The sequence below is a fragment of the Miscanthus floridulus genome, chromosome 19, assembly GCF_019320115.1.
Source record: "Miscanthus floridulus cultivar M001 chromosome 19, ASM1932011v1, whole genome shotgun sequence".
Classification (NCBI taxonomy): domain Eukaryota; kingdom Viridiplantae; phylum Streptophyta; class Magnoliopsida; order Poales; family Poaceae; genus Miscanthus; species Miscanthus floridulus.
The window spans coordinates 94,269,930-94,340,089 of NC_089598.1; the positions used below are offsets into that span (position 1 = coordinate 94,269,930).

Genomic DNA, 70,160 nt, shown 5'->3' on the forward strand with positions numbered 1-70,160 from the left:
ATGGCGGTCCTCAAGTTAAGATGGGTCACTAGAGGTGGACCATGTGGTCTGGGCGGTGGACGAGAACCCCTCCGCTGTGTGTCAGCCCTCGGCATGACTAGGGCATGAGTATGACCAGAGCGGTGAAGCTGTGGCTGAGGTGCTTGCTCTGTCTCCTCTGCCTGCTCTCCCTCCTGAGCCTGCTCTATCGGCTCTGCTGGCAGGGGCTGCTGCTGTGTCTCCCCCTGAGGCTATGGCTCCTTAATAGCAAGACGTCGTCCTACCATCATGACAGTCCTAGATGGACCACCATGAAGACGCTCAATATGCTCAAGTCGACCCTACGCCTCTAGAGACAGATGATCTACAATAACAACTCCATTACGAGTACCTCCTCTCTCGGCACGCTCTACGGCCTCAGCAACTATAGCTGCTCTGGCTATCTCTACATCAGGGTACTTGCGCTTCTTTGATGCAACCTTCTTCATTGCCTTGCCTTTAGGATCTACAGGCAAGCGAGGTGGACGCCTTGGATCCTCATCTCTTGGACCACCACCGACATTCTTTGTGCGAGCCATCTGATGAATCTGAAGAGAATAAACTACCGCTGACAGGAAACAACTGCCTCTGACACTTTTGAGGTTTGACCTCGTTCTGTACTCGTGAGCTTGGCTCCGAGTTAACTGACAACTACCACTGACACCTCAACGGCACCGACTCGCTGCACGATGGAATAGATAGGGTATACAAATAAATACAATATACCTAATAGATGCGAAACCCTATGAAGCAAGCAATTTAGGTACGAAATTGAAACACAGGCATGCTACCTGATGAACCGGTGATCCGAAAAGAAGAGAAGCAATCCGTGGGAAACCACCGACTCAGCTAGGGTTAGGGTTCCGACTCGACAAAGAACGGCGACGCAAAGTGATGAGTCGGCGGCAAGGATTTTCAGTGGAGGAACTGGTGAGGATGCAAGGCACTACAGAGGCTTGCTCAGCGGTGGAACTAGGGCACAGTGGTGCTGGGCATGGTGGTGCGGCTGGAGCAAGGCAAGCACGGTGAGGGCGGCGCTGAAGCACGGTGAGGGCACGGGCTGAGCTTGCGCGGGATGTGGCGGCTAGGGCACGGCGCGGCTCAAGGAGGCGCTGGCTGCGTGGGAGCATGCTGGCTCGGCGTGAGCACGGTGGTGAAGTTCGAGGGCGCGTGGGCGGAACTACGGCGGCGGAGATGAGCTCGGCGGCTAGGAAGAGGCGAGCGTGGGTCTACGGCGGTAGAGGCAAAATCGGCAATGTCGGTGCGGAGTAGATGCGGGTTAGGGCAAACGCGCGATGCAGCGGTGGATTATAAGGTGGCCCCCACAGATCAGAAAAGGAAACGGAGAAAAGAGATCTGATGCCGCACGATTTCTACTGACCGGACGCTCCGATGGTAGCGACCGGACGCTACCACCCAACGTCCAGTCGATTCCAGAGAGGTCTAAATCCTCTGGAATCACGACCGAACGCGTCCGGTGGACACCGACCGTACGTAGCCAGAGTTTGGTCACCTAGCCTTGATGTCTTCATGATCGACCAGACGCTGAAGCTCCTCCTAACCGGACGCTGGGAAAACATTGTTTGAGCGTCCGGTCACTCCTTCGACAGTAGGTTCACCTCCTGTGAACTGACCGGATGCTGGACATCAGAGTCCAGTGCAGCATCCAGTCACTCCTTATTTATCGAATCTTCAAATTCCTTCGCGCTGCCTGTTCCCAATCAAGTCCCAACTCCAATAAGATCCAAATAAACACCAATTGGGACTGATGTGAGTGACCTTTCTCAAACCCTCAAGTTTTTCAAAATATTTTGCCTTAGGCTATAATTCTTTTTAAGAAAATAGGTGAAAAGAGGGTGATTTGAAGACAAACGACAAAACAACATTCATGCATATGCAATACTTGAATGTAAATCTAGTTGCTTGTCAAGTTTGATCCAAGGTTAAGCTTCTTCACACGCTTTTTGGTGGTTTATCTTAACCATGTTAGACCAGCCCTATATGCATTATAAAGCATTAAACATGTTGTATATTACAATGCAATGCAAGGGACAACACAAGCTCAATTTTTAGTAAAGTTACTAAAATCAAGCACATTTAGTTCATTCTGCAATCTACAAAATGTTGCCTCATCTAGCGGTTTAGTGAAGATATCCGCCAATTGATCCTCGGTCCTTACACCTTCTAGTGATATATCATTTTTAGCAACATGATCTCTAAGAAAGTGATGGCGGATATCTATGTGCTTGGTGCGAGAGTATCGAACCGGATTATTTGCAAGTTTTACCGCACTTTCATTGTCGCACAAAAGAGGTACTTTCTCTAGAACTACACCATAGTCTAGCAAAGTTTGTTTCATGTAAAGTATTTGTGCACAACAAGCACCCACGGCAATGTATTCTGCTCCGACGGTGGATAAAGCCACACTATTTTGTTTCTTGGAGGACCAAGACACAAGTGATCTACCAAGCAAATGGCACCCTCCGGATGTGCTTTTTCTATCAACTTTGTATCCGGCATAATCCAAATTGGAATAGCCAATTAATTCAAATCTAGCTCCTTTTGAATACCAAAGGCCAATGCTTGGTGTGTGCTTAAGATACCTAAGGATTCTTTTTACGGCAATTAAATGTGATTCCTTAGGTTTAGCTTGAAATCTAGCACACATACACACACTAAACATGATGTCAGGCCTAGATGCGGTTAAATATAACAAGCTACCAAATATAGAACGGTAGAGAGTTTGATCAACCTTGTTACCTCCTTTATCTAGGTCGAGATGTCCATTGGTTGGCATTGGTGTCTTGACTGGCTTACATTCATCCATCTTGAATCTCTTGAGAAGATCTTTTGTATATTTCTCTTGAGAGATGAAGATCCCTTCTCTCATTTGCTTGACTTGAAAACCAAGAAAGAATGTAAGCTCACCAATCATGGACATCTCGAACTCCTTCGACATCAATTCACCAAATTCTTTGCAAGAATCTTCATTTGATGATCCAAAGATGATATCATCAACATATACTTGACAAATGAAGATATGCCCATCAAGCTTCTTGGTGAATAGTGTGGTATCGACCTTCCCAATGGTGAAGCCCTTCTTAATGAGGAAGTCCCGAAGGCGCTCATACCAAGCTCTTGGGACTTGCTTAAGCCCATATAACGCCTTGGACAACCTATAAACATGATTAGGATATCTAGGGTCTTCAAACCCGAGAGGTTGATCAACATAGACTAATTCATTAATAAAGCCATTTAAAAATGCACTTTTCACATCCATTTGATATAATTTCATCTCATGATGTGATGCATATGCAAGGAGCATACGAATGGCTTCTAATCTTGCAACTGGTGCAAAGGTCTCTTCAAAATCCAAACCTTCAACTTGAGAGAACCCCTTTGCAACTAGTCTTGCCTTGTTCCTCACAACAACACCTTGATCATCTTGCTTATTTCAGAATACCCACTTTGTTCCAATGACTCTTGCACCTTTTGGCCGCTCTTCAAGAGTCCACACTTCATTGCGAGTGAAGTTGTTCAACTCTTCATGCATGGCATTTATCCAATCTGGATCTTGAAGAGCTTCTTCAACCTTAGTAGGCTCAAAACAAGAGACAAAAGAGTGATGAGTAATAAATGAAGCAAGTTTTTGTGAACAAGTCATTACACCCTTTGATGGACTCCCTATGATGAGATCTTGTGGATGATCTTGTAGTAGAGGTGTATTTCTTCTATTGACCACTTGAGGAGAAGGTTGTGGAGCATCAACATCTTGTGCTTGTACCACCATTTGCTCATGGGAGACATGAGTGTCTTCATTTTCTACTCTTCCATCTTTTTCACCATCTTGTGGTACACTTGATGAAGAGGGTGAATCAATCACTTATACATCATCTTCATCATCTTTAGGCTTGATGTCTCCAACCAGAATGTTCTTCATAGCCTCCCTCAATGGTTCATCACCTACATCATTAAGATTCTCATGTGCTCCTTAGGAGTCATTAGATTTATCAAATTCCACATCATATATTTCTTTAACCAAGCCGGTGGCATGATTAAATACTCTATATGCTTTGAACTTCGATGAGTAACCAACAAGAAAACTAATATCATAATGTCTTTGGAACTTCCCTAGGTGTTGCCGCTTCTTGTAGATGTAGCATTTGCAACCAAACACCCTAAAGAAGGAGACGTCTGATTTCTTCCCATTTAGCAACTCATAAGGTGTCTTGCCAAGGAACTTTTGAAGGAATAGGCGGTTGGATGCATAGCATACGGTGTTGATTGCTTCTACCCATAGAGCTTCGGGGGTGTTGTACTCATCAAGCATTGTTCTTGCAAGAGTGATCAATGTCCGGTTCTTTCTCTCAACTACACCATTTTGTTGAGGAGTATATCTTAGCAAACTTCTTGAAGCAAGATGCAACTTCGGATTTGTCATGAAGGAAGAATACCCATGTATACCTTGAATAATCATCAACAATCACAAGACAATAAAGATTTTCTCCCAAACTCTTGTATGTTGTTGGTCCAAATAAATCCATGTGAAGGAGTTCTAGCACTCTTATGGTTGACATGAAAGCTTTGGTTGGATGAGTATTTGCAACTTGCTTGCCGGCTTGACATGCACTACAAAGCTTGTCCTTCTCAAACTTCACATCCTTCAACCCTCTCACCAAATCATTCTTCATTAGCTTCTTGAGTGAGCTCATCCCAACATGAGCAAGTCTTCTATGCTATAGCTACCCAAGTGTTGTTTTGGTGAATAGGCATGTCTTCAAGTTTGTATCTTCGGAGGTGAAGTCCACTAGATATAGGTTGTTGTATCTAAATCCTTTGAATATCATTTGTTCATCATCCTTCTTAGATACAACAACTTCCTTCTCGGTAAACAAGCATTGGAAGCCAAGATCACACAATTGCCCAATGGATAGCAAGTTGAAGCTCAATGAAGCAACATATAGCACATTAGAGATTGAATGGTCATTTGATATTGCTACTTTGCCCAATCCTTTAACCTTGCCCTTTGAATTATCCCCAAATGTGATTCTTTCTTGTCCATCTACTTCTTCATCTAGTGAGGTGAACATACGAGGATCACCGGTCATATGTTGTGTGCAACCACTATCAATAACCCAATGACTTCCATTGGTCTTGTAGTTCACCTACACACAAGAGATCAAGCTTTAGGAACCCAAACTTGTTGAGGGCCCTTCACCTTCTCAACAAGTGACTTTGCAACCCAAATTTTCTTCGGCCTATTCTTATTGGGAGGTCCTAAAACATCACTTTCATCTTTCCACTAGAATCTTTTCTAAGCATGTAGTGAGCATTGAAGGCAAAGGGTCTAGCATGCTTGGGAAAGGGTTGTGGTGGTGAAGTTTGGCACTCATGAGCAAAGTGGCCTTCTTGTCCACACTCAAAGCATCTCTTTGGCTTTGGTTTTGGCTTTGATTGTTGTTGTTGAGCTTGAGCCTTCTTCTTCTCTTGATTTGCCATGTACCCAATGCCACTTCTATCCATCTTTATGATGGTGTTCATTAGGAGCCCACTTTGAAGATACTTACCTCTAGTGAACTTGCTCAATCCAATCTTGAGATGCTCTTTTTCCAACTTGAGCTTCTTGTTCTCTACCTTGAGTGCATCACTACTTTTATCTTCCTTGAGTGCAACATTGTTTCTCTCTTCCTTGAGTTTCTTGTTTTCTTCTTTTAGCTTCTCATTCTCAAGAATCAAGTCACCATCATGATCAAGAGTTTCTAGCACAATGGTGTTGTGGATTTTGAACTCTTCAAACTCTTTCTTGAGCTTTTTATTATCATACTTGAGCTTGACATACTCATCATAGTCATTGCACTCAACCACTTGCTTGCCTTTATCACTAGATCCTTGCTCAATGCTCTCATCAATTAAATCATCACATGATGTAGCTATATCAATCTTAACAACATCGTTAGTAGCATCATGTGGCTCATTAGGTAAAAATTCTTGAGCAATAACAAGATTGTCATGATTAATCTTGAGAGTAGTATATTCATCTTTTAGCTTGTTATGGCTAGTGATGAGCTCTTTATGCACCCACTCAAGTTTATCATGTTTATCTTTAAGCTCTTTCTTAGAAGATTTGAACTCCTTGAGTTTGGATGACATAGCATCATTTGCTTCTCTAAGCTCAACACTAGCCTTTCCGGCTATGTCACATTTAGCTAAAAGAGAATCATTTTTAATCTCAAGCTTTTCATTTTTAGCTCTAGTCTTTATAATGATCTTAGTATATTTCTTTAGCAATTTAGCAAGATCATCATAAGTAGGTGACTCATTCATCATCATCGCTATCACTATCACTATCATCATTATGAGCATGATCATCACCACTACTATCATTATGTGATACCTTTCATTCACCTTTGGCCATAAGGCATAGGTGTGTAGAGGATGATGGCGGTGGTGGCGGTGAAGATGATGAAGAATTAATAGCAATAGCAGCCACCTTCTTGTCGTTACTATCATCATCGGATGATCCACTAGATGAATCAATGTCCGTGAGCCAATCACCAATAATGTAAGCCTTTCCACTCTTCTTCTTGTGGAAGTCCTTCTTCTTGCCATCTCTCTTCTTGTATGGCTTGTTCTTTTTCTTCTCATCTTCATCTTCATTGCTTGAGTCATCCTTCTTGCCCTTGTTCTTGTTCTTGAACTTGTCTTTCTTGGGCTTTGTGCATTAGTGAGCTAGATGACCAAGTTCGCCACAATTGTAGCAATCCATCTCAGAGATTGGCTTTCTTCTTGAGCTTATGAAGAACTTCTTCTTCTTGCCATCAAACTTGATGCCACTCTTGTTGAGCTTCTTTAGCATCTTGGTGATTTTCTTCACCATGAGAGCAAGGCTTTCATCATCAACTTCATCATCACTTGAGCTCTCATACTTAAGCCTTGCTTTGCCCTTCTCTTGGCTAGCTTTGAATGCTAAGTCTTTTTCTTTCTTCTTTGTAGAGGATGAGCCATCTTGAGGTGTGATGTGCATATACATCTCATGAGCATTCATCTTTCCTAAGATTTGTGTCGGTGTAGCGGTGGAAAGATCACCTTGATGTAGCACGGTCACAATATGCCCATATTTGTTAATGGGGAGGACACTCAAGATCTTTCTTACAACATCGGATGGTTGCATTTGAGTGAGTCCAAGCCCATTAACTTCCTCTACAAGAACATTCAAACATGAATACATCTCATTAGCACATTCTTTAGGAAGCATTTCTAAAGAGTTGAGCTTCTTCATGACAAGATGATAGTGTTCCTCACGCTCACTCTTTGTTCCCTCATGGAGCGCACAAACGTCCGACCATAGTGCATGGGCGTCTTTGTGGTTCCGCACCCGATTGAACACATCTTTGCAAAGGCCTCTAAAGATGGTGTTTCGAGCCTTTGCATTTCACTTCTCGTAATTCACCTCATCACCTTGTAGGTGAGTAGCATCCCAAGGTTTTGGGAAGCCTTGTGAGGCGGCTCTAAGAATACATACATCTAGAGCTTCCAAATACACCTCCATGCGAATTTTCCAATAAGGAAAATCATCTCCCTCAAAGATAGGAGGAGGTCCATCCCCGTGAGACATCTTGCTCGAGGCGGTTAAGCCTAAAAATATGAGCACGAGGCTCTGATACCAATTGAAATGATCAAGATGCCCAAGAGGGGGGTGAATTGGGCTAATTCTAAATTTCTTTGCAACAATTAAATCCTACGGTTAGCCCAATTAACCCCTTGTGCCTAAAAAGTGTTTCTAAGTGTTCTACCACACAAAAGACTTGCAACCTAACTTCCAATCCTACTCTAGCATGACAATTCTATGAATGTAAAGACAAGTATTGAATTGCTCAAAGTAGATGCTCAAAGTAAATGCACAAAGTAAAGAGAGAAGAGGAGACACGGTGATGTTTTGCCGAGGTATCAGAGAGTCACCACTCCCCACTAGTCCTCGTTGGAGCACCCGCGCAAGGGTGTAGCTCCTCCTTGATCTGTGCAATAATCAAGTGCTCTCTATGGGTTGATTCTTTGACACTCCATCACGGTGAATCACCCACAACCGCTCACAACGTGAGTTGGGTCATCCACAAGCTCTCCGGATGATCACCAAGCTCCCAATCAGCACCAAGCCGTCTAGGTGATGGCGATCACCAAGAGTAACAAGCATGAACTCTTACTTGACCACGACAAGCCTAATGAGAAGGTGGATGCACACTTTGCTACTCTTGATCTTTACTAATGAGGGCTCTCTTTGGGATTCTCAAATCTCAATCACCTCACTAGGACCTTACTCTTCTTGGCACTCTCTAAGGTGTTTCTCAGCTGATGGAATGAGCAAAAGTACCCCCACACATGAGTGGAGGCTCTATTTATAACATGGGCTGAAAAACGAACCGTTATGTGCCTCTACGGGGTGACCGGACGCTCCGGTCATGTTGACCGTACGCTCTAGTCAGTACACCCCGAACTCTAGAATGTCAGCATCCGGTCAGCACTGATTGGACATGTCCGGTCATGATTTTCTCTCTCTGGAACCTTACTGGAAACGACCGGACACTGGCTCTTAGCGTCTGATCACTTGACCTCTCAGCGTCCGGTCAAACCAGATGCAATCACCTTGGTCAAATGAACTGACCGGACCCTGAGCCAGCGTCCGGTCAAACCAGAGTCAGCGTCCGATCAGTATTTGACCCTCCATTCACTTCCAACTCTCGATCATATGTGAATGAAGTTTGCTCCATTGGATCTAAGGGCTATCTTGGAGCTACCTAGTGCTAGTTTTAATAAGTGTGCACCACACCTAACTCACTAGACTCACCTAGGTCAAGCTACCCATCCATACCCCCCTTAATAGTACGGCCAAAGGAAAAATAAAGTCCTAAACTACTCTAAGTGTCTCTCCAACTCCAATCGACACTTAGAACTAGTCCATCCTTAACCTTGTCGTCCATCCTTTGAAAACTAAAATAATTTCCATCGTAGGGGCATGACCACCTCGATTGCCCAATCGATCTCCATTACCATGACCTAACTTAATTGCCTCTACAAAACACATGTTAGTCATAGTAATCTTGTATTGTCATTAATCATCGAAACCCAACTAGGGGCCTAGATGCTTTCACAGGGCTGACAATCACAGGAATAGGAAGACTATCAAGAAGAAGACAATGGAAGTTGGAGTAAAAAGCATTCATAGAGTTCATCTTACTCACCACCATTGCGTCGGATTCAGCCAGCCATGCCCGAACGGCATTGGCCTCCTCTTCGGTGGCATGAAGGGCCGTTTGAGAGACCCCGAGATGGATCTCAAGCTAGCCATTTTCTCAAGTCGCTTCGGAATAGTGGTTCTGGGCTGCCCTCCACTCTCGAAGAAAGCACCGAGCGTCGTCGCCGTTGTACGAGTCGGAGGAGTCCGACGACGAGGCTGGCGCAGAGATACAGCGTCAATGGGCCCGCTGGCCCTGGGAAGAGGATGAAGACTATCATTCACAATGAACCTATAGGCGAGTCAGAACAGTTCATCATCATAAACAGGAAATGTCAATCTCACCCCATGCGTCGGAGACGCTGGTTCATCGGTATATTCCCCTCTGAGATCTCCTCCGCCGCTCGCTTGCCGCGGTTATCCTCGTTGGCCATGGATTTGGTTGGATCTACAAGAAGGGAAGGGAACCGCTACAGGGTTATGGAAGGTGGAGAAGTGCAAAGGAACAGTTGTGAGTGGAGATGTATTCGAGGCCAAAACCATCGGCTGGTATTTGAAGCCACAAAGCGAAGAGGTGAATGCCTCAAGAAGTGCGGTAGGCAACCGCAATTAATAGAAGGTGAATCGTCACCTCACTAATGCCAAAAAGAATACGGCGTTGGGCGACTGAAGGTAGAAAGTTAAAGGGTTCTCTTAATGAAAGCCATGTTTTCAGACTCAATTGGATTGAGATCAGAAGTCAGGGATCAGTTGTTTTTAATTGACTCTTTAGCCAAAACAAGAGATGCAATGGGACAGTAGGAAAGTATGGTTATCGTCAGTTTTACACAAGATACATGTGTTAACCTACAGATTACAAGTTTAAAACATCCTGGATAACTTTCAATATTTCTAGCCGGACAACATCAGCTTCTGTAATCTTTTGCTCGTATTTTTTGGCTGTTCCAAGAGTGTTCTCAAGACTACTACAGATGGCTCTGCTTCCTTTTACTTTAGCCAACAGTTCCTATTTCTTCTGTTTGACGGCATTAGGTATTTGGGCCAGAGTAGACTTGCGACGATCAATGGCAGCCTTCACATTTTCCAGTTCCTTCTCAAGTTCAGCACGTCTGATTTCCAGTTGGGAAAGCTCTGGATCAGTCCTGAGGGAAGAATTTTTCAAATCATTAATCAGACGCATCAACTCTTTAGCCTCTTGCCTGTTAGAGTTATCCTTGGCTAGCAAAGCTTCATGATTGGACAGGTTCCACTGGGTCTTTTTCACCTTCAGGGCTTGATCTTCAAAAGCAGACAAATATGACAAGACTCTGGAGAAGGCTGGAGATGGATCATCCTTTATAGCCAAGAAGACTCTCTGCATTGAATCAGTATCTTGGACCAAATCGGCTACGTTCTTCTCAAGCATTGGCAATATGTGTCTTAGCTGATTTCTGGTCTCCTCCGACACAGCTTCGCTAGAGGAAGTGGCTGACGATTTGATCTCATCTTCATCAAAATATTCCTCAAGATTGAGAGAGTAGCTCCGGGCTGGAGGATTGAGTACCTATGTATAAGGGAAATCTTGATTACAAGGATCGGATCAGCTTATAATAGAATGAACAAATAAGATGAGATACAATACCTTTTCTATGGTAACTTCTATCTGAAGGGAAGGAACAACTAATGATACACCAGTAATATCTGGCTGAATCAGCTCAGAAGTCTCAACATCGACATCTGCAAACATCGGAAGGTTTTTAGTTCATGCCTGCTGTAGAGAGACAAATTGAGCAAATGAATCCCTCACCATCAGTTGTTTGCCAGACTGGAGAATCAACAGTCTGAGTGTTGATGGTAACGAGACCACCTTCAACACCGATAGGATCGTTGAGCGGACTGTCAGGCTCCCGATCTTGCACAGGTGTTTCGTCAGGAAGTATCTGGCATAGTAAAAGGTCAGGTGAAGGGTAAAAGACTAAGAAGTTAAAGGAAATACTTCGACAGGCATCAAAAGAAAAAAATCACATTTTCTACTGTTATGGAAGCATCGGTTACTTCCACCGAAATTGGCTCCTTTTGAGGATCAGCCGAAGGAGGTTCGATTGGTGCTAAGTCAAATGCCTGAGACAACAATTCCGCACCCAGGGCAAGTTGAGACGCGATGCCCGATAACTGTGAAAGAATGGGGTCAGGAAGTTGAACATCAATTCGAGGAAAATATGGATCGTTCACCTGAGCAGCTGATGGTCTCGCCCTGTGGAGTCTTTTTCCAGTAGTGGCCTTCTGAGTTGCCCCTTGGACCGCCTTGCGCTTTAGAGATGGACATGTCATAATCGTGGGAGCAGCATGAGTCCTCATCAACTTCTTCAATGAGGGTGCGGTTGATCCCATCCTTGAAACTAGGCATGGCAGCTGGTAATCTATAGGATGCCCTCTCCTATCCAGACTTGGAGGATCGAGTTCAATGTCCTGAAAGGGTCGATTAGAACAGTTGGTAAGAGAAGTCACCAAGTAATCTCTTTGAAAAGGGAATGAAAGATTACCCCACTATCAGAAGCAAATTCCCCGTCTAGAGCTATGCGTAGAGGGTGGACCAACCCACAGAAGAGATAGGAGCGCCATTCTTGCCACCAGGAGTCAAAGAGATCGGAAGAAAAGCTAGCCCTGACCTAGTCATGCAAGTAAAGGGAAGGAAGGTCTGATCCCAATTGAAAGACTCTAGAAGCTTCAAACACCTCACTGATATCTTCTCTCGGCTTCAGTATGTTCTTGAAAAACAGGCGAGGGGGGAGTTGACCGAGACCAAACTGACAGGCCACAAACAAAGGGTTATAAAACTCATAGGTTGGAGGGTTGCCTAGGATGGAGGAGCCTTTAACCATTTTGCCACGACTGTGACGAAATTCGGCTGGAAGAACACAGGGCTTGATAAAGGAATTGAAGATCGCAGTCGCTGTCTTGTCCGAACAGCCGGATTCAAATCAGAATTTGAATAGGAAAGTCAGTTCATCATCCTCATTATAAGATAGCCAAGTCAGGACAACCGCATCAAACCCCCTGTAAAACTTTTTGAAGAGATGGCTAACATCGAAGTCAATTATTATGGCCGATACAGCCTCACCATAGCTCGTACACTGACGAGTTCTTCCTTCTTCGCCTCTATATTCCTCATCAAAGTTAGAGGAAGGAAAGCTCAAGTCTCTGAGATCAGGCCTTACAATCTTGTGCATATACAAATTAAGCTACAATTGTATCAGCCACCAAGGACCGCTGATAGTCTAAATTGGTTCATTCTTTAGTAATTGGACAGCCACCTGGTACATCAGATGATAAGCAGCTCCTAGCAGATATTTTCCAAGAGGACTATCCTTGCCTAATGCTAGGTGCTCCGCCATAAGTTTATGATTGTAGGTTAGACCACAAGATGACCCATAGAAAACAAATCTTTCCAGCCACATATTTAGGAAAGCCACGTATTCTCTTTCGTTGACAACTGATCCATCTCCAACGTGGTTCAAAATATAACTGGCCCATCCTGTATAGTCTGCTATTTTGGCTAATCTCTTAGAGACAGCACTCAAGTACTCGTAAGGCTGCACTGATCCGGTGACTCTAAGGCCGGTCAACATGTAAACATCGGCCAGGGTAATGGTCATTGGACCATGACCAAAAATAAAAGCATTCAGAGCGTTGGACCAGAAATAAGAAGCAGAGATCAAGAGTGAATCATTCCTCTCCATTTCAGACAATGAGAGTGTCAAGCATTGATTCAGATCATAAAGCTCCTAGTCTCCACCCCCTTTCTCGGATATCCTATGAAACCAATTTCTTCATCCCTTAGGTGCTTTAGGTCAGTTTCTGAAGGAAGTTTTATTCTAAGAAGATGAAGCCACTACAGACTGTTTAAAGGGGATCTGGTTGGTTTCTTAACGAATAAAGTCGGATGGATCAGGATCACCCATAGGACCGAGAAAATAGACATTAGGGACGACAGCTGATGGAATCAAGATTTCGTTCCTCATTTCCTAGCAATCGGATGAAATAAGTTCAGAAAAGGAAGAAATACGGGGTAGCAGTCGGTACTTGGAGAACGGAAATTAAGAAGCATACCTCAGGAACGTGGTCGTTGGTTGCCATCGTAGCTGGAATAGGTTCGGATCTGACGAAGATAGCTTGAATGACGGCTTGATGAAACAGCGGATTGGCTAGGGTTTGAGGCCTTAGCGATGACGGCGTCGGCTATTAAGGTTGGCTTGAGAAGGAAGGAGAGAGCAAACAGGCCAAGTGAGTCAGAAAAGATACTATTGGGACATTATGTAAGATTCGGCCTGGGAAGTCAGGACTCGCGTATATCTCGGAGCAAATCGGTTGCGGCATGGTAAATGGATAAATAGAAATTTTGGAATAAAATCACTTTTATCCTAAAATTAGAGGGCATGTGTTTACACCAAAATTTGGGAGAAGAACGCGGGAACTCGCTGACTTCCAAAATTGTGCCAATCAAGGAATCGATTGCATTAGGATCGTATCAGCCGATTCAGATACGACTCTAGAATCAGATCTCTTGGGATGACGTTAGCAGATAGCGATGATGAGCTACAGTTGGCGACAGAAAACTACATATCGGACTCTACAAAAAGAGAAGGATTAGGGTCCAAATATCTTAAATTAGGAATGTTTTTTTATGTTGAAAATTATAACGAATCGTGCTCGAGTAGGATTCATGTTTAGACTCCGGGTATAAATACCAAACCCCGGCTATTGTAAGAGGACACACAATCAATCCAATATACAAGTCATTTACTTTTTTCGGCTCCGGCCACCCCTTAGGAGTAGGAGTAGAGTAGATCTCGGCGAGTTCTTCAGCAAGTACGGCTGCATCGATCCGGTCGACCTCCATTGCTTGTTGTAAGTACCGTCGTGGCTTATACCTCTGTTCGTACAGTTGCATCGATCCAGTCGACCCCCACTGCATGAACTAGATCAAGGTCAAGTTATCGGCTCTACTTTAGAATGACAGTCTTTGATAGATTCATTAAGTTACCGATATTGCTTATTGTTTTTATTATTTATTTAATTACAACAATATCACTCTGCCCGATTGGGATTGATCTAGATCAACCTTATATCTTGTTTAGCCCATCGTTTGTTAATTGATCTAATCTGCACTTTAATTGATGAGTTACGTTTTATCGACTGTTTTATATTAATCTTGATCGTGCATAGCGTGCAGATCTACAGCTCCATCGAACAGACCCTTCTAGCTTGCTACGTGGGTTCTCGGCACGGAACGAAAATTCTGTATGGACAGGTATAAAGAGGCTGCAAGACCTTATCTCACGTCAAGCCAAATAATAATAGCAAAGTTGTGAACAGTTCTTCAGAAAGCAAAAGAAGCATGTGTCTGTCTGTCAGTCAGAGAGCAAGAGAAGGACAGGTTCATTCATTCATATTTGAACAGCAGTAATCAAACATCCTCGTTTGTTTCTTTTATAATCCGTTTTTTTTTTTGGCTAAAACAGTATTTTTCTCATACAATAAATTAGTCGGAACAATATTTCAACTTATTTTTTCAGCGAAGTGAACGGGCCCTACATATCAACAACATAAAACTACTAACTTGCTCTGAACCCTGACAGATTTAGTTTTGTAAGCACCATTTATTCAGTATCGATCATGCTGCTTGCTCAAAACTTGCCCCACCCTTTACGATTAAAAATAAGATACACTAAGGAGCAACTCGATCATGTCAACAACATGGCCTTGTTCGGCTGACCTTCATCCTGGCTTATCCGTTTCTTTTTTCATTTGGAACAGTCCTTTCACAAAAATTTAGCATGCACAGTACTTTCAGCCGTGAACAGTGTTTTTATTCAGTGTCGTTCATGCTGCTTGCTCAAAACTTGCCCCGCCCTTTCTGAATTCTGATCTGATCAAAAAAAGATACACTACAGGAGCAAGTCGATCATATCAACAGCATAAAAATACTAACTTGCCCTGAACCCTGACAGATTTAGTTTTGCAAAAACCATTTATTCAGTATTGATCTTGCTGCTTGCTCAATACTTGCCCTGCCCTTTCTGATTAAAAAAAAAGTTTGCTTTCCCCTGACCTAACATATAGTTTCACAGGAAGTTATAAAAACATATTTAGGTGACACAGTGAGAAATTCCCAATGTTTCCATTTCCTTCTGTGTTTTGCTACATGCAAAGTGATCTCTGGCAATTGTGGAAGTAACACACCTCATCAGAATGCTAACTAGTAACACAATTGTGGATGTAGATGTCAGCGCACAGCTAACCTTGTTGGTGCACTGTTGGTGTTCGCCAACGGCGCGCGGCCTTGGCACGAGTGACGAGCTCCATTGCGTCCGGGGACAGCGTCGTGTCGGCGCCCACGCTGTGCTCGTCGTCGGGGACGGCACAGGAGAACCGGGGAGCCCTGGGAATCAATGAATCGCAATCAATCAAATGAGGCAGCAGAACCGACATGAGCATGGCTGGCAGGGCAGGACTGTAGGAGCTCGACCTTGGGCCGGCCGGCCGAGGGATAGGTGGACGGACAGATCAAGTGCGGTGCGCATACGTGCCCCTTCCGACGAAGTCGTCGTGGGATAGTCGGATAGATGAGGCGGAGCATGCCTGATGCGAGGTTGCACCGCAGACCAGGCGGAGATCTCGGCACACCAAGCAGTGGCGGCGACGGCGGCGTAAACCTGATGGACGATAAACAGGGAAGGAAATTCGGGAGCGCGGCCCGCAGAGATAGAGATTAATTTGGCTCGTGGTTGCCATGTACGAGTATATCCATGGTTGAGATCTTGCTCCAAGATATTAGGAGATGATTGAGATTTATAGCAATTCTGTTGAGATGCTATATAAACGGCTCCTGCCTGTCCACCGTGAACGCAGGAACGGCGTCGTCGCCTTTCTCTCACGCGAGATCCACCGCGCGCGTGCTCCTCTTCCACCCGGACCCGCTCCTCGATCCGCCATGGCTCACACCTCCGTGAACCTCACGGAGGCTGCGCGCTCCAAGCATCTGTTCAAGATCAACGGCTTCACGGCGACGAAGCACAAGCCAAGGTCCTTCTCCGCGCCGAGGAAATGCGCCGTCGGCGGCCACGACTGGCAGATCCAGTTCTGCGCCAACAGGTCGGTGGGGCCGCCGAACCACCCTTCCGACGGCGCTAGCTGGGTCATGTTCCGCCTCAGGTTAATGAGCAAAGCAGCCGGCGGCGGGGTGGCAGCGTCGTTCGCCTGCCGCCTGGTGGATCCGAACCAATCGGGACTGGGCGACTCCTCCACCAGTAGAGAAACTACTTTTACTCCTGGTTCCCAACCCCTTTAGTCCCGGTTTTAGAACCGGGAGCACGAATTCAGAACTAAAATGCCCCTCCTTTAGTCCCGGTTTTGCGCCCGGGATTAAAGGTGGACCTTTAGTCCCGGTTGGTAATACCAACCGGGGGGCTAAACCCTTTAGTCCCGGTTGGTAGGTTTTTTTTTTCTTTTTTTTTTTGTTTCTATTTCTATTTTCACGCTGCTACCAGGTTTTTTTGTTTCTATTTCTATTTTCTTTTTTTTTTCTTTTTTCACGCTGCTACCGAACTAAAGGTTTTCTTTTTTTTTGTTTCTATTTCTTTTTTCTTTTTTTTTCTTTTTTTAATTGATGATTCGTTTTGGTTTTTGAATACGCATTCTACGCTGCTAGAATATACGTATGTTTATAATGTTCAACATTTTGTATAAACTATAGTACGAAGGACCTTTAGTCAAGGATCAGCGGTACAATCCCATAGAGCAGATCCTGTTCAAGTTCGTGCTGCATGGTTCGAGAGCTGAGCTTTTAAGTTAGCTTTCACTTTTCTGAACAAGCGAGGTCGTGCTAATAGGTGGAACTGGCCAGCAATTCCAGTATATTGCGTACTGGGCCGGCCCATCGAAGCTCCTATAAACACCCGGGACTAAAAGACCTTTAGTCCCGGCTGGTAATACCAGCTGGGACTAAAAGTATATCTTTAGTCCCGGCTCGTAATACTAGCCGGGACTAATTGATTTCCTACGTACTAGTGTAGCAGCTAGCTAGCAGTCCTCGATGGTCAGCCGGGATCAGCCGGGACTAATTGATTTCCTACGTACGTAGCAGCTAGCTAGCAGAGAGACACGTACTGACATGTCCTGACGGTGAACAGCTAGCTAATGTACTAGCTAGCTAATGTAGCAGCTACGCTACGTACTAGTCCCGGTTGAACAAAATGTCGCTCCCGTATTCGGTTGGAGACCTTTAGTCCCGGTTGGAGACAGCAACCGGGACTAAAGGTTCATTTCTAATCTTGGACGGAGCCTAACCGGGAGTAGACTTTTACTCCCGGTTGGAGGGACCAGCCGGGAGTAAAAGTTAACATTTAGTCCTGGTTGGTAGCTCCAACCGGGACTAAAGGTCCCCTGCAACAAAAGGCTGCCACAGTAGCCGTTGGGCAGGACCTTTAGTCCCGGTTAGAGCTACCAACCGGTACTAAAGGTTTCTCTAGTCCCGGGCACGAAAAATATCGGAACTAAAGCCAAATTTCGAAGTGGATCAAAAATCGTTTCTCTACTGGTGCTCGGACCAAATCTCCTCCGCCTCGTTCCGCAGATACGATTTCCACGACGTCTACCTCGTCAGGCGGAGCGAGCTGGAAGGTTGGCAGCGTCGGTACCTGAAAGACGACTCCATCCTCGTGCAGTTCGCGATCACCGTCCTGCTCGGGGAACCGAAGAATGCGGTGGCGTCGGACGCCGGCCCGCCCCCGAGCGTTCTGTCCTCCGACCTGCACAGGTAGTTCGGCGAGCTGCTGCGAAGCCAGAAGGGCGCGGACGTGACGTTCCACGTCTCCGATGAGTCCGTCCCCGCGCACCGGTCCGTGCTCGCGACGAGGTAGCCCGTGTTCATGGCCCAGCTGTACGGGCACACGAAGGAGGCGTCCACGTCCGCGCCGTGCGTGGAGGTCAAGGACATGGAGGCGGAGGTGTTCAGGGCCATGCTCCGCTTCATCTACACCGACACGGCGCCGGAGCTGGAGCGGAGCGGGTGGCAGGCGACGGCGATGGCGCAGCATCTCCTGGAAGCCGCGGACCGGTACGGGCTAGAGCGGCTCAAGAGGATGTGCGAGGAGAAGGTGTCCACGGACATCAGCGTGGGCAACGTCACCACCACGCTGGCACTGGCCGAGCAGCACGGGTGCGCCAAGCTCAAGGCCAGCTGCATCGAGTTCATCTTGGCTGCCCCCGAGAATCTCTTTGCGCTCGCTGCGACGGAAGGGTACAAGCATCTTGAGGCGAGCTGCCCCTCGGTTTTGACTGAACTTCTGCTGCACTTGGTTAGGGTCACTAAAGAATAAGGTCCCGTTTGGCAGGGCTTCTCCATCGATTTCAGAAACTGTTTGGAGCCGTTTTCTATCAAACGGGGTAAAGTAAAATAGCTTTACTTGTGAAGCCCCTAAAAACATGCTCTCACAGTGATTTGGGGTGAGATGGAGCAAAAAAAAAAGTTGCTTCTCCCGGCTCCTCCTCCAGGCCCCTAAAAACATGCTCTCACAAGAAAGTCATTTTGCCAAACGGTTTACCAAAACCGCTTCAGCTCCACCGGTGGAACTGTTTGTGGAGCTAAAGCCAAAAAAAATGACTTCACTAGTGAAGTGAAGCCCTGTCAAACGGGACCTAAGTAGTAGTTGGGCATTATATTCTACTCTAGGAGACAGAAAGCAGTCCTATGTGGTTTCTAGTGTTTATTTTTTTCTTTCTTTATTTGTTTATGATTATGCTTGAAGCTTAATTATTCAGAAAAATTCAGATACAGTATTATTAGTGAATTAATCTATTTCAAAATCTATAGAACTGAGATATCAGACGGCAAATGGGAGTGAGAGGTCCTTCAGATTACCATCCTTACTTTTGTGCGTCTCCTAGATTTCGAGACTATTTCTAGAGGGATGTTAGCATTGCCCGGTGTCGTTCCTTGAATTTATAGAGATGATGATGAGCCCTTGGAGGCAGGTGGCGAGACAAGATGCTGCCGCTGCTGAAGGATGGCCTTCGCCCTTCGGCAGAGATGTGGATGGAGCCATGGAGAAGGCGAATTTGAAGCGTTCCTGCCACTGATGACGGAGGAAGGCAAGGCAAGTAGCTACAGAGCGAGAACGGCGAGAAAGAGAGAATACAGGAAGGCACTGACATTCAGCAATTGCCTCCGTATCAAGTCTTTTAGCATTTCATCAACTCTGATTATTCATCTATGAAGAAAAGAAAGAATAAACTTTGACTTTTTAAGCATTCTGGAAACAGTTGCCACTGGAGCAAAAGGTGCAGAGAATGGAGCAAAGGGTGCGAAACAAACGACAGGTATGTCAAAGCCTATTTCCACGCATCTCCCAATAAATTTATTTATAAAAATATATGTTTGATAATGATACACATCATAAATATTAATACTTTTTGTTATATATTTAGTTCAAGAAGGATGCCACTTGCCCATTTTGATGACAAGGGTTTTCCACAATGTTATAACAGTTATCAAGACTAAAAATTAGCTTTGGATTTTGAGCGTGAAATAGGAGAGCTAGGCCCTGTTCGTTTCCGCTTATAAGCGGCTTATCGGTGGAAATAAGCGAGAATCCCGCCAAACGTTTTGCTTATTTCCACCGATTCTCGCTTATGTGGTAAGCCGCTTCAGAGATTTGAACTACGAGAAGCGAAAAGCGAGAAGCGAGAAAATCTTCGCTTAGATTATAATCCAAGCGTGTCTGGGAGAAGCGGAAACAAACAGGGCCTAATTACTAGATGCGGACGCTGCGGGAAATCAGGAAAGAAAAAATAAGAGCGGAGTATTATTTTTTAGCAACGATGAGTCGTAGTCGTTGGGCCGCTCGACCGGTGTCGTGGCCCAACAACGACGGCGTGCCACGGAATCCTATTGGATCGGATGCCCTGACATAGGCCCCGTTCGCATGCTCTAAACCCGACTTGATTCGCTTCTTTTTTTCATTCAGAATAGTGTTTTCCTCTCACAGATTCCTCCAGTATTCCTCCAAATCATCTAAATTCCTCCAGAATTCCTTCCAGCGAACAGGCCCATAGCGTTTTCGGTAAATTTTAGAAGTGCACTGATTGCAGAGCAAAATCATGCAACTGCAGATAACGACAGCCACATGTCCACAGCCACGTCGAAGCCCATTTCCACGCGTCACATTACAGAAGCTTCTTCTCTCATCTCATCATCAAAAAATTAAAAAACAGAGAAAAAGAGCAATATCCTTTGATGCAATTCAATCTGGGCCGTCCATACGCTTCCAGGCCCAACGGCACCGGCCACCGCACTGACTAATCCGCGTGTACAAACCCACGGCGCCGCACGCATAAAACCCTCGAGCGCTGCCCACCCAAACGGTTACGGCCCACTGACCACTGGAACCCACGTGTCAACAACGACGACACTTGGGCCCATTTCGGCGACGACGAGCCTCTCCTCAACGGCCAACGCTACAAAGAAAGGGTTATTTTGATCCAGGCCATTACAATTCTTCGAGTTTTGAGAAACGCCATTATAATTCACCTATTCGAAGATTTACCATTACAATTTCATCTCTCCCGCATCCGTACCATTTTCTATGGCTGCCGCGTATAAGGCCCACTATCAGGCACGTATGCCTACGGAAGGCATACTGTCTCCTCCGACCGAGCCCGCTGTCGCTCGCACGCAGGCCGTCGTGGATGAGCGATTGAGCGGCGTCGCTCCGCCTTCGGCCCCCACGGGCAGCGGCGCGGCTCGCGGACTTCTTCGACGCGGCGGCAAGGTTGGGCCGAAAACGGTACGGATATTTTCCAACCGTATTCGAGACCGAATCCGTTTAAAGGGGTTCAGATCTGTTCGTATCCGAGTCCGGATATTCAACATACGATACTATATCCATATCCGAATACTCAAATCGCATATTTATGATGTCGATATCCAATCGTATCCTATCCGATATGGTTGACACTACCCGTATTCGAATCCGAATCCGGACAGAAATATGAAAACAAATGTAATATTAGTGATATCCGTTCGTATTCGATCCGTTTTCATCCCTAACTGGCAAGCGTCCTGGCAGCCTTTGTTCGCATGCGCCGTTCTTCTCTCGACCGTCGACGCCGCGGAGTGCGCCACGCACGACTTCCGGGCAATGGATCGGAATCGGAACCATGCCGTTGTCGTCGGTGTTAGCTCTTCCAGGCGTAGATCAGCAGCGAGAAGCCGTTGCCGCGCTGCATCTCGGCCTCCTCGGGGCTGGCCTAGTCCATCACCGTGGAGCCACTGGCCCACGACGCCGTCGAGGATGCCACGGACACCGCCGCCGACGAGCTCTCCTTGGCCAGCCTCCGCACCCTGCCCCTCCTCCTCTCGCCATTGCTGCCCGTCTCGCTCCAGTCCCGTTGCCCCCACCGCACGAGGTAGCCTCATCCCCAGATGCCCTTGTTCCTCCTCACGGCCTTGTCGGGGGAGGAGGGATCCTTCCCCAAATCCGCCTGTCGCTCCTCGCCGCCGCCGCTGGCGAGATCGAATCGGAAGACGAGCACCGCGTGGGCGTGGGCGTGTGTGGAGGCGTCCGCGGGGGGCGGCTCACGCGGGGGAAGAGCCAGTTGTGGAGGTCCCAGGAGACCTGGACGCCGTGGCCGCCCCCGAGGTCGACCCGCTCGCTGCCTCGGAACTTCCAGCGCAGGCGCCGGATGTGGAGCACTCGCTCGCCGTCGACGCAGACCGACATGTCGATGTCAGCACGGTCCTTCTTCTCCCTGCCGGCGGCCCTGCCCCTGCCACGGCCGCGGGCCATGAGATCCACGAAGATCTCCCACTCGCCGCTACCGCGGCCATCCGTTGCGGGCGAGCGTGAGCCAGGGGCTTCGCTGCCCCAGCTACAACCACCGCGACCGTCAGCTCCTAGACGCGCGCACAGTCGTGGGCGAGCGACCCGCCGCCGCCGCAAGGCGCGGGCACGGATTCTCGGTCGCTGCTGCCGTGGGAAGCCGACAGCGCACCGCCGTGTCAGCGTTATGCCTGTCGATCTCCTCCTCGGAGGGGCGCACCTCGTCCACGAACTCACGTGGCTGCCAGCGCCGAGGTGAGCCATAGCAGCGAGGAGAAGTTCGTCACGGGGGAGGTGGTGATGGTGCTGTGGACGGTGGAGCGGGAGATGGAGGTCGCCGGCGAGGGTGGTTGCCGCATCGGCGTGCTAGGACTGCAGGTGCTCGCGCGCGCCCGCGGTGGTGGTGGCGTTGGCTGCTCGCACACGCGCCCCGTCTGACGGATGTGACGCGGACTTGACGTCCGTACGTCTTTCCGGTAGGCATACGTGCCTGACAGTGGGCCTTGTACGCGGCAGCCGTAGAAAATGGTATGGATGCGGGAGAGATGAAATTGTAATGGCAGATCTCCAAATAGGTGAATTATAATGGCGTTTCTTAAAACTCGAAGAATTGTAATGGCCTAGATCAAAATAACCCTTAAAGAAATTTTAGCACCTTCCCGTGGCTTCCTCGTAACCAGAAATTTTACATATTTACCATTATTAAGATCGCCACTCATCCGTTTCTCATCCTTACGATGGCTCTTACAGATTTAGCATCTTTAAAAATCGTGCGTCTTCGTTTTGCCATATTTGCTCGTCTGGCACGCCACGGCGACATGACACAGTCAATAGTGCCCTGCAAAAAGACTTGGCTGCCCCTGCCCATTTGCTCGCCCGCTCAAAGACAGGAAAACTGGCCGGCCCAGGCGCTCGCTTGTCCATTCTATTTCCCCAGGCCTGGAACTGTCATGTTGTCTGTGTTTGAATGAATCATATGGCAATAAAAAAATAAGAACATTCTAGCCATGCTAATTAAGAGAGGCAAATTGTGGCCATCTAAAATAAGAGAGGCACATTGTGTCCATGCAAAGTAATAGAGGCACATTACATAGTATCACATATGACAACCAAATAAGATAGGCACATCAGCTATGGAAAAATTAAGATCACTACATAAAGTACTTGTTTCTGACAACCAAATAGGGGCACATTGTGGCCATACATATAGAGTTTTTGGCCTTTGCCCATTACACACGACAGCATGCTGATAGTTATGCCCATTTGATTACAATAGAAGGCCATGCAAAATAAAAGTTCTGGCCAATTACACATATTATCAAGAGTTCAAGCTCTTAGCAAAATAAAAGCAATGTTCTGGTTCATCTTAAGTTCCCAGTTCATCCTTAGTTCTTCCTCACTTTCTTTGCCAACTTCTTCTTCCTAGGTGTCATTTTCTTGACAGGCTCAATTTGCAGTTCATCTTCTGAGAATAGGTTCCTGTTCAAAACAATAAAAGTCATGGTACAGCAAGGGACATGAACTCCTAGCTGTAGACTCAATAGCATACCTCCTAGCTTTTGTAGTTTCTAGGGACATCAACTTCTAAAGCCAAGGCTTCTAGGACATCTTCCTATGCATGAGTTGCAGATAACTCATTTCTTGTAGCCTCAATTTCTTCCCTAGCTGCTGCTTCTGCTGCTTGTCTTGCTGCCGTAGCCTTGAGTTCAGCTTCTTCAACATCCCTCCTTGCTTTTGCTATAGCTTCCCTTGCTAGTGCTCTTCTAGGTTCTTGGAGTGACTGCTTCATCACCAACAGCACCTTTGTTTGCTTTCTTCCTCCCAACCTGAACATTACTCTTCTTGGTTCTTTTCCTGCAACAATAACAAAATAAGTTAGTAATTACAACAACTAGTAAACAAATTAAATACATGAGTTAAGAAATCACCTTTTCTTGGTTCTAGTGATGGAACATTTCCAGCTACCACCCCTATGACCATACTCATTGTAGTTAGGGCACTTGACTTGTCCTAGTAGCTTTTCCACCTGCCTCCCTTGCTGATTTAATCCTATTCTTCCTCAGCCTACCTACTTCTCTCTTTTTCTGTGCTGGAGGTTACAGCTTGAAGCCCTTGTCCACCTCAGGCCACTGATTCCTATCAGTTATGTTAGGAACTATGCCTGCATATGCTGCCTGAAACTTTTGCACTGAGTAGTAGTGGTGTACAAATGCTCCCATGTCAGGTTGCCTCATGCTGGTAATCACAAGCCAAGGCATGTGGACATGGTTTACCAGTTATCTGCCACTGTCTACATGTGCATATTTTCTGAGATAAATACACAACATGTCTTCGAACTTCTTCATCCTTGTAGACCTCTGTAACCTCAGCTTGATTAGGGTGGCCACTGGAAATGTTCAAGTGTCCTAGACCTCTTGATGCTGCATTAAGTTGATGGATGACAGCCTGCAATATACCAGGAGACAGGGCTGTAGAAATCTTTCTCCTTTTGGCAAACAAAACCATGATCTTCTCTCTAATAGCATCAGCCATCATATGCACAGGCAGGTCCTTGTGTTCTTTGATCCAAGCATTCCAAGATTCTGCTAAATTGTTGTTGATGTAGTCACATTTGATGTCATCACAGAATTTACTTCTTGCCCACAGAAAGGGATGGTGCTCTGTCAGCCATTTCTGCACATCTGGACTGGCTGCCAAGACCTTGTCAAAAAAGAACTTGAACTTGTGTGCTGAATAAGCTCTTGCTGCAGGCCACATATTCTTCCCATACACATCACCACTGTAGTACTTCTTCATGTTTTCCATTAGGTGCCTAAAACATTCTCTCATCTCAGCCTGTGGAAACACTATTTTAACTGCTGACTCTAACCCCTTGCATGCATCAGTGCAGATAGCAAGCTTTTCCATAGGGTCCTATGGATTTTCTAAGTTGTTCCATAAACCAGACCCAGTTATCCTTTGTCTCAGAGTCAAAAAAACCAAAGGCCACAGGAAACATCCAGTTGTGGCCATCTAATGCTAATGCTGCAGGCATGTGGCCATTCCACATGCCATTCAGAGCTGTGGAGTCTACACTGATATAAGGCCTACAGCCATTCACAAATCCATCTATACTAGCTTTGAATGCATAGAAAAATCTGCTAAACCTAACTTTACCATCCTCATCAGTGATAGTGTCTATCTCCACCACAGTACCAGGTGATCTCAATTCTATCTCTGCCTTGAATCTATACAACCAATCGAAAGAATCACTCCACTTACCAAATAGCTTGTCTGATGCTCTCTTTGTCCCATTGTACACTGTCTGGTAGGGGATTTCAATGCCATATTTGTACTTCAACTCCTTTTTTACTTCTGTAGCCCCCATTGATGGCTTCTTCTTTAGCAATGGAATTGCTCTCTCTGCCACCTAGCTTATAGATGCCATCTTGTTCACAACCCTTTTTGTAGATGGACATTTATGGACCCCCTTATTGATTTGTATCTGCATTTTGCAAACAGAACAAAACATCAGAACAAACAAGGCAGTAAACACAAAAAAGGAGTAAAATGCAGAAAGTACAGTTATAAAACAAAAAAACAACAGGTTCATAAACAATTCAGAATTTATACCCTGACACTGTCATCGTGCTGGGTTCTAGCTCTAATAAACCATGGACAGCCTAGAGCAGCACATTTACCCCTGAACCTTTCTTTGTCTGAATGCTCAGTATCAAGCTCAAACTCCTTCCTTATAGCATGCTGCCTGATAGCTAGCCTAAACTCATCCATGCTGGGATAGCATGTGCCAACACTCATATCTGGATTGTCCCTATCCCATTCATACATTGGCTCTGCATCAATTGTGTCATCAACATTGACAGCTGCTTCATTCATATCTGCTTGCATCTCTGCTGTGATAACTGGAATGGGAACCTCTTTTCTGCGGCTTCTTGTGCCTCTACTTCCTTGAATCCCATTGCCTCATATACCTGTTCCTCATCAACAAGCTGTGTAGCTAAGCCATCATCATCAGGATTCTCTTGTATGGTTAGTGTATTCCAATCAACTGCTATAGGCTGTTCAGTAGGGAGTGGGGGTGCTGGTGGGGATCTGCAAGTATCACCACACCCCTCAGCATCATCAGGCACATGACTTGGTCCAACATGAGACCCATTGGTGACACCAGAGACACATCTTGCTGTAGAACTGCCTTTGTCTGTACACCACCTTTGCTCACAACATCTACTGCAATGAAAGCCATCCTCTCATCCCATCTGTCCTTAACCATCTGCTGCAAATGCTCATCCCTCCTAATCTTCCACTCAGACCCAGTATCTTGGTCAAGAACCCACACTGAAAGTGTTTGAGATGCCCCCCATATAATCCTAGTGGCTAAATCCTCATGAAACAAAGCCAGGGTATACTCACTGTTCCTGTCAAATCATAAGTCGTGTTGCTGCTCTGCCATCTTGACTAGGCCATACTCACCATTAGCAACATATTTAACAACTTTAACAACTAGTCTAAATGCAGAGCCAGGATCGATCCTGGCATAATCAACCACAATGAACGAAATACAGAGTCAAAGATTATCCAACCCACTGCACAGCTTAAGTTGGTAACACTTACCAAGGCGGGCAGTCACTGCTTGCCATTGTGACCTCGATTGATTGACGCCACCTACTACATCAGAATCCTACGAAGCAAAAACGGATGGAGATAAAGTGAGCAACCATTAGTGGCAGAGCCAGAACCAAAATATGGGGGGATGAAAAGCAGCAGCCAGCTCAGACTTGTTCAGAGCTTATGGCGAGGCAGTGATAGCAGCCATCAGCATATGATTTTTATCTGTATGTATGTTGATAGATGCTAACTTGCATTTTTTCTGATAGCTCATGAATGGGGGGAAAATGTAAAAAAAATCAGACACATATTCCTAATGATACATAGTATTTTCTGTAATTTATGCATATTTTTTAGCTAACGTACGGATCACTAGAAAAATTGTGAAGTAAATTAAAAATGAACACGGACGTACACAACCAATCACTAGCTTCTTGTTTCTGTGCGGGCAACGGCCACAAACAGGATTGCGGGCTTGCGGCCGCCGCACCAAAGGACGCACTCACGTACGTGGCTAAATACGGCCGCCCCAGAAGCCCACGAACGAGGACGCAACGCTTGCGGACGCAGGACGGGCTGCCCGCCATGCGTACACCCATGAACCCTAACCCTAAATGCCATGGAATGTGGGTGCAAAGGGGGCAGCAGGGGCCATGTACCTTCATCCGTCGCGAGCAGCAGCTGGCGCCGTGGCTCAAGGGACAGCCGGAGGGAGAGTAGGCGTGGCGACGGCGGGCGAGCTATAGAAGAAGGGGACCAAGAAGAAGCAGGCGGCGACGATGTTCACGGGGAAGAAGAGAACGCGTTGGGCGTCGGCGTTGCCTGCACGAGAAAATGGGCGAGCGAGCGACTGGCCCGGCCCGTTTTCCCTTCTTCCAAATAGCCAGGGGCAGACAGGTCATTTTGCTGCGCCCTGCTGACTATGCGCCACTGTGTCGCCGTGGCGTGCGTAAATGTGGTAAAACGAAGACGCACGGTTTTTTAAATATGTTAAATCCGTAAGAGCCATGGTAAGGATGAGAAAAACAGATGAGTGGCGATCTTGTAAATATGTAAAATTCCCCTCGTAAACAAAGCTGCTCCTGTTCTTCCCACCGCACCTCGGACCCAAATCAATCAGCCCCCAAGAATCCGACCAGCTTTTTCCCTGGTAGGCTTCCATCTCCGCCTCTCGATCAGTACACGATTCAGTTGACGCCTGGTGTCGGGCGAAAATCGTTGCCGTGACTTGTGGGATCGGATTTGGCGCAGGGTTTAGGGGAGGAATGGCGACCAAGCGGAGCGTGGGCACCCTGACGGAGGCGGATCTGAAGGGGAAGAAGGTGTTCCTCCGCGCCGACCTCAACGTGCCGCTGGACGACAGCCAGAAGATCACCGACGACACCCGCATCCGCGCGTCCGTCCCCACCATCAAGTTCTTGATGGACAAGGGCGCCAAGGTCATCCTGGCCAGCCATCTGGTGAGCAGCGGTTTCTTGCTCTGTGTCAGCTGTCTGTCAACTAGGTTAATTTTCTACGATTTGTGCTCGAGTGTATGAGATATGATGCTGATTTGGGCGACTGGTAACATCGGGTACAGTCCTGTGTAAGATTCTATTCAGTATTCAGGTGTGATTTGTAGCATGGGAGTACATTTGTACTAGTATCGATACCTGTTATTCAGTATTTAGGAAAGATAAGCGCGGCCTGAATTCTATTTATGTGCCAAATCTACCATCACTGTCAGTCAAAAGGTGATTACTAGAAATTTTCTTAGTTTGGTTGCAGTAATAGTTAGGTTGATGGTTACACTTAAAGAAAAGGGTGATATTAGGTTCAGAGTGGTACAAGACTGCATCTTTTAACTTAGAGACATGCCCATTTGATTAATCATGTAATTTCTGTAATCAATTGTTCAGTAATTGTCTTTAGTCATCAAAATTTGAAGCGATGTTTCTAACATGCTGGTTTCAGTCTTTAGTTTGAGACTTTCTTCTTCAAATGATGTGGTTTGTTACCTACATTACAGCCAATGCCTGGTAACCAATATATTACATGTTCGAGTCCCATAAGGTAACAATGAACCTACATTAATTACATCTTGTGGCACTTGAATTGTGGATGTCAGTCAAGACATGGATACACTAATGGAGCAGCCACTGGTTAGTAACATGATGTGATTTTCAACTTTTATTAGGTCAACCCAAACTCGAGATTTCCCTTAATAAGTAGCAGACCAAATATTCTATGCTTTGGAGAAAAATTTGTTCCTCCCTAATCATATTTAAGCTTATAACTACTTTAATCGTTTCACTTGATCACGTCATTCTAATACAGTTACTGTTGTCTCTTCAGGGACGTCCAAAAGGTGTCACTCCCAAGTACAGCTTGAAGCCTCTTGTCCCGCGCTTGTCTGAGCTCCTTGGAGTTAATGTATGCATTATGAAAATATAGCTCATGTTCGTTCTTGTACATAGTATGAAAGACTCGAACAATAACTCATCTTATCTGCCCTTTATTTGCTTATATACATTGTTAAAAGGTTGTTATGGCCAATGACTGCATTGGTGAGGAAGTTCAGGAGTTGGCTGCTTCTTTACCAGACGGAGGTGTTCTGCTTTTAGAAAATGTTAGGTTCTACAAGGAGGAAGAGAAGAATGACCCTGAATTTGCCAAGAAGCTGGCATCCGTTGCTGATCTCTATGTAAATGATGCCTTTGGTACGGCACACAGAGCCCATGCTTCAACAGAGGGAGTTACCAAGTATTTGAAACCTGCTGTGGCTGGCTTCCTTATGCAGAAGGTATTTTCTGAAGTTCAGTTAGTCTGTTATGTACTTCATTGTGAAGAATCAATACTCTTTTTCCTTTTCAAGTTGCAAAGCCCTGATGTCTTTTCATTGGCTGAGGGTCAGCTTCCAATTACCTGCAACTTGACAGCATTGAAAGGTTCTGCAATATTGTTTTCATCTTTCAACTAAGAGCTCTCACATTTCAGGAACTTGACTATCTTGTTGGTGCTGTTGCCAACCCAAAGAAGCCATTCGCTGCAATTGTTGGTGGATCAAAGGTGTCAACGAAGATAGGGGTGATTGAGTCTCTATTGGCTAAGGTTGACATCCTCATCCTTGGTGGTGGTATGATATTCACATTTTACAAGGCCCAGGGATATGCTATAGGCAAATCTCTTGTTGAGGAAGACAAGCTTGAACTGGCAACTTCACTTATTGAGAAAGCCAAGTCAAAGGGGGTTTCACTCTTGCTTCCCACTGATGTTGTAGTGGCTGACAAATTTGCTGCAGATGCTGACAGCAAGGTAAGCTCCTACAAAAGATGTAGATTTTTTTATTGCAATTATTCATGTTAGCGAAGGGTGGGCCTGGTGCAAGCGGTAGAGTCTTACCGCCTGTGACCGGAAGGTCCCGGGTTCGAGTCGCGGTCTCCTCGCATTGCACAGGCGAGGGTAAGGCTTGCCACTAACACCCTTCCCCAGACCCCACACAGAGCGGGAGCTCTCTGCACTGGGTACGCCCTTTTTTAATTATTCATGTTAGCCTACGTGAAGTGTCTTCTCGAATTATCTTGGGTAGCAACTGAACAATGTAATGTAGAACCTGCACCAACAAAACTCTGTTGAGTAAGTCAAGCTATTTGCACCTTGGCAATGGTAAAAAGTGGAAGTGTTATACCAAGTTTCCTCGTATCTTTGAAAATATAGCTGTTCTCTCACTCTGCTCATGCTGACACCTGCCGTCATTTGCAGACTGTGCCTGCATCATCTATCCCTGATGGTTGGATGGGCCTGGATATTGGCCCTGACTCCATCAAGACTTTCAGTGAGACTTTGGAGACCACCAAGACTGTCATCTGGAATGGGCCTATGGGAGTTTTCGAGTTTGAGAAGTTTGCAGCTGGCACTGATGTGAGTGATACCTTGCATACGAGTTATTTGCATCTCTGTGTTCTCTAAGCTAAATTCATCGCCTATTTGTTCAGGCGATTGCCAAGAAGTTAGCTGAAATCACTGCTAAAGGCGTGACAACCATCATTGGAGGAGGAGACTCTGTCGCTGCGGTCGAGAAGGCTGGGCTGGCGGACAAGATGAGCCACATTTCGACTGGCGGTGGCGCGAGCCTGGAGCTGTTGGAAGGCAAGACCCTCCCAGGTGTCCTTGCTCTTGACGACGCGTAGGCCGGTACTGCAGTATATTTAGTGCAAAAATGCAAGTCCTCTTCTCCTGTCCAGGAAACTAGGCGCGTCTTTTCTAGTTTTGCCAGATGAGCAGTGAATAAAATGGAGGTGTGCCCGGAACAAACTGATATGACATGGGATGTGTTTTATCCTTCCTTTACTCAAACCCTTTTTACAGTAGCCGTGCTTGGACTCTGGAAGTCTGGTTGCCAGCCTCAGTTTGCTGTTTGGTACTTCACGTATTTCATGGTGACATACATAGTCGCACTCATCCCGTCATGCTGTGCTGTGTACTCCCTCTATTCCAAATTATAGGTCATTTTAACTCTATTGAAAAGTCAAAAATTACAAAGATTTATGACATCAAATATTTATGCTATGAAAATATAATTAATGAAGAATCTAATGATGCTACTTGAGATCATAAATATTATTTTATTATATAAACTTGGTGAAACTTAATGTTTTGACTTTCCAAGAAAGATGTGTTCTGATTTTTATCATGAATCATAGAAAATCTTCCTCGGTAATCTGAGTGTCATTACGTTAAGAAAGAAACTAAAATCTATCTAAAATCCTAGATTCATCCTGCTGCAGGGTACATTCTTAGTCTTTATCTGTGTTCATATTCATATGATCATTATAATTAGCATGTATGCAGCGATTGCTAGTAAACCATATACACACATAATCATCATAAATACCCTCTCTATTTTAAATTATACGATATTTTGGTATTTCTAGATATATTTTTAGTACATATCTAAACATAATATATATCTAAATGCATAGTAAAAGTTATATATATATATATATATATATGGAAAAAAAACAAACGTCTTATAATTTGGAATAGAGGGAGTATCCTGCTAATTTTATATGGATTAAAGTGTGTCTAATTTACATAAATATCTAACAATGATTAGATCGTATGGTGGGATGCACTTTTTTAATCAGCACCGTGTGGATGGAGCCGTGCCATGTTTCGTCTGCTGCGTTCGGCTGGCTGGCCGGCTGGGACTGGGCTGGCTAGCGCCGTCACACTTTTACTGTTCATGCGAACCGTGTTTTTAGGCATAAGCCTGTTCGCTTGCTCGTAAACGATCATAAAGTTTGAGCTGAGAACAGTGTTTTTCTCTCACACCAAACCAGTCAGCAGTAAATAATCCACGATCATTTACGGTCTCCCGAACAGGCTGAGTATTTTTCTCTCACAACCATCAGTCGGAACAGTATTTTTTTCTAAAACCAATCAGCCGGAACAACAATCACCAGTCCCCAAGTATCGTCCCATCAACCTTTTCCCGGGCGGTAGGCTTCCTAGCTTCTCCTTGTCTCGATCACTTACGATTAAACTGACAGGCCGACGATCGTCGTTGCCATGACTTCTGAATCGGATCTGGTGCAGGTTTTAAGAGAGAATGGCGACCCAGAAGAGCGTTGGCAACCTGACGGAGGCGGATCTGAAGGGGAAGAAAGTGTTCCTCCGCGCCGACCTCATCAATGTGCCGCTGGACGACGACCAGAACATCACCGACGACACCCGCATCCGTGCCTCTGTCCCTACCATCAAGTTCTTGACGGAGAAAGGCGCCAAGGTGATCCTGGCCAGCCATCCGGTGAGCAGAGGTTTCTTGCTCTGTCTCTGAGAGGTTACTTTGGTCCGATTTGTACCGGCTCCACTAATGAGCGAATCTTCGCTGCATAAGAAACCACCGAACGGCTCCACTAATCAACGAATCTTCGCTGCATAAGAAACCACCGAACGGCTCAGCGAATGATCAGACAATCTCGTGACTTTTCTTTTCTCGAGAAAAAATGCTTTTATAACTGTTTTATTTTTAGAAAGTTGTAACGTTATAATCATAACTTTTATACATAATATTTTAGGAACATTACTTGTAATCATAAATATATGTTTTGACATAACTTTATAAATAATTTGTTATGACTACTTTTCTACATTACTTTTATGACCTAACTTTAATTCATAATTATAAACAAACAAATTTATCATAATTTTTTTTTGAAGAAACAGGTGGAGAATCCTTTGCTGAACGCATATCTTCTAGTAATAAACTATACAAATCACATAATTTGTACACAAAAAATTTGTACACATAAAAAATATACGCAACTTCTTCAACACATTTTTTACATAATTTATTTCATAAAAAAACTTTTTAACCTGAAAAATTTGTTCATAATATATGGAAGAAAAAGAAACAGGTTACATATGAGAAAATAAAAAACAAAGAAAAAATGAAAGGAGAAGAAAAACGAAAATACCCAACCGTGAAATCATTCTCCAACCGAACCGCTATATTGGATTTGTGGATTTGTGCTCGAGCAGTCGAGCGCATGAAATTTGTTGCTACATTGGGCGATTGGTAGGAACGGTACAGTTCTATGCATAGTGGCTCTGTTTGCTGCAGTTTTGCAGCGCAGCGGCTGCGCCTGCGGCTGCACGTAGCTCAAAGATACAGTACAATTCAGTGGAGGAGCTGCAGCCGCAGCAGCAGCAGCAGCAGTGGCAGCCGCTTGAAGCTAAAGCAAATATGCCTAATTATGGATCACAGTTATTCAGGTAGGAGAAGCACGGCCTTATAGTGAACTCTTTTTTTTTGTGTGTGTGTGGGCTAGTGAACTCTATTTACATGGCAAATCTGTCAGCTCTATTAGTGAAAAGCCAATTAATTAAAATTTACTCTGTACTGTATATCTTAGTCTTTTCACAGTAATAATAATCAGGGTGATGGTTTCACTTAAACAAAAAAAATGGAAATTGGGTTCATATAGTGCATGGTGTTTTAACTGGAGATATCCCACTTGATTAATCATGTAATTGCTGTAATAATTGTTCAGTAACTGTCTTGAGTCACCAAAATTCAAAGGTCATCTCTCTATCTCTCTATTGGGGGCTGGCACCAATTAGCAACCTGATGTGATTTTCAACATTTACGTCAATCGACAATAAACATATCCCTTACAAACTAAAAAGTACAGCAGATAAAAATACATTAAAAGGGGAGAAACGTTTGTTCATCCCTATTGATTTTTAGGCTGAACTGAACTGCTTAATTTTTTTTCACTTTATGTATTCTATTTCTAAGCAATCACTGTTGTGCTCTCATCAGGGGCGTCCAAAAGGTGTCACTCCCAAGTTCAGTTTGAAGCCTCTTGTCCCGCGCTTGTCTGAGCTCCTTGAAGTGTTGTGTTTTGAAAAGATAACTCATGTTTATTCTTTTACATAACATTAAAATTTGCAATTATAACTCATCTTATATCCCCTACATTTTGCTTATATGTTATATCCATTGATATAAAAGGTGTTTATGGCCAAGGACTGCATTGATGAGGACATCGAACAGTTGGCTGCTTGTTTACCAGATGGAGGTGTTCTGCTCTTAGAAACTGCTAGGTTCTACGAGGAGGAAGAGAAGAACAACCCTGAATTTGCCAAGAAGCTGGCTTCAATTTCTGATATTTATGTAAACGATGCCTTTGCACACGGAGGAGCCCTGCTGGAAGGCGAGGGCCTCCCAGGTGTCTTTGCTTTTGACATCAATGATGGTTATACCACGGTTAGTGGTACCAAGAACGGGCTGCCGACAAGACCAGCCACCATATTTCAACTGATGATGGTGTGAGCTCGGAGCTGCCAGTAGGCACGAGCCGCAGGACCCTCCCAGCAGGTGTCTTTGCTTATGAGATCACTAGTGAAGACAAGAAGGTGATCCACCACATTTCGAGTGATGGTGGTCGTCGTGCGAGCACGAAGGTGCAGGAAGGCAAGGGCCTCCCAGGCGTCTTTGATTGGAGTGGTGAAGATGGCTCGTTTGTTACTGGCGAGAGCAGGGCGGAAGACAAGTATATCGAACACATTTGACTGGTGGTGCTGGTGCGAACACAAAGGTGCAGGAAGGCAAGGAAAACAGATATGCCATGGATGTGTTATGTATTCTGCTGTATATCTAAAACCCTTTTACAGTACCTTTGTTTGGTCATGGTCGTTACTCCTCTACCTTAGCCTACAGGGCATTCTTCATCGGGCAATAGCTGGCATTTCAGGTGCAAAGAACCTCTGAAAAAAACAGAGCACCGAATAAGTGTCCTTTCTTTGTTTGGTTGGCTTTACTTGGTCGTTTCTGGACTTTCGATGGACTACGTAGTCATGAACTACGTCAAGAAGGTGCATGTGCAACTTTGTAGTGGATGAAAACAAACTTTATATCATAGTTGTAGATCCAGTTGATTACTTTTTCATTCGAAATCACTTACGGTCCCAGAATTCTCTTTAAAGTTCTTATATTTTGAAATTCAATTTTTTCAAATTGTACAAACGACCTCAAATGGAAAAATGATTAGCGATCTACAACTTTGTATGACTACTTTTTCATTAGCGATTATTTATGGTCTCAAATTTGTATTTGAAGTTCAAACATTTTGAAATTCAGTTTTTTGAAACAACCTCGGATGGAAATCGATCAATACCAAAGTTGTAGATCTGGATGAGAACTACAACTTTGTAGTTGATGACTTTTCATTTAAAATCATTTGAGGTCCTAAAATTATGGCTCAAGTCCTCATGTTTTGAAATTCAAATTTGTCAAACGACCTCGATGGCAAAACAACTAAAACCGAAGTTGTAGATCTTGATAAGAACTACGATTTTGTAGTTGATGACTTTTTCATTTGAAGTCGTTTATGGTTCTAAATATTCATTTTAAAATCCTGAAAAATGAATACTAGGGAATGGATATGTCATATAGACACAAATAACTTTGGTGTGGAGTGGTTAGAGGAGCTGTGATGACGTTTCTTAAGTAGTGTTTCTTTCTTCTTTCATTAGGGGTTGCGTGCATTGTTTGGAACTCTTTTTTATTCTTAATGAAAAAGCATTATCAGCATACTTTTCTAAAAGTTTGGTCCTTCACGAATTTCTTGGCGACAGATTTGTACTCATCTATCATCATACCGTGTTGGGTCGTTGCTTTAAGACCCTTGTGAGAACAGATCACCATAGCCTAACTCTTGATGACTTCAGCGTGCCTCGTGTTGCAAAACGTCCTGTGTCGGCCACCATTTCATTTCAACCCAGAACTTGATCATCTCAGCCCTGAGGTGCTTTGCCGGCTTGGTTAGACTTTCGTCATGTAAACTGTCATTATTGGACAACAAAAATGTACTATGCTATTATGAGAAATGGCTTATGTGCTACTCCATCATCCATCACAATTTGGTAGTGAAAACATCTAGCTCCTAATTTGGGTTTGATGATAATGATTGTTGGAAATGAGCTTGTGTATTCCAGGAGGTGCAAAGGCCAAAAGTATATTGGGTACATATATGCAAGAAAGCCCTTATACAATGAAGTATGTACATCAAATACCTAAGTTTGGATGATAACATTGGTGACGAGATCTCGCTTGTGCCTCGGTAAAGAAGTAAGCCAAATGAAGCTTCGAACGAACATAGCAAAAAGTGATAACATTATCCTACACTTGTGCCCGAGTGTACGAGGCATCGTCACCAATATGCTTGGTGAGCTCATTGTTCACCGGATCTCAAGTAACACTAATAGCACCGGTACTGTTAAATAACAGAGGAGTTGGGACAAAAGATGAAACACCAAAATGCTCAAGTAACTATCATACCTCTGTGGTCGCAAGAGCCATAGCATGCAACTTAGCCGTTGCACTCGACGAGAAACTACTTTCAACTTAGTCTTCTAAGCGATGAAACTACGTTGACACATGTGTGCTTGCGGATTTATCTAAGTTCTATCAAGTGTTAACCTGCTCAGATAGGAATTGTTGTAGAGCACCTGAAAGATGCTTCCCCAGTAGAGTCAGCATGAAAAAATGAATAGAAGTGCCAGGATGAGTACATATCATCTTGTCAAAAGTCTTAGAGATGGATAAAGCCTCACTATGGTGTTTCATGAAGTAAACCGAGGCGAACCAGGAGAAATCATCCATAAATATGATATAGTATAGATGACCCCCTTTCCAAATAAAGGGTGTCAAACCCCATACATCAAAATGACTAAGATCAAAGGGATTTTCAATACTGACACACTAGAATCATATGGAAGCTAGAGCCATTTGTTTGGCATATAGCCCTGACACTGGTATGAAGTATACATCACCAAAGAAAGTTCCTAATAAGCCACGAAGAACTAATGTAGGTAGATGTAGACCACATAAAGGCCCTAATCAATAATGCCACTAACAAAAAAGATGAGACTAGCATAGCAGAAGCAGAGCTCAAAATACTAGCAATGCTAGTACGAAGAGGATGAAGCTAGTTGTGCTTCTAAAAACGCTGAGAATCATACCGATGGGGACCAGACGGCCAGTACCAACCAAAACTCGTGTGTTGAGATCCTAAACATTGAGTTGGAGTCAAGAATAACACGCAACCATAATCATTGTGTTGAGTAGTGGAGATTACCTGCACCATCAGATTGAGAACATAAGAAACACTAGGAACATGGAAAGAGAAGGACAATAGATCTACTAGAGTCAAGAATCCTTGGTGTAGTACCTGAAGTGGATGGTGGTGCCTTAGTGGAAGACTAAGAAGTACCAATAGAAGCTGAAAGTTCAAAGTCTACAGTAACAGAACTAGCAACCCTGGTAGGTGCAGAAGTTGCAAGGCGACGGAGCAACATGAGTATCTCTTGTGTCTCAGAACTATCCAAGATACTCTAAGGTCCTCCAATAGAGGCATTGCTAGGACCCTGTGAGGAATGACCACCTAAGCAAGAGTGAGCCTTCTTCTTTAATTGCTGGAAGAATAAGTCTCTGCATGGCCATCTTTGTCATAGCTAGTAATCATAGTGAAGTCCACTGGTACTGCCACTCTTCGAAGAGGATGCCATTGAAGAGGGCGGGTGGCGATACGGCACGAAGAGCCATGCGGGTCGTGCGGAAAGGAGGGCTAGGCGGTGCAGCAGCAAGAGGAGCCGTGCGGGAAACACAGAGAGGAGTGTCAGGTGGGCAGTGGTAGGAGGAGCCGCATGGGTTATGCTCGAGTTGGCAGTGATTGACAACCAAGTGGTGCACAGCGTGAGAGCCAACGAGCTGACGGTCGTGTGGGCAATGGCAGTGTTGTGCCACTCGTGCGCATGGGCGACGGCAGGAAGAGCCGCGGCCCGACGATGACGACGTTTGTGGCACCGCATGAACGGCAACCCAAACCCTAATTAATACTAGAGCCTGGCTCTAGATACCACGTTGGAAATGAGCTTGTGAACTCCAAGAGGGGTGTCAAGGCTTTCTTGATGTACTTCCTCCATCCCAAATTATAAGTCGTTTGGCTTTTTTTACCTCAAGTTTGATCACTCGTCTTATTCAAAAAATTTGTGCAAATATGGTCATATTTAAGTCATTCTTGAAGAACTTGTATTAACAAAATATGCCACGACAAAAGAAGTGATATTTTGCACAAATTTTTGAATAAGACGAGTGATCAAACTTGGTGTCAAAAAAGTCAAACGACTTACAATTTGGGATGGAAGAAATACTTGTTAGTCCTACTTTTCATGATTTAATTGTAAGTCATATATTTGGTGCATATGGGGCTGTTTTAGATACCCGCCACTGTCCGCCACGGGAGTGCGGCAGGTTGTGGCGGGATTTGCTTGTCTATGATATTGTGGCCACCTTGTTTCACTCGCCAACCAAACAGAAGCGCAGACGAGTGTCTCACCACTCTGCAGCGTGGCGAGGTGTGGCCGTAGACCAAACACCCAATATATACTTCATTATAATTAAGACAAATTACCAATAACTAGTAGAAACAGTAATCTTCTTGAGAGAAAAGAATTAAACAAAATACAGTGGTAATCAAATCAAGATAAAATTGGAATTTATTCTACTATGACATCATATCTAAAAATGCACCGACTGAGATGTATTAAAGGTGGATAGAAGCCTAGCTACTAACTGAATCTATACAAATATACAAAGCAATAACTCATGACTCAAAGAAAAAACAATTATTGGTTTGAAAAACTGAATAATTGACTTGTCTCCCCCTTTTAATCTCTGCTTGTGGTTAAGCAATAGGCTTTCTTTAGTAAGAAGAGATGAAAAAAAAAAAAGAATGAGTAATAGTATGCATTCTAAAGCCTGCATTGTCAGCTTATCCCAATGCCTTGCTGAGAAACCAGCAACTACCTAATTCCAGAATATTAACACCAATTGCTAGTTCAGAGACTGGTGGCTTGATTTGCATCAAGGCCAAACCCAGCCTTGCAGGCTCGCTATGTCTATGGTTAGAGAGTATCACTTAGCATTTTTCTTTCTGTTTTTTCTTGAGATTCGCAAGCTCTGTTGTAACTGTAACTTTTTTTGTACCACTTGTGCAGCTGTATTGTTTTATTACCCTTAATGAATACAAAAAAAATAGGTGGTGGGGCTTTTCCCCTACTGACCCCTCAAAAAAATTTTGCTAGTTCAGAGACTCTTTTTTTTTTTGACAAACCACGAAGTATACACGAATCCTACTCCTGTGAGACATGCATGACGCTTGGTTTAATAAAGATGAAACAAGCACATACCGGCGAAGGAACTCATCTGTCGGGGGCCTCCGCGATGCTTTGCCGCCCTTTACTGGTTGGGAGAGAGTGAAGCTGCAACATGATCTGGTGAAGCGTCACCGATCGAGCGCTACTTGAGACGCCGGCCGGCCGGCCGGCGTTTGAGCAGCCAGATCATGCTGGCAGCTTCAACCTCTCACACCAGCAATGTGTTCTTCCTTCCCCACCCGGATTTGGGAGACGCCCAAACGAGCAGAAGAGGACTGAGGAGAGCATGCATGCAGCTGCAGTTTTGGCGTGTGCGAAGGCAAAGGGGACGAAATCAGAGCTCGACTGCGCGAGCCGTGCACGGACGGAGGTCGCAATGCATTGGAGGCTGTTGTTAAGCAGAGCACTACATTACTACATGCGTGGTCCCTCGTGCGCCCACCCAGCCAACCCCTCCTCGTGACGCTGCCGCTTTGGTTGCCCCAGACGACGCTGTCGTGCTCACTGCGTCTGCACGTATTCGCATGCGTCTCTGTTGTGTAGCCTGTCCTTGCGTTGGTAGCCCAGCAGGCTGTGTCCTGGCATGGGCAGCTCGGCGCCATCTGATTCTTGCGACCTCTCAATGCAATGCAGCTAACCAACCTGTTCTGATTGCCAGCAACGTCTCTTTCCTCCTCTAAAGAATTCAACCTTCCAACGACGGATTCAATCTTTCAACAATCACCTTTTCTCTACCAGAACGGATTCAATCTTTCAGCAATTGTCTTTTCTCTTCCAGTCGAGCGTGTACTGGGTGAAGGTTAGCATCCAGCGTGCCAAGTTGCTGATGGGGGATGTGGGATGGGCAGAGAAGATGCACCTTGACACCAGAAATGAGCTGTGCTTGACTTGAAAATTTGGTTTTTAGCATGCAATGATTCCATTAGAGTGATTATGATAGCCGAACAACCTGATAACACTTTGGTTTTGCTTATTATAAGCACCGAACAGAATTATGGCCATCGATCATTATTCTTGCAGGATTCGGAGTTGTTGTATTTCCTATCAATCATTATTCCATCATGTATATATCAGAGAAGTGTGTTACTGCATAATTTCTCTCGCTTTATCAGTTTTCTAGCACAGTAAAACCTAGGGATCAATTACCAGGGCATACCGCCTATACTTCTTGTAAAATTTCACCTGGCTCAGGTGAAATTTGTTGCTCTGAATGTGTGTACATGTGCAACAAATGATATCACTTAGTAGTCTATCTAGTTATGTAAAATGGAACAGAAGGAAGTCCATTTGGATTTTTGACCCAGCTGCTTTCATCTGGATTCCACCATAAAAAGAGTTAACAATCATACCCAGCGCTTGGATGGTTCAACAATCTTGAAGATGTGCCCCGTGGGTAAAAACATACGTTCACGGAAAGGGCATTTGAAATATGTACGGCCGATTGTTTGCCAGGATAATTCTAGAACCTGTTTAATATTCTCAAAGAATCTGCTGCAATAGTATTTCCTTAGCAAAAATGCTGCAAAAGCTCAGTAATTCCAGAGATGAGTGCTCAAAAGAGGCCATCACAGGGGTAGATACTAGTACATCATCACTCTTTCTCTTTTTGGAACAACAGTCAAGACAAGCAGCAAACTCACAAAGAGGGTATGATCGACACAAAAGAAATCAAACATGTCCCCCTTCGTAATTTAACCAGGGGGCCACTTCATCTGCCTTCCACCGAGTACATGCAAGTGCAGATGATAGACAGATTGACCTATGGATTGATAAATGACACACCATTAGCATAAAAATGAAACATTTGGAGAGAACGGAAAAAAAATGTGGGATGAAGGTTGCGCCTGAGCTCCTTACATCCTTCAGCTCCATTGTTTATGACAACACGGTACCCATTTGCTGCACCTTCCTTTTCTGCTACTACTTTTGCTGCGTAAAGAAGCTGGCCCAGAATTTCAGTATGCCTTGGCTCAGCCTAATAAGAACATGTAACAATGTCATAAAAGTCATGGTAAAATGTTTTACAGGCTGACCTCCTTTTGCGCACATAATATGAACTACACTACATACCTTGTTTAATCCAGTCAGCCCATCTCTCACTTTTGGGATGACTAGAACGTGCACAGGGGCTTGTGGATTAATATCTCTAAATGCCAGCACATTTTCATCTTCATATACGATGCTTGAAGGAATTTCCTTTGCAATGATCTTGTCGAAACTGAGCAAATTAAACATAAGTGAATATTCAGTGCCACAAAACAGAGTACAAGCAAGTGTATGAGGTCTACATGGTTGGTCCTCCGGTATCAGTAGTGGCGGCGGCTGCTTTGGCAGCAGCTTCCTCATTTGTTGATGAAGCAATATGGCGCACAAATCTAAAGCAGCAGGGAAATGTATCAGAAATCAACTTTAGAGCATTAAAGGACCATAAGTGTGTAAAGGGCTAAAAGAGATGACTCTACAAATTCAAAGGACCTGAAGTTAGTAGAAGCTCAAGATAATTAGCAACTGAAAGTAGCCCGATCTGGTTGAATTGAATTCAATCAATTTGCAGACACAAGTTTTTATGACCACTATAACAAACTTGGAGGCCACAGTGACCATTTTGCAGAAGATCTGGAAGGGGTAACAAAGGTTATGAGTCCTTCCTCCCTGCTATTGACTATCAATTGACTGAACTATCACTTGGGGTACTTGTCATGTAATGAAGAAATGAATCACAAGTTCTCAACTTAAACTTATATTGATTTCTAATTCTAGTGAACCTGGATGTTGTCCTAACACAAAAGCTTATGTCAGGAATGCTTTCCTTGTGCCTTAATATTCACCTTGCAGTGTCCATGTCTAAGCAAGGAGGAGTTTCTCTCGGCTCAGTCAAGTGTTTCAACTGACATCCAATGAACAACTCTAACCACGGTTGTCCTATAAATTATTGTACAACCAAGCATAGCTTTTGTTAGCAACCAAGCAGTGAGAGGAATTGTACTAACCACTAGGATACCATCAGCAAGCAGGTAAATGCAGAAGATAGTAGACCAGATCGCAACCACTCAAATCCAAAGAAACACACAAAAACAAAAGCCGAGCCTCGCCAACACGAATAGCCCTAAATCCAAAACAAATTTACAATAAACGTAAGCACAGTTTTCCACCTTTGGGGAGGCACGCGGTGGGGGAACCGGAAACCCAGCGGCCGCATCGAGGCAGAGCGCCTGTAACAAGGAAGGGAAAGACGAGTTGGATCGGACGGGATTGAATGCGATTGCTGCTCGAAACTATTGTGGGGGAGCAGAATCGAAGAGCTTGCCTGAGGAGAGAGGACGTGGCCGCCGTGAGCGTGGCTGTCGCCGCCCTGGTCGCCATGGGAGGCGATGGTCGGTGGGTGGAGAGTGCAGTGCTGCTGCCGCGGCCGTGCGGGGCAGCGGGGGGATGCGGCTGCGGCTGCCGCAGGCCCGCAAGTGCCGCGGTCCCGTGCTGAGCCAGTGAGCGAGCCCACGAGACATTCATGATAGCCGTCCGATGGAATGTTTCACGGTCCAGATGGAGCTCCCTGTCCGCTGAGATCTATGGAGAATCGAGATGTCCCGAATTTTGTTACTAGCCCAATAATATGAGCCCAAAAGCCCAAATCATTTTTAAGCCCACTGACCGTTTCCTCTTTAATAAGGCTTATTATTTTTTCTAAAAAAATAAGGCTTATATATTAATATTAATGCGCGCATGAGCTGAAAGACTGGAATATCCTGGCCGCACGCCGCCCCGGCATTCTGATCCGCCGTCCGCAGCCCTACACCTTGGTGGCTTGCTGCGCACCGTGGCCATTCCACTTGGAAAAAAATTGGGTGGGCGATGGGGCTACCGCCGCGGCGTGCGACCCCCTGGCCGATGGGTGCCGCGTAGACGTGGACTCCAACGCACGGCAGCTGTACACCGGAGACAAATCGATCGATGGCTTGGCTCTAAATCGGCTCCGCTGCTTGGAGTCTTGTTTTCTCACGAGACGACGCCAAGACCAGAGCGGGCTATTGCATGCTTGCATGCCGCCGCCACCACTTCCATAGGAATTGGTCGCGCCGGCCATGGCAGACGGCGAGGGCGGCCGGGAAGAGACTCAGGCAACGGTAAATAGGCGGAGGTACAGGAGGAGCCCAGGGACAAGGCTCAGGCGACGGCGACGTGATGTCAAAAGCGGAGCCGGGCTCGGTAGATGCGGATGGCGAGAGCCGGAGAGACAGAAGCGACGGCCAGGTCGTAGGCGGCGCAGGCCGCGGGTACAGGTGATGGATTGGCGGCAGAGGGAGCCGAGCCGATTTGGTGCCGAGCCATCTATCGATTTGTCTCCGGTCTCGAGTCATGTACAGCGGCCGTGCGATGGAGTCCACGTCCACGCGGCATCCATCGCCCTGGGGTCGCACGCGTGCGGTGGTAGACCCATCGCCCACCCAAAAACCCGTGTGCATAGGATCATGCAGTGCCCATCGCCATCCCTACCGTCGCCGCAACGCCGCCCGCTACGTGTTGCGCACGCCGTCCTGTCCTGCGCCGGCGCGGAGGGAACGTGGTATTTAGCGTCCACCGGGAACGTGCGCCCTGTTTGTTTGGGCTAAAGATGGCAACGGGGAATTCCCCGTCGGAGGTTGCCTCCCCATCCCCATCCCCGCGGGGAGAAAAAATCCCCGTCCCCGTCCCCGCCAAAGCTCACGGGGACGATTTCTCCCCCATCCCCGCCCCCGCGAGGGGAAAAATCCCCGTCGGGGATCCCCGTCCCCGCATTTGTTCATCACCATTCAGGTTAATTCATCATCATTCACATGAGTTCATCGACACAATATTAGAGTACACCACGAATCACAATCCAAAAATAGCTAAATAGCAAGAAGCATGATATTAATCATCACAAAGGTGTAGAACTAGGGTTATTGCTGTTATATATACTCAGAAGACATTGGGCCTTCGTGGGCTGGTTGGGCCATCAGGAAAGAGAGCAAAGCCTGTATATAAACAGGGCGGGGATGCGGGTATCGGGGACGGGGAATGCTCCCCCAGACCCGTCCCCGCCAAACCCGACGGGGGACGTTTTCTCCCCGTTTAGATCCCCGTGGGGACATATTTGACTCCATCCCCGTCCCCTAATAGGGGAATTCCCCGTGGGGAATCGGGGATCGGGTCCCCGTTGCCATCTTTAGTTTGGGCATGTTTAGTTGATAAGCTATGGCTAAAAGTACTGTTCGCTGATTTGATGTGAGAGAAAAATATTATTTGTTGATTGAAAAAATACAGCTTATAAACCAAAGTCCAAACGAACAGGGCGGTGGTCTTTAGCTTCCCTGTGGACGACGGTGATGAGGAGAGAAAAAATTGAAGAAAAACGTTTTTTTAAAAGGCATAGAAGTGAACCGAATGTCCGATAGCATTTGAAGAATTTTGCCAAAAAATCTACATACTCCTTTCACGTCAAGAAAAAAACAAATACACAATGCAGCTATGCCAGTGATTAACTAATCACCACGCTCCCATTCTCGTCTCGAGTCATTAGGCTACCGTAAAAGGTGCTTGAAGCAGGAGAGAGAAGGTTGGAGCCTTGGAGGAAGATCAAATGTCAAGGAGTGCCACTGTAAAGAGCAATGCTGATTGCTGAAGGAAGACGCTACTCAGAAGCATCTTCGTTCATTGATACTGAATCAAACAAATATATATATATATATATATATCTTGCGCTAGTTTCAATATCAGAACGCTGTGATCAGTCTTATATTGCACCATATATATGTCCTGCAGTATCTTTTTTGCTAGGAAAGTTGCAACTAGTTTACAATAACAAAGAAACACATGTCAGGCTATTGAATTAAAAAAAAAAGACCAAACTAAAGTTCGACAGCAATTCCCAGATTACAATGCTAGGCCAGGCCTAATCATATCTTAAGGTAAATTTTGTTTGTGAAAAGACATTCCAGAGTTCGATAGCCATTATAGATCACGATGCTACACCTTCTCCTTTCTTAAGGTGAGAACATGCATAATTCAGATCACTGCACAACATCTTCATATTCTTACCCCGTTTTTCAGTCTTAAAGAACAATTGTAAGTACGACAGCATAATTTGAGAGTCACATGGCAGTTTTCAGGAATTCCTCTACTGAAAAATTGTAAGCTGTATACTTGTTCATACTTCTACTGAAAAATATCTAAGAGCTTAAATACCCCCCTACATATTGAATAGTTATCGTAGAACATTCCAGAAGGCTGCAGTATCCTATATGATTATCATTAATTTGGGGTTGTTTGGATAATAGATACAGCAACTTAAGGCTTCAGAGTTCAGACTATGTATTGACTATGGGCTGTTCACTTCAACTTCTTCTGACTGCGTTGCAAGCTGTGGCTGCACCACCAAAGTCACGTACCTACGAACAGGCCCTATATTTTATAACAAAACAACGCACACGACTATAAAATAGGAAAAACCAATTTACAAAATATTCTTCTGCAGTGGTTACCATGAGTTATAATTTTTTTGTGTGTGATCTGTGTTGTCTGAGCAACTTGTCTATTCACCACCTCCATGCCATTCTCACAAAAAGAAAAGGACTAATTCATTCAAGTGATCTCTTTTGGAAACATGTGTTAACACACCTCTATTAGTGATTCACATGTTCCCCTATTTCAAGTCAAATTTACGTTATAGTTTTGGCCCGTTTTTAACAGTGCAGTTTCATTATTTTCAGTTATTTGCTGTTGTTGCTTGCTGCTCATTCATCTACTAGTATAGTCTGTAAATTTTCAACTTGATCTTAAGTCTTATTTCATTTTACAGCTCTTGTGGAGAACTTGACTGCTAAAATTAAAGCTTGGGAAAAGGAGAAGGGTATTCCATTTATGTTTAACAAGGCAAGTTCAATTACTCATTGTTCTTGTCAAACAAAAAGGCTTGTTAGTTTGAAACTGTGAATAGATCTGTGCTTACTTAATTTGGTATACTCATGTACAGGTGAGGCTGTTGGATTGTTTAGAAGAATACACCTGGAAGATATTCACAGTTTCAGAATACACCTGGAAGATACTCATGTACAGGTGAGGCTGTTGGTATACTCAAACAAAGCTCACCTGTATAGTCATGTACAGCTGTTGTCCCCGCTGAACGAAGATATAAACACCATGCATTATTGGCAATGATAATAATATGTAGTTCAGCAAAGCTCTGAGCATCAAAATCAAATAATTCAAATAGATTGGTTGGTGCCTCCTCCGGTTGAGGACAACCCACCAGTGCTTCAAACCAGGGGTCACCAATTTGTAAATACCTCCATGAGAAACTGGTTTTAGCAACTTTCCTAGCTAACAAGGGTTTGATACTCCTCTATCCTAATAAATTAAAATGCAGATGAGAAAAAAAAAAACCCTGGAATACTTACGATAACAGATAACTTCTCATATAGTAGCATATTGTGAACAGGTATTTGATGGCATACAAACATGTCAGTTCACCAGGATTGCATTCATGTATTCATGTGGAAGACTTCATGATCAAAAAGATATTTCTGTAATACTTTTTTTGACTCCTCTAGACTTGGCTTGAGTGTTGTACAAATCTCTTTTCCTTCCTAATCAATTGACAGAGTTCCAACCTCTTCCCCGAAAAAAAAGGGTAAGATGAGAGATAATATTTTGGCAGGATTTACAGCACACACAAGGAGATAATTAGAGTCCAAATCTATCAGAAAACAGACATTTGTGATAGTTCTGAATGACTTGAGTGTGCTATTGCTTGTTCATGCATGCAACGCCAAAAAGGCCTAGAAGTAGAGAAGGGCTCATCAATGCACATTGGACTCCAGATCAAGATCTAAAGCAGTCGAATTCCATTACCCATACCCATAACCAGAAGTCCAGAAGGGAAGGACCCATAGCAAAAGGAATTTTCTTAAAAACACTTCCACCTTGAGAAATGTCTAGTAACCACCAGGAAATTATGATATAAAATTACAAAAAAAAAACAGCTAGCATGGAAAAAATCCAGTTTCATGCTTAAGGCTCATCACTCAATCAGTGTTTCTTCACACAATTAACTATTTACTCAATCAGATTACAGTGGATCCTTGTCAGTCAGGATTGTCTAGAGAAAGAGAGTTCATGAGGAAAACAAGGAGCAATGAACGAGCTAAACCAGTCTACAGTAGAAAAGCAGTTAGATGATCAGACTGAGATCCATGACATCGAAATCCTTTTCATTGAGCAACTTCTGTAAATGTTATAGCCCCTGTTTTCAGCTAAAATAAGGAAATCTACACATGCACAAATTCTCAATAATGCAGAAAATTAGAAATAGGTGATGCAACAGTAACAACTAATAAGAATAACATTAACCAAATGTGTAATATAAGTGGTTGCACTGCACAGGAAGGGGATAGGAGTATAACTTCTGGTTTTTTTTACATCATCTATGATTTAGGACTTGTAAGCAGCAGGCAGCCATAGGTCATACAAGATTTCAACACAAAGACCACCAAGAGCTATATCAAATAAAAGGTATCCAGAGGAATATATTGAAATGTCAAAAAGTTTTTTTTTGGATATGGAGTGCATGCAATTCGAGGTCCTTTTCAAACTACCAATACAGGATATTTAGATTATAAAATAAAAAGTACGGCCTCCGTCTTGAAATATAAGGTATTATGGCTATGTACCTAGACAAGTACTTGTCTGTGTGCATAGCCAGAATCCATTATATTTTTGGATGGAGATAGTATCCAAAGGAATGAAATGAATTGTCAAGCTGTTGATCAATGTGAATCAAGGTCCTTTTCAAACTAACAATACAGGATATTTATTTATGTTATCAAATAAAAGGTATTCAAAGGTATGAAATGAAGCATCAACCAGTTGATCAGATATGGAATGCATGATACAGACAATGTGACTCAGAGTCCTTTTAACCGGTTCATTCAAAAAGTCCTTTTAACCACCAATGCATGATATTTAGGTTGTGTTTCTAACTTATCATGGGACTAACATGGTCATTTTTTTTAAGCACATAGAATAATTTGTTTTCCACATTTTTGAACCACTAGATAAGTATAAAAATTTTATTTTCAGACTTGCAGCATACAAGGATGATCATACCGTAAATATAGTCGATTTTAGGAGGTTTATTTTATTATGCTAAGCAAATAGGTTCAAAGATTTCACCAACTGAACAAACCTATATGATGTTACACCTGAACCGATCAGTCAAAATCTAAACTTAACTGAAGTAAACAAAAAGTGGGTTTATAACATTAAGTCATTAACTGATGCAGTGATGGCTGATGGTAAACCAACTAAGAGGCACAACAACCATAATATAGAAGGAACATAGATCATACTCTTTTACTCTGATAAATTGACAGATATATAACAAACAAGAAAAACAATATGTGTATCAGTTCATTTAGTTTATAAAATCTTCCAAACTGACCAACCAAGAATAGCTTTTTGGGTTATGAACACAAGATCAATAGGGGACAATCCTACACCTGTGCATTCCATTTGGTGAAATAATGCCAGGTTATTTTCGACAGCGCATGGTCATTGATACTGTTTCCCAAACCAGTTGTGAGCAAGAAGGCAGAATACAGACAACTTATAGGTTTGCCATGCTAACGAATCAAACTCCCAGTCTTTGCATCTCTGGTAAGCTTTCGGCTTTACATTTACCATTATTCACCCGCACTTATGGGAATCATGAAATTAACTAAATGAGGGACTTACATAACCATGAAAACAAAGGAGGCACTTATGGCAAGATAGATATTGCTAAACCATGCAATTTAATGTCTACACGTTTCGCATCAACTATGAAGCATTTAAACATTGGGTCGGTTTACCATTTTTTGTAAAAACAACTTAGATGTGCTAACATGCACACAAATGTGCCCACTACCCAAAAAAAAAGGACAGCTATATATCATAGTTGAATGTGTTACATGTCAACTAATGCTGGATTCCTGCACTAACCACAAATGCACATCACCTGCAAAATGGGAGACAAAGGTAACAAATTCAAGCACCACTCAGCCACTACGCCCAAACACGTATAACATTACAAACAGACCGGGCCTAGATAAGATATTCACGTAAGCAACCCCCAATTCACGTCCATAACCCTAGTCGCGAGGTCCTCACCCATAAACCACCGATTAGCAAGCAGATGACCCACAACCACAAACCGCATGCATCGTCACCATATGTAACGCCAGGCCAAATCATACGGACAGCAAACAAACAATTCGAAATTTCGAACTCAGAACTGCACAGGCGGAGACGCTATTTCTATCGCAACAAAAGGGGAATGCACCCAAATTCCTCGCAAAGCGGTAAAACGTCTAAATTTCGCGGATGCCTCACCTTGGGATCACGGCGCGCGAAAAGGCCCTCCCGGAGGAGGAGCAAATCAAGGCTCCACCGGTCCGTACCGGCGCTCCGCTTAGCAAATTCGAGTTCCAGCGCCCCCACACGGACGCGGCGTCATCAAACCCTGATGCAGGAACCGCGGAGGCGGGGGCGGCACGCGCCACACCCAGTCACCCGTATTAACAATTACGAGGGGTTAGACGAACGCCGAGACTAGGGTTCGAGGAAGGGAAGGGAGCGCGAGACGTACGCGGTCGTGGGGCGTCACGGCCTGGCCTCAAATTAAGCAGGGAGGCGGTGGAGAAGCCGCCGGCTCGGGGGACGCCGCTCCACCGGCGCGCATTTGGTTCCGATCGCCACGCGAGCACTAGGGCTTGTGCCGCCGCGGAAAAGAAGGTGAGGCGGCAAACGCCAAGGCGGCGCCCGCGGGATCGATCGAGATTCGAGAGGTGTGTGAAGCTTCTCCGACAAGGCGGGGGCAGCGGCCGAGAGGCGGGACGGGTCCGGCCAACCGCTGGGTCGGGTTCGATTCCGCTCGCCCGCCGCCCGCCGCCCGCCGCGCGCCGCGTCTCTGCTCCTCTCTATGACGCGTCCTGTTCACGTGCCGTGTGCCAAGCTGTCTACCGTCTGGTTCGTGTGCCGCTCTGTGCTACAACTTCCAGTGGGGTGTGTTGGTCAGAGACTCAAGAGTCCATCACTCGCATGGTGGCGTCATGGCGAGAATGACATTATGTATTATAATCCTTTCCCTCCAGGGAGTAATCAAAATCAGCAATTGAAATGTGTCCATCTCAGAGATGAAACAACTGCAAAGTTCATAACTCATGACTCATGACCACAACACTAGGGCTGTGTTTAGTTCGCGAATTTTGGGAATTTGGCTATTGTAGCACTTTCGTTTTTATTTGGCAATTAGCGTTCAATCATGGACTAATTAGGCTCAAAACGTTCGTCTCGCAATTTCCAACCAAACTGTGCAATTAGTTTTTTTTTCGTCTACATTTAATGTTCCATGCACGTATCGCAAGATTCGATGTGATAGCTACTGTAGCACTTTTTGAAAAACTTTTTGGGAACTAAACAAGCAGAATAATAGGAGGTCCATGGATATCCATCCGCATCTTTAGTTCAGGTCAACATTAGTAAAGGTACTTTATCAAAAGAAAAACATTAGTAGTAAAGGTACTAAAACTTAGATTTATCCTGGCTATGTTATGGTCTTTATTTATCCTTCGTCACATAAACAACTCGGAGGCAACCGACGACAGTTGAAAAGACCCCAAAATCCCAAATGCCACCAGATGTGACCAAGACATAAAAAGTTATGGCCACTTGAGCATTAATTACATGACCTATTAGTACTACTTGAGCATGATAGTTTCTTTCTTTAACTAACTTGTTTGTTTTAGGCTTCTACTTTAGCAAATTAAGTAAATCTGTTATGTCATGTCCTGATGTCCACCCAGCTGATCGACACGTCCGTCCTCGGCCAGGCAACCAGTCTACTTGCCTTCGATCTGCAAAGAAGAAATTTGTCAGCACAAAGGGTGAAAAGAAAAAAGATTAAACTTGGCTAGCAGTACTGATCAGCTAGCTTCGGACGTACGCGTACGCGGTTTGTTACCACAGCTGCAGACCGCGTCGACTGGAACTCCCACCGTCGGCGTCGGCGTCCGGCTGTGGCCACAGGCGCAGCATTGTGCTGGCCGCCGACTTCTCCTCCACAGCCAGGAGGTACGCGAATGACGGCGACTGTGGCAGCGGCGGCTCCGCCATCGTCGTTGTCTCCTCCGCCTCCACGCCTGCGGCGGCAGCTGCGTCGTCGTGGCGCCCGTTCTCGTTGATCTGCATCTCATCGCAGCGGCGCAATCACTTCATAGCTATGAGCTACCAGCTGATCGGTCGACTAGCTATCGATCACACGTCTATACGAGCTACTGTTCATGCGAAAAACTGAAATAGTTACAGCTACCTTGAACTGAAGCTCGTCGGTCAGGTTGATGAACAGCTCATCCTGCCAGAAAAACAAGGCACGCGATTAAAACTTTAACATGCAGAGGCAGTGTCCATCCTTAATTAGGATCACTGAACAGTAGATACCTTCCTTGCACGGACTTTACCGACGGCCGACTCGAGCTGCTGCTCGAGCTCGGCGAGCTCGACCACCGAGGTCAGAGACGACAGGTCTTCTCCCGTGTACGTCTTCAAGCTGGCCCCAAGTTGTTGGTACTCATGCTGCAGCTTGCTGAACTCCGCGGCCATCTGCTGCTGCTGCTGCAATGGGAAAAAAATTCAATCAGGAGCAGAGATGGCGCATAAACAGATTGATGAAGATACTGAAGCTGCATTGGGTCTGCGTACCTGATGATGATCATCAGTGTAGTGTGCCTCCTGATGGAAGAGTTGCGTGTTGGTGGCCGCCTCGTACCGGTGAATCAGATCAACCAAGCTTCGCAAATGGTGAGTGTGGAGTGCGTTAGTGTTAGGGATTTATAAGATTCTGGGATCATCCTATACTTTTTGCTAACCGAGATCAGTAATCGGCTTGGATTGCTTGTATTAATCGTCGGTGATCTGAAAACCTTACAAGCAAATGCCAACGGGATGAACACACCAACAACAACAAAAAAGACCTAATCCGAGCGACAATTAATCCAAGCAATCCCAATGGGATGAACACAACCAAAAAATGATATGGCAGTGAAATCGGGCAAGAAAAGGTCCACAGCAATTTAGTCACCCAGACCTGGCCGGTGAGGAGTAGTCGAACAGCTTGCCGCGTTCGGAGAAGACGATGACCCCGATGTCCACGTCGCAGAGCACGGCGAGTTCCTCGGCTTTCTTGAGCAGCCCCTTGCGGCGCTTGGAGAAGGTCACCTGCCGGCTCACCTTGTTCTCGATCCTCTTCATCTCCACCTTCCCACGCCCCATTGCCCTTGCGCCGCCTTGTGAGCCTCAAAACCCTGCCCAGCAGAACAACGAGTCGTGCTTTGTAGGTGCGGAAATGGAGAAGGTCGTTCTCAGAAACTCAGATCCCCTTCCCTTAGCGCTTATATAAGCCAAAGAGCCGTGCTTAGGTGCGGAAATGGAGAGGACAATGCCTGGAAGTTACTCACCCACCTGATACTGTTCGGTCGAAAATGTGAGTTGCCGATCAACAAATCCAAGAGCAAAACACTTTTCCCATTCCCATTCTTAAAATAGCGTGGTTTATTTATAAGACATTTCTATTCAGCTCTTTTATGTATATAGTAGATCTAAAACATAAAAAAGGCATGAGCACAAATAACCCATTTGTTAAGCTAGTCAAAGGACTGAATAGCGAAGTCAAAAATAAGCGATGGTCCCTACTTAGAAAAGAGAGGTGCTTGCCGTCGAGACAAGCACTTTCCTCTACAAGCACCTTCCTAGAAGATTCATAGGCCCCTGAGATTTCTGCAACGTGTAAATCCCCTTTGTCCAGAGGACCATTGCACGGAAAACACCTCTGCTGACCGTCTGATCAGCGCACAGCGGAAAATTTGAACTCGCGCACTGTTTGCTATAGTGCCGTGTACATGCGCCCGCGAGACAGAAGTAAACCTCAGCAGCAAGTTACAATCCTTAATTGCAAACATTGCCGAGTCCGGTCAAATTTGGGCGCCGACATGACACATTATGCCGCCCATGGGAGTAGATACCTTCCTTGCACGGACTTTACCTGTTGTATTCAGAATATACAAAGGTGCACCCAGCAAACATTGCCAAGTCCAGTCAAATTCAGTGGAAATGACTGATTTGGTCTTTGGAGTAAACGACCATGGCCCAACTCTACTGGATCTCAGGCCTTGTTTAGTTGCTAAACTTTGAATGTGCAAAGTTGACAAAATATACTGTAGCATCCAATCGTTGACTAATTAGGCTCAAAATATTCGTCTCGCAAAGTACAACTAAACTGTGCAATTAGTTTTTAATTTCGTCTACTTTTAGTATTCCATGCATGTACCGCAAGTTTGATGTGACGGGAAATCTTCTTTTTACATGGTACCAAAGTTGGAAGTTTGGGAGGAACTAAACAAGGCCTCAGAATTCAACTAGACACAAGGTCTGAAAACGATTTTTTCTTCCATGAATTAACAGCACCTTACATGCTACCAATCAAGAGCAACGGAAAAAAAAAGAGGGGGGGGGGGGGGGGGGGGGTGGAGAGAGAGAGAGAGAGAGAAGAGGAGCATGAACACGAACCGCACAACACAACCAGAGCATAGAAGCATTAATACCCAGCATTTCATATCAGAGGCCTCATGGAGGCAAACTTTTAGAACGGAAGGAAACGGTATGGTAACTTTAATCCACTAGATACTAATCATTATCCTTTCAACTAACATCACAGCAGAAATGAAACTACCATGATGCTACACCCTACTTAGAATCACCTGTTTCAGTTTGATACCCAACGATATTAGCTAACGAAAGCCTGCAGTTTGGACAACCTAAAATGAGCTCTGAATCAGGTGATAGCTTCTGAGCAACATTCTCAGCCACTTTCATGCAGAGACTGCTGCTCTTCAGGAGCTTGCCCCTGCTGTTCCTGAGGCTCCTGCCACAAATACGTCACTGGGTAGCTTTGCTGGGCACCATAAACCATTCCAGGACCAGGCACCTGCTGCTGTTGCATGTAGTAGTATGGATATGCATCTACTGGGGCTCCCATGGGTGGCAACCCAGCCCTTGGAAGCCCAACTCCGTCCTCCTTCATCTCATCCCTGGGAACAATGTCGACCAAGAAGTCGTAAATGTCAGTCCTAGTGATGGCTGCTGCAATGTCATTCTTCTGCAAGGTGCGGCGCTTGTTCTCCTCAGTGTGCATCCACGACCTCAGTGTCAGCTCCAGTATGAATATCTCACAAGCTTTTGCAAAGACCACAGGAGCTTCAGCTGAGATCATGCGAACATCCTCATCAGCCTTCATGATCTTCTTTATCCTCGCAAGTGGCAAGTTGTGGTTCTTGAAATCAGTCGTCGCCTCAATTTCAGCCATGCGTTCAGCCCAGAACTGCTGAAGCTGCTGCTGTTGCTGCAGCTGGAGCTGTTGTTGGAATTGTTGAGCTTGTTGGTAGACAATCTGGTGCTGAGCATTCATATGAGCAGGGTTGGCTGGGAATGGTTGTGCTGACTGTAAACCAGCAGATGCAACTGCAGGAGCAGCTACTGTTGCTGCAGGCGGATAGGCAGAGGCAGGATACACTTGTGATCCACCAGCAGCAACACCCATTGCAGGCTGAGGCTGAGAGGATGGTTCCATGTCCACTCGCTCTTGCACAAAAATCTAAGATCTTTCCAGAACTGCAAAAGAAGAAACAGATTAATCGATCAGTCCAAATTTAATTAGGAAAATTAGAAACAGTCCTGAACTTCTATGTAATTTAAAGAAGTAAAACAAGGTTATTTCCGTTTTGTCTGCAAGAACAAGATTCTTTTGTGCACATGAACTCGACCTCTTGCAATTGTATTAAAATTGATTTCCATTCTTGGATAGCCCAAGCAGACCAGCTTCTGTCTCACCATCCAAAGAACCATCATTTAAATATCTCCACCAGATAAAGACAACAGATGCAGAGGGATAAAATGCAGTCAGATAGCGACAAACCATATTCCTACATCTCAATTCAAAAGCATGATCATATATGAACACATGCTCATATTTGGAAAAAAATACAAAGTAGTAGAAATATCGGACTCTCGGGTACTAGAAAATGCATTTAGGATCGTTGGCTTGTTCATTTGGCCAGATCACTATCAGCTCGAAAATAGACCTACGATGACCTATCTAAGATCAAAGTTCTGACAAACCTTCCTGTGGCATACTAAAATCAAAATGCCCTTAGTCTCAGATTGGAACACTGGAAGATAGGATGCAATGCACAACCAGTTCCATAATAGTGGTTAGACAAGAAAATGTCAGCCATGACCATGAGTATGACTTCTTAACAATAATGCCCAGGAATCGGCTTCACAGGTCGCTGCAAGAATTAAGGAGGACATTGAGCAAACGAAAAGGGCTTTAGAAAGGGGGAACTAGCAAGCCGGTGCTGGAGCTGCACCCAGGCAGTGGTTCTGTGTGTTTGCCACTTCTTTTTTCCTTTGCTTTCGCTTTCGTTCGGACTAAAATCTGTACATAACTCCCTTTTATTCTACCTTAATTGAGAGGCAGAGCTCCTGCCGTTCATTTCAAAAAAAAAAGTATGACTTCTTAATTAGAAAGGGGATGACAACTAAATGGATGCTGAGATTTGTGTCCAAATTGAAGCAAATCATGAATTGCAGAACCAAAAATCAGATCTCAACAATTTCGGACTCGATCAGATGAACAGACTTAGATTAATTCTAAATATCCCCATTAGCACATAACAGAAAGATGGCTAGTAACCTTGTACTTACCCATGCAAAACCAATTCCACTGGAGAACTTATCTTTTCAAATTCCACAAGTATCATGTACTTTTTTTTATTTGCACAAGTGTCATGTAGTGAATGGGCATATATATTGCATTACGTCGAGAAGGATATGGCTATTGGATAAGGATAACGTGCTACTAATACAGCAAGCAGTGAATGTTATGCAATCACCTTGTCGTTCCACTGGAGAGCTTATCTTTTCAATCTCCACAAGTATCATGTGTTTTTTTATTTGCACAAGTGTCATGTAGTGAATGGGCAGATATATACCGACAGGATGGATATGGATGTTAGATAAGGATGACGTGCTACTAATACATCAAGCAGTGAATGCTATGCAATCACCTTCTCATTTTGCACCTTTTAGACATTCTGAAATAAATAAAGTCTTTTAATATGTATGCACCAAGGATAGGTGGGTCCTACTAACTCTTTTGTAGCAAAATAGCATGACGGTTAGTGGTTTCAAACTTTCAAGGTCGTCCTAATGGTATTTGTCAGATTGTGTGAAACTGAAACAATGCGCCAATTAGAAGTAATGGTATTTGTCGGATTGTGTGAAACTGAAACAATGCGCCAATGAGAACTAATGGTATTTGTCGGATTGTGTGAAACTGAAACAATGCGCCAATGAGAACTAATGGTATTTGTCGAATTGTGTGAAACTGAAACAATGCGCCAATGAGAACTAACTGCATTTGTCGGATTGTGTGAAACTGAAACAATGCGCCAATGAGAACTCGTGGATAACTTAGAGCAACCAATCATATTCTGGCTTAAGGCATCATGTGGTTATAGGATGTAGCCAACAATGTAAGACCTCTTGGGTTGAACTAGTGGTTGTAAGGCCATTGACACAAGTCCTCTTGGTCTTAGCCCTAGCCACCTTCAAGTGAAACTAAGTGAACCATGTAGTTGGACTGAGGATCTGCTGGGTCAGGGGATCTTGGATTATTGAGATAGTTATGGAGATCTAAACTATATTTGATCCTCATTTAAGTGTACTATAGATATAGATATAAGGTTGTCAAGTTCCAGATCTTGAATAGAATCCACGATGCTCAAATCAATAATTTTACATGTTGCATGATTCCAAAAAATAATACCACCAGTCATGAATACATGACATTTTGGGAAGTAGAAAAAAGCTAACACTAGTACCACTAAGATTACACAATAATTTACATGAGTAAAAATATCAAAATATGATAAAAAAAATACATAACAATATAGCACAAATGAAGGGCATTATATCTTTATATAATAGAACATCATATGCCAAGCAGTTATTTACAATCGATTACAGTAGGAGAGAGGGTAGCATGTAAATCATGATCATGATCCTACAAGTTGTTTTTGGCTAGAACTAGAACACTATCTAGATACTGTGCCTAGAGCAATATTCAACGCAACCTAGGGTTGTAGAAACGTAGCAATATAAGGCTCAAGAGGAAACTATGGAACCTTTGTATTTGTATACATGGAAACTATTCCTATGATTGATTTATGTAATGCAAACAGTGACATGACTTATGGACAGGATTGCTCTTGACAGAACAGGTACCATCAGAGCCACACGTACAAACACAAAACTGGACACCCTCAAGTACTTGCTTTTACCTAAAAGAAGATGGACACCAGTTCCCAAAAATGGCGGCCGTCTGTTCATGTATGTGAAACTTAGGGGGCGTTTAGTTCCGGAATTTTTTTGGCTTTTAGCTACTGTAGCACTTTCGTTTGTATTTGATAAAAATTGTCCAATTATGGACTATTTAGGCTTAAAAGATTCGTCTCGCCAATTACAGGCAAACTGTGCAATTAGTTATTCTTTTTACCTATATTTAATGCTCCATGCATCTGCCGCAAGATTTGATGTGACGGGGAATCTTGAAAATTTTTGGTTTTTGGGTGGGATCTGAACAGGGCCTTAGCTGTTGGCGAAGGAGAGCAAGTTATGGGGGGCAAAACAGATCTACTACTAATTTTCTGACAAATTTTCAGAAACAGAGGCGCAGCACTTCTTTTTAATAGAAAATCTGGCATTGCAAGTTTCTTTTCATCGTGATCTTTGGTAGGGCCATGACCCTTTCCTACTTTCTACTCGTTTGTAACTGAAAAAAAGATGGAAAATTGCTGTTTGAGGTAGGCACCCGAGATGAACAGATTATCCAAAGCAGCAAAATGGAGGAGAAGCGATTCAAGCGAATCGGGATTCGCGGACGAGAAGGCTTGAAACAAGCCGATCCCCGACCGAATTTGACGACAGAAGACTGAAAGACACACGGTTTTCAGAGGTGCACTATTTTTTGTAGTCAATCTATCGTCAGACTAAATTAAACGTGCTTTTTAGTTGCAAATGTGGAAAGGAACATATCACCAGTACAGCGCGCAAAAAAGAAAAACTATGCTAGAGCTACTCGAACTAAACAAACAGCTGAGAAAACTAGATCGACGAGAGCAGGGGGGAATTCGTAACAACTTCGCAGAAGCGAAATCTACTGCAGCAGCAGGAACCGGAAGCTCAGGTCCGTTCTTTCGTCAGCCCAATTTTTTGCAACGCGCCACACAGCTTTAGAGCGATCACAGTCCCCAAATCCCCAATTCCGCAACGAAGACAGAAACGCGCAAAGAATCTCCAAAGACGGCCACGAGAGGTCCAAGAAAACCCCGGATCATACGAGTAACAAATCGAGGACAGAAATTCCGACACTCACTTGGAAGTTGCAGCAGCAGAAGGTCGGCCGACGGGCGGGCGCCGGACGAGACGCCCCCTTCCTCGCGGCTGGCTCGGCTAGGGCAGGGATTGGAGAATGGGGAGAGGAAGCCTCCTGGCCTCCCTTCTCTCTCTCTCTTCTGTCTCCTCGACTTCCCCCTCTCTCTCTCCTGTCTCCTCTGGTCCTCGACTCCTCTCCCCTACCTCGGTTCTTAAATTCTCCTCGGAGCGAGAGCGTGCGTCCTATTGGCAGCACCACCTGGCGCTGCCGGGTCCAGGCCAGGCCAGGCCTCCGCCCGGTCCGTACCGAGGCCCCCGCCCCCAGCTCTGGTTGGGCCTGGGGCCCAAGCCGCCCAGGTGGTGTTCCGGGCCCGTGGCGCGGGGCCCGGGCGTCGGTGGCAGTGGAAACGGACGGTGGCCCAAGCCGCCCAGTATAACCCTCAACACTCTGCGGTTGTTGGCATATTGTCGGCTACGGAAAGGGCAGCGGCTCATGATTAGACTACTGTTACCGCAAGCGACAGCCTGACAGCTGCGTTTGTGTGCTCGGTCTCGCTCTCGCGCACGCGTTGACGACGGCAAGATCCCCGGACCCCTGGACCCTGGTTGGTGGTTTTGGTAGATTTCTTTGGTGCAGGAGGATCTTGCTGGGCTTTTTTTTTTTACCAGGATGAACAAGGTCGCGTTTGAGTTTTGACAGTGGTGATGAACTGGTGAAAGTTGAGATGGTCATGAACTCTCTGGAATGCGCGTCGGACGTACGGTTACCTAACGCTGACGGCGCTCACGGACGTACGAGTACGAACGACGGTTGGCCTTGGTGGGAGGATAAGGACGGAGCAAAGCAAATGCTCCTCCGAGTAATCGAGCACAGCAAATGCACATGACGCAGCGCATGAGGCGGGATTTCAGTTCAATTTTACCTTTCGGCCATTGATAGATTCAGTAATACTGTAACAGGCCGCGGCCATGTCATCGATCGGCCGCAAACAACATTCAATAATTGGATGATGACATGCTCCTCGTCGCCGACGTACGCGTGGTTGTCGTCCTCGTCCGACTCCGATGACACTGACCGAAACCGTACCGTGTCCTGCCGTCACTTGTGTTCATTCAGTAAAAAATAACAACTTTTGCATGAATAATGGGCGTGACTGGCTGAAAAGTAAAAAAAAGGCATCAAACAGTGAAAACCTATGTTTAGGACAAACAGTAGCCATCATAAAAAAACATCCGATGTTATATGAAATATTTTGAATCGCCAATTTTGTTCCTATACTGCAAACAAGGTTAAGGCCATGTCCGTTTCGCTGAAATTTTGGTTATGCTGATTCGTTGTGAGATGAAAACACCGTTCGTTCGCTGAAAAGTACTGCTAAAGTTGTGTCGTGGAACAGGGTCTAAGTTTTTTTATTGTTTCTTCTCATCGTCCATGCACATATTTTTGCTTCATATACGGATGGAGTTTCATTGTTCGAATCGGTATATAATGTTAAACTTTTTTGTTTTGATGAAATTGCTTTCCTCCCTATTTTGTTGGTGGGGTTGTAGCTGTTGCTACTTAGTTGCACATACTCGTTTTGGCAATTTAGTTCTGTCATAAATTAAACAATTTTTTAACTTGGGATAAGTTTATAAAAAACACATTGACATCTACAATATCTAATGAGTTTGTTAATTTTACCATGAAATAGGTCTTGATTGTGAATTTATTTGGTATTATATTCCCTGATCTAAACTATAATTTACTTTAACTTTATCGTAAGTCAAACCTTTTAAACTTTTATTAATATTTTAGAAAATATATTAACATGTACAAGTTCAATAGATGCATTATCCTAGCATCCCATGGATAAAATAATTTGATGTTATAAATGTTGGTATATGTATTTTTCTATAAATTTGACCGAAACTTGATTAGGCAATGATAAAGTAAAGTAAAGTAAAGTTTAGAATGGAGGGATTAAATGTTCGTATATATTTTTCTACGAACTTTATCAAATTTGAAAAGTTTGCTTTAAAATGGAAGTAAAATAACATACTTTTTGAAATGGAGGCGGTAATCATCTTGTACTGATGCCTGACGTTGAAGTCCCAAATTTATCTATTGTCTGAAGAAAAATTGAGAGAGAAAAAAATCTATTGATGAAAAAGAAGAGTACTTTTGCCACGCCCCACCGCGAGGAGACCCAACAGGCCTGCTATTCATGCATGTGGTAAGCCCCTTGGCTCCTAGGACCAAACAAGCAAACACTGGGCCCAACTGCACTAGCCATAGGAGAAAGTAGCCCATGTGGCAAAATCTGACGTAGTGGCAATCTTAGATTAGGCCCAATTTTAAGCGCCGCACCGTGTGTGATTGATTGTTATATTTTTTTATAAAATAAAATCACTAGGTAAATATGCATTATTTTCTTTATTCTCATTAGAGGTTAATTACAATTGGCACTAGCTGTCGTTGACCAATTGAGAAACTCCAAGAGCTTGTACAAACTTCATTATCTATATTACTACAAGTATACCTCGCGCGTTGCTGCGGGAATGCGGATACTCTTAGAAATATTTTGTATGTGACACCTTGCGCATTACAACATTATTTTCTTAGAAATAAAATTGTTGCATTATGGGAGAATATAATAAAAGGTATTGGGATATTATATCAAATTATAGGAAAACGTAACGGTCAAACAAATATTATGATATCCCTATGCCATGTATATATTGATATATATTGAAAATAGTAATTATACTTAAAATGAGTTTGGGAGTGGGAATCGATTGGTAGCCTCTAGTGAAATAGTATAAATTGCACAGTTTAATAGAAAGTTACGCGATAAGAATCTGCAAGGAAAAGATTATCACCTATATGAATAGTTTGAGGTAATTAGAGCAAGTATAATAGCAGGCTGTAAGCTGACTAAATGCTGAGGTGGAGGAGAGAGAGGAGAAGCGGGCTGTAAGCTTACAGCCGGCTTGGGCACAAGAACCAAGAAAGTCTGTGAGAGAGACAAGTGGGCAATGTATTAACCGTAAAGAGCTAACTACTATATGAGTGGGCTGAGATAAAGCTGCAAAAAACCTTACAGCCAGCAAGCCAGCTGTATTATTAGCCTTGCTCTTAGAGTAAGGCAGTAAGCACCACGGACCACAAACATCATAATATTAGTAAGCTTGTAATAATACAGAACAATTCGCTGCATGCTGCACCCAGTTCTGATGATCTACTAGCTAGCCTGCGGTGCTAATCAAAAGGGAAGCAAGTCAGGGTTAGGCCCCGTTCACTTGAAGGAATTTGGATGAATCTGGAGGAATTTGTGAGAGAAAATCAGTCGTGAACGGTGCAATTTTTGCACCAGCCGAACGGCCCCTAGTCTAGTCTCCCCGTCTATCAATGTTTGACCACCGATAGCCTGCCATGGGGTCCCCGGGGCAGTATGTTCGGGCTTCAGCGTATGCAAGAACTCGACGGTTAACGCAAGAGACATTCGATTTATCCTAGTTCGGACCCTCGATCGATGATCGAGTAATAGCCTGTAACACCCCGGTGTTACGATCCTTTTTAGCACCGCGATTTTTGGCCTCAGTAAAGTTTTCGAAACGAGTTTCTCGGATTTTTAATCTAAACGTACTTGAGGCGATAAGCGAGTCTTGGGTGACTTAGTTTCGTGGACTCGAATTAAGCGCCCAAGTTAAATCACGTAGTGAGTAGAAATATTTAGAAATGTCCAATAACGATTCTAGCAAATAAATAGCGAACGGCGTGTTTAATTGATTAAACATGAAAAAAACAGTTTTATAAACAAAATAAAATATAGTTTGTATTTAGTAATTAATAATTCGGGAGCGCAAATTTAATTGAGGAAAATACAACTGTTGTTTGGTACGTAAAATTTATTCAATAGTATATATATATATATATATATATATATATATATATATATATATATATATATATATATATATATATATATATATATATATATATATGATAGCTCGAAAATCAAGGTTAGAATTTAAAAACTACCCAATTCGTCGCGTCACGCCGTGTTGCTCTGCCGACCACGCTGCGCTGTTGTGTCCGCGCCCCGCTACGCGCCACCGTCCAACTGCCGGTTCTGTCGCCTTACCTTGCATCACATTGAATGCCTCTGTTGCCTTGCCTGCCTTGCGTGCTTCGGTTGTTGCTTGTGCACTCTCCCTTCTCTCTCTGTCCTTTCGTTGCACTGCTATCCGTGTTGGCTCTCTCTCTCTCTCTTTATTTTAATGGGAGCACCAGCAGCCAGGCCGAGTCTTTAGGCTACTGCCTTCTTCTTTTTTTTCTTTCTCCGCTGTTCTCACTCAGCTCTTCCTCTCTGGCGGCTGCTTCTCCGTGCCCGCGCGCATGCATAGCTTTTGGGGCTATCCGTGCCAACCGACACGCCGACCGGACCACGTGCTCGGCCAAACTTGCTCAGGCCTCGCCTTTTTCTTTCGCGCTGCTGGCCGCACTGCCCGCGCCGTCCTATCGAGCACCCTCAGTGGGCGGCCACCGTGCGCGCAAGCCTCACGCTGCTCTTCCTTTCCCTGCTCCTCCTCGCTTCTTCGCGCTGCCGTGGCCACAGCATCGATCCTCCTTTTCCTCCATGCCCGAGCCGCAGCGCCTCGCCCCGCCCACGCTGAGCGCGCTGCTCCTCCCTGGCACCTTCTCCGCACGACGTGGCTCCACGGCGTCCGCGCGCGTCTCCACCTCCACTGTGAGCCATGCCGCCCGCTGTCGTCCGTCGGTGCTGCAGGAGCCTGCCCTCGCGTGCGGCCACCATGCTCGCCTTGGCTCCGCGCGTGCCTGCTGCCCCTCGGCCCTGTGCTTGGGCCCGCGAAGCATCGACGCCTCCATGTCCGAAGCCGCTGCCGCCTGAGTTCCAGCTCCGGTGCTCCCCGCAGCCTCGCGCGCCGTGCCACAGTGCTCCCTTCTAGGCGCCATCGCTGCCCCACAGTCGTCTGCGCCGACCGCCTGCTACCGGGGCCGGTGATGCGCCCCCTTGCTACACTGCCCCACCGGCTCAGCTTCAGGCGCCAACGCCGAGCCCTGCGGAGCTCCTCGGCCGCTGCCCTGTCCGCGCCCTTGCCGTGCCCCTCGGTCAGCTCGGGACTGTTGCGTGCTCGTGGTCCCGCAGCTGCCGCGCGCGAGCGCGCCTCTTCGCCGCGTAATCGCCATGGCCGTCCGCAGCTCCCCTGCTCCGAGCGCCTCCGCTCCTGGAGAAGATAAAGCATGGTGAGCAAGGGTATAAATCCAAGAAAATAATTTATACGAGGTTCTTTACGCAAAATACTAGACTCAAGTAAATAGTGTTGTTGGACCTTGTCGTGATTTAAGGGAAGTTCAGTGGCCATTTCGCGTATGTACCGCGCCTTGTCCCAGTGCCTGGGCCGCTGCCTGGCCGCTTAGGCCATGGTTGGCCTTGCGCCACTGCAGCACGCTGGGCCGTGCGCCCGCCTGCTGGACCGCTGCCATTGCTGGGCTGTCCGCGCCCGCACGCTGGGCCAGCCAATGGCCACCGTGGCTAGGCCGCCGGTCGGACGCGCCTGTGGGCCGTTCGTCTCCGCCTGGGCTGCGCAGCCGCTTGGGGATGGATGGGCCGCTTGCGCCACGCGTCGCGCCTCACCTGGGCCAGCCTTGCTTCGCTGGGCCGCGCGAGCGTTGTGCGCCTGCGGGCCGAACCAGCTCGCCGCCGTGGGCCTCGCTGAGGCCGCGCCCACCGCTGGCACTTTAGCTTTCTTAAACATTTAGCTAATTTAGTTTCGGAATAAAACTTGTAAAATCTAAATAAAATTATGTAGGTGTCCAAAAATAATGAAACCAGTTTTGTTGAGTTTCTAAAATCATGATCTAACTAGTAGTGTATTTTGTTCACATAGACTCAGTATGTTTTTAGGTTTGCTCTAATTATTTTAAAATGCTTAATATTGTTAAAAGGAGAACTTGTAGAAATTTCCATGGTAAATTGGTAATAGTGTTTGATCTGAAATTTCTACAGTAGGTTCCTAGCAATATTAGGTACTCACTGTAATTTTTGTAGCTCTAGAAGAATCAGTTTGCTAGGTAGCTAATGATGCTCTATTTCGAATAACGATTAAATCGATAGATAGGAATAAAGAAACAACTTGGGTTTATCTAACTAAACTAATTGTTGGAAAATAACGCCTTATCCGACAACGTGTATATGTAGCCTAAGTACGGACGTCGTTAGAATTAGCCGTAACTCGAGAGTCGTATGTCGTAGTTTACGAGTCACGATTGCAGTTGATTAATTACATCTTTGCATTGCATTGCATTGCATGCATATCATATAGGTACGATGATGGCTCAACGGATCGATCGAAGGATGATTGGGAATCCGAAGATGGTGTACTGGTATTCTCTCCAGGAGATGATGCAATGGGCTTTCTATTCAGATGCTGTGGATGATCTGAAGATGCAAATACTAACTTTTGGTTATATTTTACCCAGGCAAGCCCCGGTGCATAACCCCTACCTTTCTGCAGTTTAAATTATATATGTGCATTAAGTTTTAAGGAGTTGAATGAAACCCACTTGCATATATATCTTTATCCTATGAGTCTTACTAGTATGACAGGATCATGTAGATTGCTATGCTACAGGACTCCGGTAGAAGTCGAGTGATTGCCTGTCACTCGCGAGAGATAGGAAATATATTATTGGATTACTATCACTTGGAAAATATGAAAATGGTGACCGGGCAAGGATATGGTTTGGGTATTGGTGGGTGTAAGAAGTTGTGTCGCCGCGGAGGCGGGTCATAGCTTGGTTACACTGTTTCTCCCTGTCTGGTCGATTAAGGACCGATCGTGCATATGACTCTAGGCAGGTCACAGACTTATTATCCCGAGCACATACTTGTGTATGGGCGCTTGAAAAGCTTGTTGCTCTCTTGTCGTGGATCCGGCTCTTTCCGGACCGACTGTCAGGGTTTTATTTTGGTGGAGGAGGTCCTTGCGCCGCACTGAGTCCGGGACTCAGGGGCGGGGGCTTGGAGTCCCAGTTTGGACGGGGACCTGGACACCCGGGATAGGAGAGTGATGGGTTGGTCCTGCTTGTGCCCGGGGTACAAGCGAGGTGTGTGTTTTCGGGGTACCCAGCTGGGGGCATTGATTCGCGAATCGCCGGGCTATCCGGTACGGCTTGTCTACGGTTTAGCATCGTAGTAAGAACTGAAAGATGAAAGATGGAAGATGGACAAAGGAAATCTGATTACTTACCACCTGCTTGAAAGTAGCACATGTGCTTACATAGAATGGTTAGTTAATGAACCAATGCGGCTATTAATAAAAATTAAATATAAGGACGCACGCTTAGTAATGCTTTCTGCAAATGCAACCCACCAACCAGATAGCCTTGCATATCCTTGGAGTCTTTTCTTTTCTCTTATCGGGTAAGTCTTGCTGAGTACAATTGAGTACTCAGGGTTTTATTTCCCTGTTGTAGGTGATAGGTGGATGCTAGAGCTGACCTTTGTGTGTGGATTCCTCCTGGTGGGCTCAGAGATGATTTCCTTTACGCTGCGATCGTAGTCTTTATTTATAACTCTCACTAAATATTTTTATAAAAGAAAGTTTTACAATCTGTTGCCATAGTTGCTATATATCAATAATTCATTATGCCATGATTAGATATTTATTTCCGCTGTAATTCTGATCACATGTTTATAGTCCGCTGTATATTAAATTGTTCATAACTCTGATAATACGATTACATTCCGTTGTTATAATAATAAATGTTATACTCTGATGTACGTGTAAAGTGATGTAAGAAATGGTTAAGAATGATGTAAGCTTTATTCTCTCATTTGTGATCCTGGTGGCAAAAATGTGGATTTTCGGGTTCTCCCCTGTGGTGTGCCCGACGGAATCGAGTAATTTAGTGTTCTCCCTCGAGTGCTTAGTGTCTAATGGAAGACAAGCACTCCTGTGAGGCATTAGATTAGGCGGTTCTGCCACAGGTGGTATCAGAGCATAAATGAGGAAATAAAGCTTCGAAAACCTTTTCTAAATAAAAATTTGACAACCCATTGTTGCAAAAAGTTAGGACGTTTATATGCGAAGTTATATAAGTAGCCCTATTACTATGGTTATATATCCAGGATAGATGGCACTCTGCTGACTTAGATAGGCTTGATCAAGTTTTCTGCAGGTACACTGACTCGAGCATAGTCCGATAGTATCGGCTAGTTACAGGGAGAGAATGATGTGTCAAAAATCTGAGAATGGTTGCCCTATATGTTGGCAACAGTGGAAGGACGTATAGGACGTGCATTCATGCATATTCCGTTAGTGCATTGTAGCGCTCATATTGTTGGTAGATACACCATCCATAGGTGTCACGCATGTCGTATTGTGCACGACTAACTCGTTCCTGTTCTAGAGTTAGGTCTGCACTATGGCTTCGTGTTTCGCGCCGGTCGTGACCCACGTCTCTCTGTACCCCTTTCTGCGCTTTTGTCGGACCCTTGCCCTGTAGTCGTACTAGTCAGTAATGGCATCGCACGTCGCTCTCCTTGAACGCGCGGGAATTGGTCGATTCATCGTAGTGACCCCACGCGGGAACCCTAGTGAACCGTGCCAGGACCACTGAACGTTCCGCCTTTATAAGTAGAGTCTGGCTTAGCCGTTGGTACCACCACTCGGCGCACTTTAGCTCGCTTTGCTTTTCCTTGAGCTAGCTTTTCGCTCAGCCTTCCTTGCAACCACCGCTAAAGATGGCAGGAACCTGGGTTAGTACCTACTGCCTGAACATTGAGGGTTTTCCCAGAATCCTGCATGCCACCCTGCAAAAGCTCGGAGTCAATGATCGCCCCGAGTATGAGGGCCGTGAGTATGAGGAGCATGGCACCGAGCGGTGTGAGGTTACCGTCTACCTCGGAAAGAGTGAAGAGTTCCCCGACCTCACTGAAGCCTGGAGTGTGACCGCAACCGGGTTTCGCTTCGTCGACACCTACCAGGTTGTGGCCCGCAAAGCCTTACGATACTTCTGCCAGATCTATGAGGAGCCCATTGCCCGTACCCCCATGCGGTTCTTTCCTCCTTTGGATAAGAATCGGCAGGCATGGAGGGCCTGCATGGAGGCTTTGCAAGGACGAGATGAACAAGAGGACAGTCCCACCATGGTGCACTTGACCACGTACCTGCTCGCTCTGGATGAGCAGTACGACCATCAAGCCTTGGAGCTATGGGCGTGCCTTCGGCGCGCCGAGGAAGCCGAGATCTTCAACCGGATGCTCCAGGTGCAGCTCATCGACGCGCATGCCAGCGCTGCAGCTGCTGAGAGCCAAGAGGCTGCCATGGAGGAAGCTCTAAAGGGAGCCAAAGACCGGCATGTTCATCAGCTGCGGGTGGCCTATCTTGTCACCAGGGCCGAACGGAGGACGTTGGCTGCTGGAAGGCAGGATGCCCTGATCTTAGAAGGGATCCCTATCCACCCGCCCGAGAGAAGAAGAACCGGTGTTGCAGCACCGCCAGCACCTCCACCCTCGGAAGTGTCAGAAGAAGAACCCTTGATTCCTCTCGCTCAGTCGTTGCCCCGCGAGGATGTAGACTAGTTGCCTTGGGACGCTGTACTCGTAGTAGTAGTGTTTTCATTACTGTCCCCCGGTATTGTGCTCTTGCCGTTGTTGTCGTCCATAGTTGTTGAGATCGTTCGACCATAGGTGAATGCTATGCCGTGAATGTGAGCTTGAATGCATGTACGTTGTACCCGTATAAGACCGTTGGAACATGAATTTTATTTATTCGCTGTGTTTTGCGTTTATCTACCTTAAGTTTGTTAGATGTGCTCAAGTTTTCAAGGGCGATGTTAAGCGGGTTACAAGAGAAGTTGCCATTCCGATACCAGCAGATCAGCCGTGATTGGATGTTATTGGACATTGTATCGACTAATTGTGGATGTCCCAACAGAACACTTGAATCTTTTTAAAAACAAATCCGTCGTGGGATTTGAATTCCTTGTCCCTTGTTGTGGAGGGAAACCTTTGTTGTTGAATTTTTCCCTTGCGATACCCTTACTCTGTGGTCTATGACCCCACTGCCTTCATGGCGTGTAAGTTGGTAGTAGTTTCCTGGTTAATAGCTTATGGTGCCGCGACGAAACCGAGGGCTCCCTGTGGAACAGCTACCACATGGTGACGCTACTCGGCACGCGCTGGTATCGAGGTGGTTGACCAAGTACCTTGCCGAGTAACACCGCCGTACCATTTGTTTTAAAAATTTTCTCCTTGGAAATGTTCAGGTGTTCAAACGGGAAATCCATAATGGGTGATGCAAAAGTGTTCTCTCAAGGAGATGGTTTGGAGAAAGAAAGTATGACATGATCTGGGTTTACAGAAAAGACGGATGTGGTCGAGGAAGGTTAGCAGTGGATAGTCGGGAGTAGTCGTAAAAGTCTGAGTGGACGTCTTGTCCAAATCCTTGTGCTTAGTTGACATCTACGCATGTTGGATCATTTCGCTGCGTGCCCTGCGAACGCCGTCTGTGTTGGGCCCTTTAGCTTCCCATTCTCGCGTGGCCGCAGCATTGTGCCGCACTCGGTGTCCTTGTGCACTGTGCGCTTTTCCTTTTCCTGGCATCCGGTCGGCTCTCTACCCCGCACCGTTGTTCCCCGTACCGGACCCCCCCTTCCCCTCCCTCTTTTCTTCTTTTGTGAACATGGTCGCCCGCACGCCTGCCTCGTCGAGCGGACCCCCTCTACTCTCCTTTATTTCCCCCTCCACCGCTCACATGGGAAGCGCACCATGTTTTCGATCTTATCTCCGCAGCATGCACCGTCTGTGTATCCCATCCCCGCTGCAACAGCCTCCGGTGTGTTGCGCCCCATCTCCGTTCGCCTCTATAAATACCCTTGGTCCTTGCTCTTCTTCTTCATCCCCATTTCCCCCATATTCGGAGCATAGCTACGAGATCCAGTCGACGTTGTGAAGCTAGGTTCGGCTGTCTGAGGTGATGGTGTGATCTGAGAAGAAGAAGGGATCTAGTTCGTCGAAGAAGTTCAAGTTCCCTTGGTTAGTTGGCCTTAGGATTCACGATGTTTTACTTCTTAGTCGACTGTTTCTGGATTTGTTGGTGCTACGCCATGTTTTGGATAATCATTATCTTGTTGTTTCTCCATTGTCCTCGTCTATCTCGACTTCTGAATTAAGTCTCGGTTGTATCAAGTT

At 45.1% G+C, this 70,160-nt stretch overlaps 5 protein-coding genes, 1 long non-coding RNA gene and 3 pseudogenes across 8 annotated transcripts; 3 read left to right on the forward strand and 6 right to left on the reverse strand.

The window, feature by feature from the left end:
- The first annotated feature begins 16,220 nt into the window (after window positions 1-16,220).
- Window positions 16,221-18,606, forward strand: LOC136526400 (BTB/POZ and MATH domain-containing protein 2-like; annotated as a pseudogene).
- A 2,857-nt stretch (window positions 18,607-21,463) lies between these two features.
- LOC136526401 (uncharacterized) lies at window positions 21,464-22,466 on the reverse strand (annotated as a pseudogene).
- Window positions 22,467-23,870: 1,404 nt separating this feature from the next.
- On the reverse strand, window positions 23,871-26,744 carry LOC136526402 (uncharacterized; annotated as a pseudogene).
- Window positions 26,745-27,731: 987 nt separating this feature from the next.
- On the forward strand, window positions 27,732-31,081 carry LOC136527608 (phosphoglycerate kinase, cytosolic). The gene is made up of 7 exons (XM_066520396.1): window positions 27,732-27,862; window positions 27,964-28,172; window positions 29,047-29,124; window positions 29,234-29,494; window positions 29,689-30,006; window positions 30,454-30,612; window positions 30,687-31,081. The coding sequence occupies exons 2-7, from the start codon at window positions 27,978-27,980 to the stop codon at window positions 30,879-30,881; spliced, it is 1,206 nt and encodes a 401-aa protein (XP_066376493.1). The 5' UTR covers window positions 27,732-27,862; window positions 27,964-27,977; the 3' UTR covers window positions 30,882-31,081.
- Window positions 31,082-31,996: 915 nt separating this feature from the next.
- Window positions 31,997-34,369, forward strand: LOC136526403 (phosphoglycerate kinase, cytosolic-like; the record flags this gene model as incomplete). Its single annotated transcript, XM_066519075.1, has 3 exons — window positions 31,997-32,500; window positions 34,019-34,090; window positions 34,211-34,369. Coding segments are annotated over exons 1-3 (429 nt in total), but the record flags the coding sequence as incomplete, so codon positions are not given.
- A 6,491-nt stretch (window positions 34,370-40,860) lies between these two features.
- LOC136527613 (14 kDa zinc-binding protein-like) lies at window positions 40,861-43,027 on the reverse strand. Its single transcript, XM_066520400.1, has 6 exons — window positions 42,725-43,027; window positions 42,570-42,629; window positions 41,706-41,792; window positions 41,488-41,635; window positions 41,275-41,392; window positions 40,861-41,176 (listed from the first exon to the last, which is right to left on the reverse strand). The coding sequence occupies exons 1-6, from the start codon at window positions 42,922-42,924 to the stop codon at window positions 41,109-41,111; spliced, it is 681 nt and encodes a 226-aa protein (XP_066376497.1). The 5' UTR covers window positions 42,925-43,027; the 3' UTR covers window positions 40,861-41,108.
- Window positions 43,028-46,377: 3,350 nt separating this feature from the next.
- Window positions 46,378-50,196, reverse strand: LOC136527618 (uncharacterized). Of its 3 annotated transcripts, XR_010776863.1 has the most exons (3): window positions 49,801-50,196; window positions 46,522-49,426; window positions 46,378-46,437 (listed from the first exon to the last, which is right to left on the reverse strand). It is a non-coding gene; the product is annotated as an uncharacterized lncRNA (long non-coding RNA). The 3 variants fall into 3 exon arrangements; XR_010776864.1 differs by having other exon boundaries at window positions 46,378-47,674; XR_010776862.1 differs by having other exon boundaries at window positions 46,378-49,426.
- A 980-nt stretch (window positions 50,197-51,176) lies between these two features.
- Window positions 51,177-52,737, reverse strand: LOC136527614 (truncated transcription factor CAULIFLOWER A-like). The gene is made up of 6 exons (XM_066520401.1): window positions 52,553-52,737; window positions 52,168-52,255; window positions 51,907-52,080; window positions 51,779-51,820; window positions 51,419-51,651; window positions 51,177-51,323 (listed from the first exon to the last, which is right to left on the reverse strand). Exons 1-5 carry the CDS (start codon window positions 52,735-52,737, stop codon window positions 51,427-51,429), a joined length of 714 nt encoding a protein of 237 aa, XP_066376498.1. The 3' UTR covers window positions 51,177-51,323; window positions 51,419-51,426.
- A 1,321-nt stretch (window positions 52,738-54,058) lies between these two features.
- Window positions 54,059-59,176, reverse strand: LOC136527609 (nuclear transcription factor Y subunit C-4-like). Its single transcript, XM_066520397.1, has 2 exons — window positions 58,958-59,176; window positions 54,059-55,131 (listed from the first exon to the last, which is right to left on the reverse strand). Exon 2 carries the CDS (start codon window positions 55,088-55,090, stop codon window positions 54,323-54,325), a length of 768 nt encoding a protein of 255 aa, XP_066376494.1. The 5' UTR covers window positions 55,091-55,131; window positions 58,958-59,176; the 3' UTR covers window positions 54,059-54,322.
- Between the last annotated feature and the right edge of the window lie 10,984 nt (window positions 59,177-70,160).

Excerpts from the sequence above, each read along its gene's own strand:
- LOC136527613 (XM_066520400.1), bottom strand. The coding sequence starts at position 42,924 with ATGAATGTCTCGTGGGCTCGCTCACTGGCTCAGCACGGGACCGCGGCA. Across the intron at positions 41,793-42,569 it reads CACCGCGTGCCTCCCCAAAG|ATTTGTGCGCCATATTGCTT; the intron begins GTGGAAAACTGT and ends CTGCTGCTTTAG. Across the intron at positions 41,636-41,705 it reads GATACCGGAGGACCAACCAT|TTTCGACAAGATCATTGCAA; the intron begins GTAGACCTCATA and ends TAATTTGCTCAG.
- LOC136527608 (XM_066520396.1), top strand. The coding sequence starts at position 27,978 with ATGGCGACCAAGCGGAGCGTGGGCACCCTGACGGAGGCGGATCTGAAG. Across the intron at positions 30,007-30,453 it reads CTGCAGATGCTGACAGCAAG|ACTGTGCCTGCATCATCTAT; the intron begins GTAAGCTCCTAC and ends CGTCATTTGCAG. Across the intron at positions 30,613-30,686 it reads AGTTTGCAGCTGGCACTGAT|GCGATTGCCAAGAAGTTAGC; the intron begins GTGAGTGATACC and ends CTATTTGTTCAG.
- LOC136527614 (XM_066520401.1), bottom strand. The coding sequence starts at position 52,737 with ATGGGGCGTGGGAAGGTGGAGATGAAGAGGATCGAGAACAAGGTGAGC. Across the intron at positions 52,081-52,167 it reads ACACTGATGATCATCATCAG|CAGCAGCAGCAGATGGCCGC; the intron begins GTACGCAGACCC and ends TTCCCATTGCAG. Across the intron at positions 51,821-51,906 it reads GTAAAGTCCGTGCAAGGAAG|GATGAGCTGTTCATCAACCT; the intron begins GTATCTACTGTT and ends TTTTTCTGGCAG.
- LOC136527609 (XM_066520397.1), bottom strand. The coding sequence starts at position 55,090 with ATGGAACCATCCTCTCAGCCTCAGCCTGCAATGGGTGTTGCTGCTGGT.